General features: G+C 46.0%; 1 protein-coding gene across 1 annotated transcript; it reads left to right on the forward strand.

Moving 5' to 3' along the window:
* The first annotated feature begins 21,096 nt into the window (after positions 1–21,096).
* LOC139251249 (probable G-protein coupled receptor 139) lies at positions 21,097–58,121 on the forward strand. The gene is made up of 3 exons (XM_070873219.1): positions 21,097–21,166; positions 30,281–31,168; positions 57,901–58,121. Exons 1-3 carry the CDS (start codon positions 21,097–21,099, stop codon positions 58,119–58,121), a joined length of 1,179 nt encoding a protein of 392 aa, XP_070729320.1.
* Positions 58,122–72,089: the final 13,968 nt, after the last annotated feature.

Here is a 72,089-nt window from a genome sequence, read left to right on the forward strand (position 1 = left end):
CAGTATTGTAGTTGTGGACAGAGCAGTAAATGTGGACAGTACTGTAAGTGTGGACAGTATTGTAAGTGTGGTCAGTACTGTAAGTGTGGACAGTATTGTAAGTGTGGACAGTCCTGTAAGTGTGGACAGTATTGTAAGTGTGGTCAGTACTGTAAGTGTGGACAGCACTGTAAGTGTGGACAGCATGGACAGTACTGTAGGTGTGGAGAGTATTGTAAGTGTGGGCAGTACTGCAAGTGTGGACAGTACAATAAGGGTGGACAGAACGTTAGGTGTGGACAGAACTGTAATTGTGGACAGTACTCTAGTTTTGGACATTACTGTAGGTTTGAAATGTAGTGTAAGTGTGGACAGTACTCTCTGTGTGACATTACTGTAAGTGTGGACAGTCCTGTAGGTGTGGCCAGTACTGTAAGTGTTGACAGTACTGTCAGTGTGGACAGTACTCTAGGTGTGGACAGTATTTTAAGTGTGGACATTACTTTTGGTCTGGAGAGTACTCTAGGTGTGGACAGTACTGTAGTTGTGGACAGAACAGTAAGTGTGGACAGTACTGTAAGTGTGGACAGCACTGTAAGTGTGGACAATACACTCGCTGTGAACAGTACTTTAAATGTGGTCAGTACTCTAGTTGTGGACAGTACTGTAAATGTGGACAGTACATTAGTTGTGGGCAGTACTGTAAGTGTGGACAGTACAGTAAGTGTGTACAGTACTGCAGGTGTGGACAGCACTGTAGGTGTGGACAGTACTGTAAGTGTGGACAGTACTGTAGGTGTGGACAGTACTGTAAGGGTGGACGGTATTGTAAGTGTGGACAGTGCTGTAAGTGTGGACAGTACTGTAAGTGTGGACGGTATTGTAACTGTGGACAGTACTGTAAGTGTGCACATCACAGTCAGTGTGGACAGTCTGATAAGTGTGTTCAGTAGTGTAAGTGTGGATGGTATTGTAAGTGTGGACAATACTGCAAGTGTGCACATCACAGTCAGTGTGGACAGTCCTATAAGTGTGGACAGTACTGTAAGTTGGACAGTACACTAGGTGTGAACAGTACTGTAAATGTGGATCGTACTCTAGTTGTGCATGTTACTGTAAGTGTGGACAATACTGTAAGTGTGGACAGTACTGTAGATGTGGACAGTACACTAGGCGTGAACAGTACTGTAAATCTGGATATTACTTCAGTTGTGGACAGTACTGTATGTGTGGACAGTACTGTAAGTGTGGACAGTACTGTAGGTGTGACACAGTGCTGTAAGTGTGGACAGTACAGTAAGTGTGGTCAGTACTGTAGGTGTGGGCAGTACAGTAAGTGTGGACAGTACTGTAGGTGTAGACAGTACTGTAAGTGTGAACAGTATTGTAAGTATGGTCAGTACTGTAAGTGTGGACAGCACTGTAAGTGTGGACAGCATGGACAGTACTGTAGGTGTGGACAATACTGTTGGTGTGGACAGTACTGCAAGTGTGGACAGTACAATAAGTGTGGACAGAACGTTAGGTGTGGACAGTACTGTAATTGTGGACAGTACTCTAGTTTTGGACATTACTGTAGGTTTGAAATGTAGTGTAAGTGTGGACAGTACTCTCTGTGTGACATTACTGTAAGTGTGGACAGTCCTGTAGGTGTGGCCAGTACTGTAAGTGTTGACAGTACTGTAAGTGTGGACAGTACTCTAGGTGTGGACAGTATTGTAAGTGTGGACATTACTGTTGGTGTGGAGAGTACTCTAGGTGTGGACAGTACTGTAGTTGTGGACAGAACAGTAAGTGTGGACAGTACTGTAAGTGTGGACAGCACTGTAAGTGTGGACAGTACTGTAAGTGTGGACAATACACTCGCTGTGAACAGTACTTTAAATGTGGTCAGTACTCTAGTTGTGGACAGTACTGTAAGTGTGGACAGTACATTAGGTGTGGGCAGTACTGTAAGTGTGGACAGTACAGTAAGTGTGTACAGTACTGCAGGTGTGGACAGCACTGTAAGTGTGGACGGTACTGTAAGTGTGGACAGTACTGTAAGTGTGGACGGTATTGTAACTGTGGACAGTACTGTAAGTGTGCACATCACAGTCAGTGTGGACAGTCTGATAAGTGTGTACAGTAGTGTAAGTGTGGACGGTATTGTAAGTGTGGACAATATTGCAAGTGTGCACATCACAGTCAGTGTGGACAGTCCTATAAGTGTGGACAGTACTGTAAGTTGGACAGTACACTAGGTGTGAACAGTACTATAAATGTGGATCGTACTCTAGTTGTGCATGTTACTGTAAGTGTGGACAATACTGTAAGTGTGGACAGTACTGTAGATGTGGTCAGTACACTAGGTGTGAACAGTACTGTAAATGTGGATATTACTTCAGTTGTGGACAGTACTGTATGTGTGGACAGTACTGTAAGTGTGGACAGTACTGTAGGTGTGCACAGTGCTGTAAGTGTGGACAGTACCGTAAGTGTGGTCAGTACTGTAGGTGTGGACAGTACAGTAAGTGTGGACAGTACTGTAGGTGTAGACAGTACTGTAAGTGTGAACAGTCATGTAGGTGTGGACAGTGCTACAAGTGTGAACAGTACAATAAGTGTGAACATTTATTTGTGGAAAGTACTATAAGTGTGGACAGTACTGTAGGTCTCGACAGTACTGTAAGTGTGGACAGTACAGTAAGTGTGGTCAGTACATTAGGTGTGGACAGTAATGTAAGTGTGGACAGTACAGTAAGTGGGGTCAGTACTGTAGGTGTGGACAGTGCTGTAAGTGTGGACAGTACACTAAGTGTGGACAGTACATTAGGTGTGGACAGTAATGTAAGTGTGGACAGTACAGTAAGTGTGGTCAGTACTGTAGTACTGGACAGTACTGTAAGAGTGCACAGTACACTAGGTGTGAACAGTACTCTAAATGTGGATAGTACTCTAGTTGTGGACAGTACTGTATGTGTGGACAGTACTGTAGGTGTGCACAGTGCTGTAAGTGTGGACAATACATTAGGTGTGGACAGTACTGTAAGTGTGGAAAGTACAGTAAGTGTGGTCAGTACTGTAGGTGTGGACAGTACTGTAAGTGTGGAAAGTACAGTAAGTGTGGTCACTACTGTAGGTGTTGTCAGTACTGTAAGATTGCACAGTACACTAGGTGTGAACAGTACTCTAAATATGGGTAGTACTCTAGTTGTGGACAGTACTGTATGTGTGGACAGTACTGTAAGTGTGGACAGTGCTGTAAGTGTGGACAGCACTGTAGGTGTGCACAGTGCTGTAAGTGTGGACAGTTCAGTAAGTGTGGACAGTACATTAGGTGTGGAGAGTACTGTAAGTGTGGACAGTGCTGTAAGTGTGGACAGTACAATAAGTGTGGACAGTACTGTAGGTGTGGACAGTACTGTAAGTGTGGACGGTATTGTAACTGTGGACAGTTCTGTAAGTGCGCACATCACAGTCAGTGTGGACAGTCTGATAAGTGTGTACAGTAGTGTAAGTGTGGATGGTATTGTAAGTGTGGACAATACTGCAAGTGTGCACATCACAGTCAGTGTGGCAGTCCTATAAGTGTGGACAGTACTATAAGTTGGACAGTACACTAGGTTTGAACAGTACTGTAAATGTGGATCGTACTCTAATTGTGCATGTTACTGTAAGTGTGGACAATACTGTAAGTGTGGACAGTACTGTAGGCATAGCAGTACTGTAGTTGTGGATGGTACTGTAAGTGTGGTCAGTACTGTAGATGTGGACAGTACTGTAAATGTGCACAGTACACTAGGTGTGAACAGTACTCTAAATGTGGATATTACTTCAGTTGTGGACAGTACTGTATGTGTGGACATTACTGTAAGTGTGGACAGTACTGTAGTTGTGGACAGTACAGTAAGAGTGCACAGTACACACTAGGTGTGAACAGTACTCGAAATGTGGATCGTACTCTAGTTGTGGACAGTACTGTATGTGTGGACAGTACTGTAGGTGTGCACAGTGCTGTAAGTGTGGTCAGTACTGTAGGTGTGGACAGTACTGTAAGAGTGGACAGTACAGTAAGTGTGGTCAGTACTGTAGGTGTGCACAGTGCTGTAAGTGTGGACAGTACACTAAGTGTGGACAGTACAGTAAGTGTGGTCAGTACTGTAGGTGTGCACAGTGCTGTAAGTGTGGACAGTACATTAGGTGTGGACAGTACTGTAAGTGTGGAAAGTACAGTAAGTGTGGTCAGTACTGTAGGTGTGGACAGTACTGTAAGAGTGCACAGTACACTAGGTGTGAACAGTACTCTAAATATGGATAGTAATCTAGGTGTGCACAGTGCTGTAAGTGTGGACAGTACATTAGGTGTGGACAGTACTGTAAGTGTGGACAGTACATTAGGTGTGGGCAGTACTGTAAGTGTGGACAGTGCTGTAAGTGTGGACAGTACACTCAGTGTGGACAGTACTGTAGGTGTGCACAGTACTGTAGGTGTGCACAGTGCTGTAAGTGTGGACAGTACCTGTAAATGTGGACCATACGTTAGGTATGGACAGTACTGTAAGTGTGGACAATATTTTAAGTGTGGACAGTACAGTAAGTGTGATCAGTACATTAGGTGTGGACAGTATTGTAAGTGTGGACAGTACAGTAAGAGTGGGAACAATACTGCAAGTGTGGACCGTATGTTAGGTGTGGACAGTACTGTAAGTGTGGATGGTCCTGTAGGTGTGGATGGTCCTGTAGGTGTGGACAGTCCTGTAAGAGTCGACAGTACTACAAGTGTGGACAGTACTGTCGGTGTGGAATGTAGTGTAAGTGTGGACAGTATTCTCTGTGTGGACAGTACTGTAAGTGTGGACAGTACTCTAGGTGTGGACAGTACTGTAAGTGTAGACAGTACTCTCTGAGTGGACAGTACTGTAGTTGTGGACAGAACAGTAAATGTGGACAGTACTCTCGGTGTGGACAGTACTGTAAGTGTGGATGGTACTGTAAGTGGGAGCAATACTGTAAGTGTGTTCACTACTGTAGGTGAGCACAGTACTGTAAGTGTGGACAGTTCTGTAGGTGTGGGCAGTACTGTAAGTGTGGACGGTATTGTAAGTGTGGACAATACTGCAAGTGTGCACATCACAGTCAGTTTGGACAGTCCTATAAGTGTGTACAGTACTGTAAGTGTGGACGGTATTGTAAGTGTGGACAATACTGCAAGTGTGCACATCACAGTCAGTGTGGACAGTCCTATAAGTGTGGACAGTAGATTAGGTGTCGACAGTACTGTAAGCATGGACAGTGCTGTAGGTGTGGACAGTACTGTAAGTGTGGTCAGTGCATTAGGTGTGGACAGTATTGTAAGTGTGGACAGTACAGTAAGAGTGGAGACAATACTGCAAGTGTGGACCGTACGTTAGGTGTGGACAGTACTATAAGTGTGGACAGTACTGTAGGTGTGGACTGCACTGTAAGTGTGGACATTACTATAAGTGTGGACAGAACCGTAGGTGTGGACAGCACTGTAGGTGTGGACAATGCTGCAAGTGTGGACAGCGTGGAAGGTACCGTAGATGTGGACAGTACTGTAAGTCTGGACGGTACTGTAAGTGTGGACAGTACATTAAGTGTGGACAGTACTGTAGGTGTGGACAGTATTCTAAGTGTGGACAGTACTGTAGGTGTGGACAGCATTGGAAGAGTCGACAGTGCTACAAGTGTGTACAGTACATTAGGTGTGGACAGTACTGTAAGTGTGGACAGTCCTGTAGGTGTGGACAGAACTGTAAGTGTGGACAGTATTAGAAACATAGAATCATAGAAAATAGGTGCAGGAGTAGGCCATTCGGCACTTCGAGCCTGCACCGCCATTCAATGAGTTCATGGCTGAACATGCAACTTCAGTACCCCATTCCTGCTTTCTCGCCATACCCCTTGATCCCCCTAGTAGTAAGGACGACATCTAACTCCTTTTTGAATATATTTAGTGAATTGGCCTCAACAACTTCATGTGGTAGAGAATTCCACAGGTTTACTACTCTCTGGGTGAAGAAGTTTCTCCTCATCTCGGTCCTAAATGGCTTACCCCTTATCCTTAGACTGTGACCCCTGGTTCTGGACTTCCCCAACAGTGGGAACATTCTTCCCGCATCTAACCTGTCTAAACCCGTCAGAATTTTAATTGTTTCTATGAGATCTCCTCTCATTCTTCTGAACTCCAATGAATACAAGCCCAGTTGATCCAGTCTTTCTTGATATGTCAGCCCTGCCATCCCGGTAATCAGTCTGGTGAACCTTTGCTGCACTCCCTCAATAGCAAGAATGTCCTTCCTCAAGTTAGGAGACCAAAACTGTACACAATACTCCAGGTGTGGCCTCACCAAGGCCCTGTACAACTGTAGTAACACCTCCCTGCCCCTGTATCAAATCCCCTCGCTATGAAGGCCAACATGCCATTTGCTTTCTTAACCGCCTGCTGTACCTGCATGCCAACCTTCAATGACTGATGTACCATGACACCCAGGTCTCGTTGCACCTCCCCTTTTCCTAATCTGCCACCATTCAGATAATAGTCTGTCTCTCTGTTTTTACCACCAAATTGGATAACCTCACATTTATCCACATTATACTTCATCTGCCATGCATTTGCCCACTCACCTAACCTATCCAAGTCACTCTGCAGCCTCCTAGCATCCTCCTCACAGCTCACACTGCCACCCAACTTAGTGTCATCTGCAAATTTGGAGATACTACATTTAATCCCCTCATCTGAATCATTAATGTACAATGTAAACAGCTGGGGCCCCAGCACAGAACCTTGCATTACCCCACGAGTCACTGCCTGCCATTCTGAAAAGTATCCATTTACTCCTACTCTTTGCTTCCTGTCTGACAACCAGTTCTCAATCCATGTCAGCACACTACCCCCAATCCCATGTGCTTTAACTTTGCACATTAATCTCTTGTGTGGGACCTTGTCGAAAGCCTTCTGAAAGTCCAAATACACCACATCAACTGGTTCTCCCTTGTCCACTCTACTGGAATCATCCTCAAAAAATTCCAGAAGATTTGTCAAGCATGATTTCCCTTTCACAAATCCATGCTGACTTGGACCTATCATGTCACCTCTTTCCAAATGCACTGCTATGACATCCTTAATAATCAATTCTGTCATTTTACCCACTACCGATGTCAGACTGACTGGTCGATAATTCCCTGTTTTCTCTCTCCCTCCTTTTTTAAAAAGTGGGGTTACATTGGCTACTCTCCACTCCATAGGAACTGATCCAGAGTCTATGGAATGTTGGAAAATGACTGTTAATGCATCCGCTATATCCAAGGTCACCTCCTTAAGTACTCTGGGATGCAGACCATCAGGCCCTGGGGATTTATCGGCCTTCAATCCCATCAATTTCCCCAACACAATTTCCCGATTAATAAGGATTTCCCTCAGTTCCTCCTTCTTACTGGACCCTCTGACCCCTTTTATATCCGGAAGGTTGTTTATGTCCTCCTTAGTGAATACCGAACCAAAGTACTTGTTCAATTGGTCTGCCATTTCTTTGTTCCCCATTATGACTTCCCCTGCAGGGGATCTACGTTTGTCTTTACTGACCTTTTTCTCTTTACATATCTATAGAAGCTTTTGCAGTCCGTCTTAATGTTCCCTGCAAGCTTCCTCTCGTGCCCTAATCAAACCCTTTGTCCTCCTCTGCTCAGGTCTAAATTTCTCCCAGTCCCCGGGTTCACTGCTATTTCTGGCCAATTTGTATGCCACTTCCTTGGCTTTAATACTATCCCTGAGTTCCCTTGATAGCCATGGTTGAGCCACCTTCCCTTTTTTATTTTTACGCCAGACAGGGATGTACAATTGTTGAAGTTCATCCATGCGGTCTCTAAATGTCTGCCATTGCCCATCCACTGACAACCCTTCATCAAGTATCATTCGCCAATCTATCCTAACCAATTCATGCCTCATACCTTCAAAGTTACCCTTCTTTAAGTTCTGGACCATGGTCTCTGAATTAACTGTTTCATTCTCCATCCTAATGTAGAATTCCATCATATTATGGTCACTCTTCCCCAAGGGGCCTCGCTCAACGTGATTGCTAATTAATCCTCTCTCATTACACAACACCCAGTCTAAGATGGCCTCCCCCCTAGTTGGTTCCTCGACATATTAGTCTAGAAAACCGTCCCTTATGCACTCCAGGAAATCCTCCTCCACCATATTGCTTCCAGTTTGGTTAGCCCAATCTATATGCATATTAAAGTCACCCATAATAACTGCTGCACCTTTATTGCATGCACCCCTAATTTCCTGTTTGATGCTCTCCCCAACATCACTACTACTGTTTGGAGGTCTGTGCACAACTCCCACTAACGTTTTTTGCCCTTTGGTGTTCTGCAGCTCTACCCATATAGATTCCACATCATCCAAGCTAATGTCCTTCCTAACTATTGCATTAATCTTCTCTTTAACCAGCAATGCTACCCCACCTCCTTTTCCTTTTATTCTATCCTTCCTGAATGTTGAATACCCTTGGATATTGAGTTCCCAGCCCTGATCATCCTGGAGCCACGTCTCTGTAATCCCAATCACATCATATCTGTTCACATCTATTTGCAGTTAATTCATCCACCTTATTACGGATACTCCTTGCATTAAGACACAAAGCCTTCACGCTTGTTTTTTTAACACCCTTTGTCCTTTTAGAATTATGATGTAGTGTGGCCTTTTTTGTTTCTTGCCTTTGTTTACTCGGCCTTCCACGATTGCTTTTTACCTTTCTACCATCTGTGCAGCCCTGTCTCGCTGCATAGGTTCCCATCCCGCTGCCATATTAGTTTAAACACTCCCGAACTGCATTCGGAAATGTTACCCCCTGGACATCAGTTCCAGTCCTGCTCAAGTGCAAACCATACCTTTTGTACAGGTCCCACTTCTAGGTGTGCACAGTGCTGTAAGTGTGGACAGTACAGTAAGTGTGGACAGTCCTGTAGATGTGAACAGTACTGTAAGTGTGGACAGTACTATAAGTGTAGACAGTACTGCAGGTGTGGACTGTACTGTCAGTGTGGACAGTCCTGCAGGTGTGGACAGTACTGTAAGTGTGGACAGTACTGTAGGTGTGGACAGTACTGTAGGTGTGGACAGTACTGTAAGTGTGGACAGTACTGTCGGTGTGGACAGTACTGTAGGTGTGGACAGTACTGTAAGTGTGGACAGTACTGTAAATGTGGACAGTTCTGTAGTTGTGGACAGTCCTGTAACTGTGGACAGTACAGTAAGTGTGGACAGTACAATAAGTGTGGACAGTACTGTAGGTGTGGACAGTACAGTAAGTGTGGACAGTACAGTAAGTGTGGACAGTACTGTAGTTGTGGCCTACCCAAGGTTATACTCAAGCTTAACAAAACTTCTCAGCTTTTCAATTTTATTCTTTTTGAAATTAATACCAGTGTTTCTTTTTTTAATTTATGTTTTTATTAACTTGTGTCGCTACATTTAGTGATTTTTTTATCTGTACCCTTTTATCCCTCTGCTCCTCGGCCCCATTTAGATTCTGATTATCCAAGTAATATATGGTCTCCTTATTCTTCCTACCAAAATGCACCATCTCATAATTAGCTACATTGACAGAAATTTGGTCTTTAAATGCCTATTCTTCTGGTTACGGCCTACCTCACCATTAACTATACCCCACAATTTGATGTCATGTGCAAATTTTGATATTGTACTTCCGATTCACGTGTTCAAATCATTTATCGAATTGGTGAACAACATTGGTTCCAGCACTGATCCCTGTGGAACACCACTTCCTAACGTTTGCCAGTTTGAGTACCCAACATTAATGCCGACTCTCTCTGTGTTCTGTTCTGTAGCCAGCTTATTGTCCATTCTGCTACCTGCCCCTGACTCCACAGGCTCTGAACTTAGTCATGAGACTACAATGCAGTGCATTATAGAAGGCCTTTTGAAAATCCAAATATATCTACTGCATTATCCTTCCCTACTCGTTTTGTTATTTCTTCAAAGAATTCAATCAAATTATTCAAGCATACGTTTTCCTTTTGACACTTGTGCTGACATCTCTTTATTGTATTTTTGGTTTCTATGACATCTTTGAGTACAGGTTCCATTATGTTTCCTACCACCGACATTAAACTAACTGGTCTATAGTTCCCTGAACTTGTGTCGCGCTTTATAAATCTAGGAATCGCATCAGCTGTCCACCAGTAATATTGTGTTTTGTATTGTGTACAGTTCTGGTCTCCTTACCTAAGGAAGGATAGACTTGCCATTGAGGGAGTGCAACAAAGCTTCACCAGACTGATTCCTGGGAAGGAGGGATTGTCCAATGAGATGAGATTGAGTAGGCTAGGCTTATATTCTCTAAAGTTTAGAAGAATGAGGTGATATCATTGAAACATACAAAATACTTACAGGGCTTGATAGGGTAGATGCAGGGAGGATGTTTCCACTGGCTGCAGAGTCCAGAACCAGGGGTCACAGTCTCAGAATAAGGGGTCAGCCATTTAAGACTGAGATGAGAAGAAACCTCTTCACTCAGAGAGCGGTGAACCTTTGGAATTCTCTACCGCAGAGGGCTGTGAAAGCTCAGTGTTTGTGCATATTCAAGACAGAGATCAATATAATTTTGGATATTAGGGGAATAAAGGGACATGGGGACAGTGCAGGGAAGTGGAGATGAGGTGGAAGATCAGCCATGATCTTATTGAATGACGGAGCAGTTTCAAGGGGCCGAATGGCCTACTCCTGCTCCTAATTCTTATGTTGTTATGTTCTTATTGCATTTGCCATCTCTTCCCTAACTTAATGTGTGCGGCTGCAATCCATCCAGACCAGAGGTTTTAAGCTCAGATTAGCCCCTTTCAACTGCAGGCCATGACCTATGGTTCTACTTTTCTAGACATCTGAAACTTCTGTCGTGATTTACATCATTTCGACCCTTTAGACTTCCGAAACAAAAATTCATATAACCTCACAACATTCTCTTGTCCAATGAGAGCAGTCATAATTACATAATCAGTCCTCATAATCCAATAGCGCCATCCTGTCAATCATTATGATTCCTTCAAGGATAGATACTTGGGAGAGCCCAGAGGGAAAGGTGTGGGCTATTCGCCAGCTCCCACTGCATAGATTACCAGCCGAGGGCAATCCCATTCAGCTTAAGAACAGAGGCAAGGCATGGGAGGAGAATGGTGCTGTCATTTCTGCAAACATTGGCCTTAATGGAGCTGAGATGGGCCATACCAGGAGGAACGACCATGGTGGGAGAGTAAGGCTCTTACAGGGGGCATGTGCATCAACGGTGGAGGCAAGTGTCTGATTGAGCAGATGCGTAGCTGCAAAACTATCAAGACAAATGGAGGGCAAAAGGTTTGACAGTTGAGCGTTTGAAAGCACCATTGTTCGTAACTTGCAGGGACATTTCACCAGGAGTGGACACAGCAGGAAATGATGATAGAAGGGCTAGGCAGTTGTTGATGGTAAAAGATACAAGGGACTAGTCAGAAATGCCTTACCCATGACTGAGACAATGGGAGGAGAGCAATGGCAAGAGCGAGCTGATGGCTGTGAATATGGGTAAGTAGTTTTATATAGAGCAAGAAATTAAGGCAGGACAGGAGGGCAGCGAAATTAGGAGAGAGCATGATGAGTTGTGATGGGGATTGAAATCACTGAGAATGAGACTTTGTTTAGTGCAGAGGCTGAGGGAGGAAAGAAGTCAAGGTATATTGGTAAGAATCTTGAAATGGAGCATGAATGGACGGTATTAATGAGCATTTTAAAGGAGAGGTGAGGAGGTTGGAATAATATGAGCTCCGAACAGGAGGAGAAGGTGCAGAGGAGTCCGGAGTAGAACAAGGTTAGATTTGCTGATCAGTGTAGGCGGGGCAAGTGTTCAAACATAAAGCCAGGTGTGGAGGTGTGAGTAAAGGGCAAGGTGTCGTCATTCATGAGGCAGGTTTCCGTCAAGGGCATGATGTCAATGCAATCATCCACAATAAGTTTAGGGATAGCAAGTGTACGGACATTCTGGAGGGAGATACTAAACTAATATGGCAGAGGAATGGGAATCTATGCAGGGAGACAGAGGGAAGTAAAATGGCGGCAGAAGCAAAAGGTAGAAAAAGATAAGGAAAAGTGGAGGGCAGAGAAATCAAAGGCAAAAATCAAAAAGGGCCACATTACAATATAATTCTAAAAGGACAAAGAGTGTTAAAAAAAAAACAAGCCTGAAGGCTCTGTGTCTCAATGCGAGGAGTATTCGTAATAAGCTGGATGAATTAACTGCACAGGCAGCTATTAACAAATATGATATAATTGGGATTATGGAGACATGGCTCCAGGGTGACCAAGGCTGGGAACTCAACATCCAGGAGTATTCAACATTCAGGAAGGATAGACAGAAAGGAAAAGGAGGTAGGGTAGTGTTGTTAGTTAAAGAAGAAATTAACGCAATAGTAAGGAAGGAGATTAGCTTGGATGATGTGGAATCTGTATGGGTAGAGCTGCGGAATATCAAAGGGCAGGAAATGCTAGTAGGAGTTGTGTACAGACCATCAAGCAGTAGTAGTGAGGTTGGGGACAGCATCAAACAGGAAATTAGGGATGCATGCAATAAAGGTACAGCAGTTATCATGGGTGACTTTAATCGACATATAGATTAGGCTAACCAAACTGGTAGCAATACGGTGGTGGAGGATTTCCTGGAGTGTGTAAGGGATGGTTTTCTAGACCAATATGTTAAGGAACCAACTAGAGAGCTGGCTGACCATCCTAGACTGGGTGTTGTGTAATGAGAGAGGATTAATTAGCAGTCTTGTGTGAGGCCCTTTGGGGAAGAGTGACCATAATATGGTAGACTTCTTCATTAAGATGGAGAGTGACACAGTTAATTCAGAGGGTCCTGAACTTAAAGAAAGATAACTTCAATGGTATGCGACATGAATTGGCTAGGATAGACTGGTGAATGATACTTAAAGCGTTGATGGTGGATAGGCAGACACTTAAAGAACTTCAACAATTTTACATCCATATCTGGCATAAAGATAAAACTGGGAAGTTGGCTCAACCATGGATAACAAGGGAAATTAGGGATATTATTAAATCCAAGGAAGAACCATTTAAATTGGCCAGAAAAAGCAGCAAAACTGAGGACTTGGAGGAATTTAGAATTCAGCAGAGGACGACAAAGGGTTTAATTAGGAGGGGGAAAGTAGAGTATGAGAGTAAGCTTGCAGGGAACATAAAAACTGACTGCAAAAGCTTCAATAGATATGTGAAGAGAAACAGATTAGTGAAGACAAATGTAGGTCCCTTGCAGTCAGAATCAGGTGAATTTATAATGGGGAAAAAAGAAATGGCAGACCAATTGAACAAATACTTTGGTACTGTCTTCACTAAGGAAAACACAAGTAACTTTCCGGAAATATTAGGGGACCGAGGGTCTAACGAGAAGGAAGAGCTGAAGGAAAACCTTATTAGTCAGGAAATTGTATAAGCGAAATTGATGGGATTGAAGGCTGATAAATCCCCAGGGCCTGATAGTCTGCATCTGAGAGTACTTAAGGAAGTGGCCCTAGAAATAGTGGATGCATTGGTAGTCATTTTCCAACATTCTATAGACTGTGGATCAGTTCCTATGAATTGGAGGGTAGCTATTGTAACCCCAATTTTTAAAAAAGCAGGGAGAGAGAAACCAGGGAATTATAGACCGGTTAGCCTGACATTGGTGGTGGGTAAAATGTTGGAATCAATTATTAAAGATGTAATAGCAGCGCATTTGGAAAACAGTGACAGGATCGGTCCAAGTTAGCATGGATTTATGAAAAGGTAATCATGCTTGACAAATCTTGTGGAATTTTTTTGAGGATGTAACTAGTAGAGTGGACCAGGGAGAACCAGTGGATGTGGTGTATTTGGACTTTCAAAAGGCTTTTGACAAGGTCCCACACAAGAGATTAGTGTGCAACATTAAAGCACATGGTATTGGGGTAATGAATTGACATGGATCGAGAACTGGTTGGCAGACAGGACACAAAGAGTAGGAATAAATGGGTCCTTTTCAGAATGGCAGGCAGTGACTAGTGGGGTACTGCAAGGTTCAGTGCTGGGACCCCAGCTATTTACAATATACATTAATGGTTTAGACAAAGGATTTGAATGTAATATCTCCAAGTTTGCAGATGACACTAAGCTGGGTGGCAGTGTGAGCTGTGAGGAGGATGCTAAGAGGCTGCAGGATGACTTGGACAGGTTAGGTGACTGGGCAAATGCATGGCAGATGCAGTATAATGTCGATACATGTGAGGTTATCCAAGTTGGTGGCAAAAACAGGAAGGCAGAATATTATCTGAATGGTGACAGATTACGTAAAGGGGAGGGGCAACGAGACCTGGGTGTCATGGTACATCAGTTATTGAAAGTTGGCATGCAAGTACAGCAGGCGGTGAAGAAGGCAAATAGCATGTTGGCGTTCATAGTGAGAGGATTTGAGTATAGGAGCAGGGAGGTCTTATTGCAGTTGTACAGGGCCTTGGTTAGGCCACACCTGGAATATTGTGTACAGTTTTGGTCTCCTAATCTGAGGAAGGACATTCTTGCCATTGAGGGAGTGCAGCGAAGGTTCACCAGACTGATTCCCGGGATGGCAGGACTGACATATGAAGAAAGATTGGGTTGAGTAAGCTTATATTCACTGGAATTTAGAAGAATGAAAGGGGATCTCATAGAAATATATAAAATTCTGACGGGACTGGACAGGTTAGATGCAGGAAGAATGTTCCCAATGTTGGAGAAGTCCAGAACCAGGGGTCACAGTTTAAGGATAAGGGGTAGGCCATTTAGGACTGAGATGAGGAGAAACGTCTTCACTCAGAGGATTGTGAACCTGTGGAATTCTCTACCACAGAAAGCTGTTGAGGCCAGTTCGTTAGATATATTCAAAAGGGAGATAGATATGGCCCTTACAGCTAAAGGGATCAAGGGGTATGGAGAGAAAGCAGGAATGGGGTACTGAAGTTGCATGATCAGCCATGATCATATTGAATGGCGGTGCAGCCTGGAAGGGCCGAATGGCCTACTCCTGCTCCTATGCTTCTATGTTTCTACGAGATGCAGAGAGGGGCGGTGATTGTTGGCCCCTGGCACAATTCAGGGGGTCACCGCTGGGACGGATGACTGGGACATGAAGGAGTTTAGAAAGGTCAGCCTACAGCAGGCATGTTGGGAGCGGGGGATGTTGGCGAGGGAGAAGGATGAGTCTGTTGGAATTGTTCCTTTTGTGGCTATATAATTATGAGGTTCAAATCCAGTGCGTCAGGGTCAGCAATGTTTTCTGAAGGAATTCTAAACCAATATTATAGGTTATTGTTTGGAACATCCCATAACACAGACTGTGTGACATAATAAAGCTTTGGGGAGAACAGTTGATTAAATCAGTTTGTTTAACTGACTGTAACTAATATCTCTGATGGTCCCAGCGGCGGTTCCCCTTTGGTATAAGTATGAGCTCCTTTGACCGAATTTATACTTGTCATTAAGAGCCTGCTTGCCAGCGCTACATAGAACGCTCCCACACACAGAACATGAGCTATGCAGTCATCTTTGAGATAGAACGTATTTACTACCCTCTCCTTGCAGCCGTTGGCATCACGGGTAAGGAAATGGAACCAGTTCCTGTGTAAATGGGTCTAACTGCTGTTGCTGTTGTCCTTGTGCGATAATCGTCTATTTAATTGAATCAGTTCATTGCCTGGTATTTTTCCGTTTATTTAACAGCAATGTTTTATTGAAATTATAAACTGTGTTAAAATTTCGACCCAGGAAATCATGTCTCATTGTAGTTTTTTTTACCGTCTGCTGGAACGGACGTGTGCATTACATGGAGTATACATATTAGTCGGATTGTGACAAAGTGTAATGTTTAGAAATGTATGGAATTATGAACATGACCTTTGTATTACCAGTTACAGCTAGTAAGGGGTCAGCACTCAAGGTCAGGAAATGCTCAGCTCAGCTCCGCTCCGCTTGGTCATGAATTACCGCAAGTTGCCAGTTTCTGGATCAGACACAGTATCGCTCTGGGCTGTTGGATGGTGAATTCAACACATTGATTCACAGCCGCCTGTGCCATTGACAGCTGCGGTTCAGCAGAAGCACTGTCGCTTCTGAGTCAGAAGTTCGTGGGACAAGTCCCACTCCAATTAATTGAGCACAAAAACTATGCAGCACTCCAAGTTCAGTACACCGTCAGAAGTGCCGTCTTTGGATGGATAGGAAGGTTAGCAGGATACTATTCTGTGAAGATTGATGTAAAGTTCTGATTTAATACCTCAGGCATGCCCTCTGCATCCGCAAAATAATCGCCTTTTTGTTCATAATGGGTCCAGCCTTCCTCGAACTAGCGTTTTACTGCATATATTCTTAATGTTGACTGTGGGGTCCCTTTTATGTTGGCCGACTCCTTATCCTGAGACTATTCTATTTGCTCGTCTTATTACCGTTTGTAATGCTGCAGTAGTCTCTTTGGTCAATACTGCCAGCCACAGCCCTATCTTCTGTGAATATCTTGTAGCCAAGGCAATACGTGGACAACCTCCCCCTCCTTGAGCCAGGTCTCCGTTATTGCCGCTATATATGAATCACATGGAGAAAGTTGTGCCCGCAGCTCAGTCGCCCTGTTTACCAGGTTCGGTGCATTAATGTGGATATCTGGCCTCTGCACATAAGTCGGATCCGAAACACCTTGAAACGTGAACCAGGTCCATGGGCACATGCTGTTATTCTGCCCCGTGTCACCGAGAAACTGACCAGGATTGTTGTCACATAAGCACCTGTGACACGCCTTGGGACGTTTTACTACGTCACAGGCGCTATATAAACACAAGTTGTTGTTGTTGTTGTTGATTTCCTTCAATGTGAGAAACTGCTGTTTATCCTCTTCCAATCATAATCACTAACCACCTCCCATCACTCGGAGCCGGGCTGTATCGGGTGGACACACTCAGTATTCAGCCCGTCTGTCGCTCAGCAATCGCCCGCTCACCAGGAAGTCGGCGGAAACAGCCGTGGGTTCCCCAGAACACCACCGTCCGTCTCAAGGAGCGGATTTGGGTCAAATGTGAAAGCCTTGTTCTACACTGCGACCCAACCGGGAAATCCCCCGAGTTGCAGGACTGGACGTTTGTGGGTGATGAACACCAAGGGGGAGGCGCAAACTCCGGGGTCTGTTGGATCTCAGCATCTCCGAGAGCAGGGAACTCAGACAAAGAGAGACAGGGAGCAGTGAACTCAAACAGAGAGAGACAGAAGTCGAGAGCAGGGAACTGAGACACAGAGACAGAGAGCAGGGAACTGAGACAGCGAGAGGCAGGGAGCAGGGAACTCAAACAGAGAGAGGCAGAAGACGAGAGCAGGGAACTGAGACACAGAGAGAGACAGAGAGCAGGGAACCGAGACAGCGAGAGGCAGAGACCGAGGGTACCGATAAGCTGAGTGGAGGAGCTTGAAGACGAATCAAAAAAGAGAATAAAATGCGGCTTGGAAACATTGTGAGAAAGTTACCTGATTGAACCTTTGTCCCGCTGTTTAATCGCCTCTTTAATTAAAATTCGGATTCTGCCTCAAACTGGAGTTATCGGCCCTCTGCTCCTCACCGCTTCCCCTCTCCTCACTTCCTCACCCCTTCCCCTCCTCTCTCCCCTCCATCACTCTCCCCTCCATCACTCTCTCATCCACCACTCTCCCCTCCTCTTCCTCATCCCGTCACCTCCAGATCCTCGTCCTTCTCTGCATTCCTCTACACCTCCCCTGCCCCTTCCATCGCGCTCCCTATCCCTCTCCATCCAATTCTTCTTCCCCTCATCCTCTCATACTTTACCCCCTCCCTTTATCTGGATTTGCATCCTGATCTACATTTACCCTCAGGCTCTCTGCTTTGCAAAGTGCTTCTGGGTAGACATCTATTTGCTGAATATTATTTTCTTTTTTACCCTCCGATATCCCGATTAATTCTGGATCTCGATAAGGTACCACATAAAAAGTTGTTGCATAGAAACATAGAAACATAGAGAATAGGTGCAGGGGTAGACCATTCGGCCCTTCCTGCACCACCATTCAATATGATCATTGCTGATCATGCAACGTCAGTACCCATTTCCCGCTTTCTCTCCATACCCCTTGATCCTTTTAGCCATAAGGGCCACATCTAACTCGCTTTTGAATATATCTAGCAAACTGGTTTCAACAACTTTCTGTGGTAGCGAATTCCACAGGTTCACAATTCTCTGAGTGAAGAAGTTTCTCCTCATCTCAGTCCTAAATGGCTTACCCCTTATCCTTAGACTGTAACCCCTGGTTCTGGACTTCCCCAACATCAGAAACATTCTTCCTGCATCTAACCAGTCCAATCCCGTCAGATATTTAAATGTTTCTATGAGATCTCATTCTTCTAAATTCCAGTCAATATAAACCTAGCCGACACAGCCTTTGTTCATCTGTCAGTCCTGCCATCCCGGGAATCAGTCTGGTGAACCTTCGCTGCGCTCCCTCAATAGCAAGAATATCCTTCCTCAGATTAGGAGACCAAAACTGCACACAATGTCCTCACCAAGGCCCTTTACAACTGCAGTAAGATCTCCCTGCTCCTATACTCAAATCCTCTCGCTATGAAGGCCAACATGCTATTTTCCTTCTTCACCGTCTGCTGTACCTGCATGCCGACCTTCAATGACTGATGAACCATGACACCCAGGTCTCGTTGCACCTCCCCTTTTCTTAATCTGTCACCATTCAGATAATATTCTGCCTTCCTGTTTTTGCCACTAACGTGGATAACCTCAGATTTATCTACATTATACTGCATCTGTCATGCATTTGCCCACTCACCTAACCTGTCCAATTCACCCTGCAGCCTCTTAGCATCCTCCTCACAGCTCACACTGTCACCCAGTTTAGTGTCATCTGCAAACTTGGAGATATTACATTCAATTCCTTTGTCTAAACCATTAATGTATACTGTAAATAGCTGGGGTCTCAGCACTGAACCTTGCGGTACCCCACTAGTGACTGCCTGCCATTCTGAAAAGGACCCATTTATTCGTACTCTTTGCTTCCTGTCTGCCAACCAGTTCTGTATCCACGTCAGTAAATTACCCCCAACACCATGTGCTTTAATTTTGCACACTAATCTCTTGTGTGGGACCTTGTCAAAAGCCTTTTGCAAGTCCAAATACACCACATCCACTGGTTCTCCCTTGACCACTCTACTAGTTACATCCTCAAAAAATTCCAAAAGATTTGTCAAGCATGATTTACCTTTCATAAATCCATGCTGACTTGGACTGATCCTGTCACTCCTTTCCAAATGTGCTGCTATTATATCTTTAATAATTGATTCCAACATTTTCCCCACTCCCGATGTCAGGCTAAACAGATTATAATTCCCTGTTTTCCCTATCCCTCCTTTTTAAAAAAGTGGGGTTAAATTAGCGACCTTCCATTCCATGGGAACTGATCCAGAGTTCATGGAATGTTGGAAAATGTTGCAGAACTCACTCATTCACTCACCCACCCACTCACTCACTCACCCACCCACTCACCCACCCACTCACCAACTCACTCACCCACCAACTCACACTCATTCACTCACTCATCCACCCACTCACTCACTCACCCACCCACTCACCCATCCACTCACCAACTCACTCACCCACCAACACACACTCATTCACTCACCCACCCACTCACGCACCCACTCACCAACTCACTCACCCACCAACTCACACTAATTCACTCACTCACCCACCCACTCACTCAAACTCACTCACTCACTCACCCACCCACTCACTCACTCACACACCCACTCACTCACTCACTCACTAACTCACTCACCCACCCACTCACACCCATTCACTCACTTATCCACCCACCCACTCACTCACTCACTCACCCACTCACCCTCCCACTCACACCCATTCACTCACTCACTCACCCATTCACTCAAACTCACTCACTCACTCACCCACCCACTCACACCCATTCACTCACTCACCTACCCACTCACTTAAACTCACTTACTCACTCACCCACTCACCCACACACTCACACTCATTCACTCACTCATCCACCCACCCACTCACTCACTCACTCACCCACTCACCAACTCACTCACCCACCCACATACTCATTCACCAACCCACTTACTCACTCACTCACCCACCCACTCACTCTCACTCATTCACTCACTCCCACTCACTCACCCACCCACCCACTCACTCGCACCCACTCACTCACTCACTCTCCCACTCACTCACTCACTCACTCACACCCACTCATTCATTCACTCACTCACCCACCCACTCAATCACCCACTCACTCATTCACTCACTCTCCCACTCATGCACACTCACTCCGATGTTGTGGAAGTCCAGAACACAGTCTAAGGATAAGGAGTAAGCCATTTAGGACTGAGATGAGGAGAAACTTCTTCACTCTGAGAGTTGTTGACCTGTGGAATTCCCTACCGCAGAGAGTTATTGATGCCAGTTCATTGGATATATTCAAGAGGGAGTTAGATATGGCTAAAGGGGTCAAGGGGTGTGGAGAGAAAGCAGGAAAGGGGTACTGAGGTGAATGATCAGCCATGATCTTATTGAATGGTGGTGCAGGCTCGAAGGGCCGAAGGGCCTACTCCTGCACCTATTTTCTATGTTTCTATATTTCTAAGATAAAGGCTCATGGAGTTGGGGGTAATATGTTAGCATGGATAGAGGCTAGGGGAAGGACAGAAAACAGAGAGTCGGGATCAATGGGTCATGTTCAGTTTGGCAAGCAGTAAGAAGTGTGTTTGCCGTGTTTTCTGAAGAAATTCTAAACCAATATTATAGGTTATTGTTTGGAACATCCCATAACACAGACTGTGTGACATAATAAAGCTTTGGGGAGAACAGTTGATTAAATCAGTTTGTTTAACTGACTGTAACTAATATCTCTGATGGTCCCAGCGGCGGTTCCCCTTTGGTATAAGTATGAGCTCCTTTGACCGAATTTATACTTGTCATTAAGAGCCTGGTTGCCAGCGCTACATAGAACACTCCCACACACAGAACATGAGCTACGCAGTCATCTTTCAGATAGAACGTATTTACTACCCTCTCCTTGCAGCAGTTGGCATCACGGGTAAGGAAATGGAACCAGTTCCTGTGTAAATGGGTCGAACGGCTGTTGATGTTGTCCTTGTGCGATAATCCTCTATTTAATTGTATCAGTCCAGTGTCTGGTATTTTTCCATTTATTTAACCGCAATGTTTTATTGAAATTATAAACTGTGTTAAAATTTCGACCCGAAATCATGTCTCATTGTTGTTTTTCCTGCTGGAACGGACGTGTGCATTACATGGAGTATACATATTAGTCGGATTGTGAAAAAGTGTAATGTTTAGAAATGTATAGAATTATGAACATGACCTTTGTATTACCAGTTACAGCTAGTAAGAGGTTAGCACTCAAGGTCAGGAAATGCTCAGCTCAGCTCCGCTCCGCTTGGTCATGAATTACCGCAAGTTGCCAGTTTCTGGATCAGACACAGTATCGCTCTGGGCTGTTGGATGGTGAATTCAACACATTGATTCACAGCCGCCTGTGCCATTGACAGCTGCGGTTCAGCAGAAGCACTGTCGCTTCTGAGTCAGAAGTTCGTGGGACAAGTCCCACTCCAGTTAATTGAGCACTCCAAGTTCAGTACACCGTCAGAAGTGCCGTCATTGGATGGATAGGAAGGTTAGCAGCATACTATTCTGTGAAGATTGATGTAAAGTTCTGATTTAATACCTCAGGCATGCCCTCTGCATCCACAAAATAATCGCTTTTGGTCCATATTCGGTCCAGCCTTCCTCGAACTACTGTTTTACTATTTATATTCTTAATATTGATTGTGGGGTCCTTTTTATGTTGGCCAACACATCCTGAGACTATGCCCCCTATTCTATTTGCTTGTCTTACTACCTTTTTAAAGAACTTTCTATCATCAGTTTGGTTCTCTGGTGTATTATGGACCTTATATTTGATATAAGCCTCCTTTTCCAATCTGCTGTCCAATTTGAATCTCTATATGTATCTTTGGTTGTCTTTCCTTCCACCCTCATGGGAATGTGTCTATTCTTTATAGGAACATAAGAATTAGGAGCAGGAGTAGGTCATATGCCCTTCGAGCCTGCTCCGCCATTGACTAAGATCATGGCTGATCATTGACCTCAACTCCACTTTCCTGCCCGATCTCCATTTCCCTGGATTCCCCTCGGGCCCAAAAATCTATCGATCTCAGCATTGAATATGTTCAGAGTCTCAGCATCCACAGCATTTTGGGGCACAGAATACCAAACATTCACAACCCTCTGGGTGAAGACATTTCTCCTCATCTCAGTCTTAAATGGCCAACCCCTTACCCTGAGACGGTGCCCCCAAGCCCTAGACTCACCAGACATGGGGAAACAGACTCTTAGCCTCTACCCTGTCAATCTCCTTCAGAATCTTATATCGTTATCCGAACCATAAACTCTTTGAAGGCCTCCGTTGTTCAATTTCTGTTATTCCGACCATTTTTTTGATTCCAATCCATCTGTCCAAAACCCATTTTCAACTTACTGAAGTCTACCCTCCTCCAGTTAATTAATTTTACGTTTGATTGTTCCTTGTCCTTTTCCATAACTGTTCTGAATAATATTATGATCACTGTTCTCCAAATGTTCTCGCACTGAATCATGTTCCACTGCCCCACTCCACAGAATTAGATCAGCACTGCTTCCTTTCTCATTGGGCTGAAACACACTGATCAACAAAGTTCTCTTGTACACATTTCAGGAATTCCTCCCGCTCTTTACCCTTTGCACTGTTACTATCCCATCTACATCTGGATAACTGAGATCACCCATTATCACGACTCTGTAGTTCTTGCATGATTCTGCAATTTGCCTGAACATTTTCTCCTCTATCTCCTTCCCACTATCTGGTGGCCTATAGTACACACCAGTAGTGTAACAGCTTCTCTATTGTTACTTTATTCTAAATACATAGATTACGTTTTTGACCCCTCAATTACATCACCCCTCTCCAGTGCTACAGTAGTCTCTTTGGTCAATACTGCCAGCCACAGCCTTTCATTTTCTACCCTATCTTCCGTGAATATCTTGTAGCCAAGGCAATAAGTGGACAACCTCCCCCTCCTTGAGCCAGGTCTCCGTTATTGCCGCTATATATGAATCACATGGAGCAAGTTGTGCCCGCAGCTCAGTCGCCCTGTTTACCAGGTTCGGTGCATTAATGTGGATATCTGGCCTCTGCACATAAGTCGGATCCGAAACACCTTGAAACGTGAACCAGGTCCATGGGCACATGCTGTTATTCTGCCCCGTGTCACCGAGAAACTGACCAGGATTGTTGTCACATAAGCACCTGTGACGCGCCTTGGGACGTTTTACTACGTCACAGGCGCTATATAAACACAAGTTGTTGTTATTGATTTCCTTCAATGTGAGAAACTGCTGTTTATCCTCTTCCAATCATAATCACTAACCACCTCCCATCACTCGGAGCCGGGCTGTATCGGGTGGACACACTCAGTATTCAGCCCGTCTGTCGCTCAGCAATCGTCCGCTCACCAGGAAGTCGGCGGAAACAGCCGTGGGTTCCCCAGAACACCACCGTCCGTCTCAAGGAGCGGATTTAGGTCAAATATGAAAGCCTTGTTCTACACTGCGCTGGAACTGCGACCCAACCGGGAAATCCCCCGAGTTGCAGGACTGGACGTTTGTGGGTGATGAACACCAAGGGGGTGGCGCAAACTCCGGGGTCTGTTGGATCTCAGCATCTCCGAGAGCAGGGAACTGAGACAGAGAGAGACAGGGAGCAGGGAACTCAAACAGAGAGAGGCAGAAGACGAGAGCAGGGAACTGAGACACAGAGAAACAGGGAGCAGGGAACTCAGACAGAGAGAGGCAGAAGACGAGAGCAGGGAACTGAGACACAGAGACAGAGAGCAGGGAACTCAATCAGAGAGAGGCAGAAGACGAGAGCAGGGAACTGAGACACAGAGAGACAAGGAGCAGGGAACTCAAACAGAGAGAGGCAGGGAGCAAGAAACTGAGACAGCGAGAGGCAGGGAGCAGGGAACTCAAACAGAGAGAGGCAGAAGACGAGAGCAGGGAACTGAGACACAGAGAGACAGGGAGCAGGGAACTCAAACAGAGAGAGGCAGAAGACGAGAGCAGGGAACTGAGACACAGAGAGAGACAGGGAGCAGGGAACTCAAACAGAGAGAGGCAGAAGACGAGAGCAGGGAACTGAGACACAGAGAGACAAGGAGCAGGGAACTCAAACAGCGAGAGGCAGGGAGCAAGAAACTGAGACAGCGAGAGGCAGAGAGCAGGGAACTCAAACAGCGAGAGGCAGTGACCGAGGGTACTGGTATGCTGAGTTGAGGAGTTTGAAGTCGAACCAAAAAAGAGAATAAAATGCAGCTTGGAACATTGTGAGAAAGTTACTGATTGAACCTTTGTCCGTTATGTATTGATGCTTGGGGTCACTAGACACCAGGGGGCGCCACTGTCGGAGGTCATTGGCCTGTACGCGCTTGTGCTCGGGACCTGGTATATAAGAGCAAGTACCATGTCATGTGTATGATTTGGGCGCGAATACAGTTGTACCAGGTTTACACCTGAGTGAGCAGTAACAAGTCTTTCGAGTTATTATATACGTAACATTTGTCGACGAGGTAACTTAAGAACCTTTGCATGCACAATGGGCACCATTGGAATTTTAGAGAGATTCATGGATGGTGAGGATTGGACGGATATTATCGACTGCCTGGATCAATGCTTTGTGGTCAGCAAAATGGAGGAAGCTCGTGACACAGTTAGGCGCAGGGCAGTTTTCCTCACTCTTTGTGGTCCAATAATTCATGGCCTTATAAAGAGTCTTTTCTCACCTCCACGTCCAACGGACAAAGACTACGAAGAGTTGTGCACTCTAGTGCGTAAACATCTCAAGCCAAAAGAGGGGATCATCATCTCACGCTATCGCTTCGACACACATGTTTGTGCTGAGGGCCAGGATGTGTCGGGATTTGTCGCCGACCTAAGATGTCTGGCTGAGCCGTGTATGTTTGGAAATGCATTGGAAGACATGCTTGGAGATTTCTTCATCACAGACATCAACCATGATGTGATCCTTCGACAATTATTGGCTGCAGAAACACTGGATTTGAGCCCAGGCATGCATGGCGACTGAAGATAATTTAAGGCAGATATCATCGAGATTCGGAGCTCCATGGCAAGCACTGTAAACAAGAATGTGTCGTCGCCTGGCAGAGCAGTTTGTGGCAGGGCCTACTTGACTGCTTATGTGAAACCTGTAGCTGCTCAAAGTCCACCAACTGGTACGAATCCGATTTCACCCTGTTGGCATTGTGGGGGCAATCATCGGCCTCATCAGTGTTGGTTTAAAAAGTACATCTGTAACAGCTGTTCGAAAGTGGGCCATCTTCAGCGAATGTGCCCACAACTGAGCAAGGATGCTGCTGGTCATCACATTGGTGACAAAGGCCTGTCTAGTGCTGGCCCGGATATGCAATCCGAAATATCCGAGGAGGAAGTGTATGGTCTGTATTCGTTCCTGACAAAGAGCCAACCAATAATGGCTAATGTAAAGCTAAATGGCGTGCCTGTATCAATGGAGCTGGACACGGGAGCGAGTCAATCGATAATGAGCCAAAGAACATTCAACAAGCTGTGGGACACTGAGGCTGTGAAGCATAAGCTGAGTCCAGTCAATGCCAAGTTGGGTATTTACATTAAGGAACTCATACTGCTGATTGGCAGTGCAGTAATCAAGGTGTCGTATGATGGTGTGGTTCATAATTTACCATTATTGATCATCCCAGGCAATGGTCCAACACTGTTCGGCAGGAATTGGCTCAAAAAATCAAATGGGACTGGAATGATATCAATACATTGTCTTAGGTGGATGGCACTTTGTGTGTTCAAGTGCTGAAGAAGTTTCCTTCTTTGCTTGAACTGGACTTTGGCAATTTTGCTGGTTTCACCTGGATTCTGATGCAAGACCGGTCTATCACAAAGCTCGGTCTCTTCCATACATAATGAGGGAGAAGGTTGAAATTGAGCTTGACAGACTCCAATGTGAAGGGGTCATATCACCGACAGAATTTAATGAATGGGCCAGTCATTTGTTCCTGTGATAAAGAATGATGGCACTGTTAGGATCTGTGGAGACTATAAGGTTACGATCAACCAATTTTTGAAACAGGATCAGTATCCACTACTGAAGGTTGATGACCTGTTTGCAATGCTAGCTGGTGGAAAGTCGTTCTGGATCTGATGTCGGCCTATATGACACAGGAGCTTGTTGACACTTCGAAGAAACTCACTTGCATCAACACCCATAAAGGACTGTTTGTCTACAAGAGGTGTCCTTTTGGAATCCGTTTGGCTGCTGCCATATTTCAGAGGAACATGAAGAGTCTACTGATGTCCGTTCCTAGAACCGTCGTGTTTCAAGATGACATTCTGGTCAAAGGTGGCAACACTGCTGAACATCTGAACAATCTTGAAAAAGCCCTACATCGTTTGGACAAAGTGGGACTCAGGATGAAACGATCGAAGTGTGTCTTCATGGCAACTGAAGTTGAATTCCTGGGAAGGATGATTGCTGCTGATGGTATCAGGCCCACCGATTCGAAAACCAAGGCCATCAAAATTGCACCCAGAACTCAGTATGTGATGAAGCTGTGTTCATTCCTTGGGCTACCCAACTACTTCAATAATGTTTTACCCGGATTAAGCACCTTACTAGAGCCACTGCACATGCTGCTCAGACAACTGGGTCTGGGGTGTATCTCAAGATAGAACTTTTGAGAAAGCTAAGAATCTGCTCTGTTCAAACAAACTGCTTGTTCACTGTGATCTGTGTAAGCGTCTTGTATTGGCCTGTGGTACTTCATCATATGGGGTTGGCTGTGTACTCATTCCAACAAACAAATGAGTCGGGTAAGCTACAACCTGTTGCGTGTGTTTCGAGCAGTTTGTCAAAAACGGAAAGAGCTTACAGCATGGTAGAAAAAGAAGCTTTGGCCTGTGTATATGGGGTCAAAACGATGCATCAGTACCTGCTTGGTCTTCATTTTGAAATTGAAATGGATCACAAGCCACTCATTTCATTGTTTACGGAAAACAAAAGTATCAATACCAATGCATCGTCCCATATTCAGACGTTGTCTGCCTATGATTATGTCATTCGCCACAGACTGGACACTGAGAATTGTGCCGATGCACTGAGTCATCTGCCTTTGCCCACACCAGATATGGAGATGCCTCAACCTGCAGATCTACTGCTAAGAATGGATGCTTTTGAGAAAGAAGGTACCCCTGTCACTGCTCAACAAGTTAGGATCTGGACCAGCCATGACCTTATTTTATCGGTTGTGAAACGGTGTGTCCTCAGTGGTGATTGGTCTGCAATAACTATGGAGTTGTGTGATGAGATCAAAGCTTACAACCGTCGCAAAGATGAACTGTCCATTCAGTCAGATTGTCTACTGTGGGGCAATCGTGTTGTTATGCCTAAGAAAGGCAGAGAAAAATTTGTAGATGAACTAAGTAGCACTCATCCAGGCATTGTCATGATGAAAACCATTGCTAGGGCTCATTTTTGGTGGCCTGGAATTGACTCTGATCTGGAATCATGTGTGCATCATTGCAATGCCTGCATGCAGCTAAGTAAAGTACCAGCAGAATTTCCGCTGAGTCTTTGGTCGTGGCCATCTAAACCATGGTCGAGGATACACATCAATTTTGCAGGCCCTTTCCTAGGAAATATGTTTTTTGTTGTGGTGAATGCACATTCAAAGTGGGTAGAGTGTATTATTATGTCATCCAGTATGTCTGCAGCTACTATTGAGAGCCTTGGTGTCATGTTTGCTACTCATGGTTTGCCTGACATTGTTGTGAGCGATAACAGATCATGCTTCACAAGTCTGGAGTTTCAGGAGTTCAGGAAACTCAATGGTATCAGACATATAAGGTCTGCTCTATTCAAACCTGCTTCTAATGGTCAAGCAGAGCTAGCAGTTCAAACGATCAAGCAAAGCATGAAACACGTGACCCAGGGTTCATTGCAGACTCATTTGTCACGTATATTGCTTAGTTACAGGACAAGTCACCACACACTTACCGAGGTCTCCCCTGCTGAACTACTGATGAAGTGAAGTCTCAAGAACAAGCTTTCTCTTGTCCATCCTGATTTGAATGATCATGTTGAAAACAGACATCAAAATCAGCAATGATATCATGATCATGCTGCAATGTCATGTGACATCTTGGTCAACGATCCAGTTTATGTGCTGAATTATGGGCAAGGTCCAAAGTGGATCGCTGGTACTGTTACGGCCAAGGAGGGTAACAGAGTGTTTATTGTCGTGCTCAACAATGGGCATATATGCAAGAAACATGTTGATCAGATAAAACTGCGGCACACAATGAATTGAAACCATTTGCGGAAAATGCAGTCAGTGACCAGCCAGCCAATGTTCCTTGATCAGAATACTCTGCTGTCACTACTGAATCTGGACTTTCAGTCTCTGACATGGTCATCACCACTCCCATCAGACCTCCAGTCATAACTGACTCAGAACGCTCGCCCAGAACTGAGACGATCAACTCAGGAGCAGAAAGCCCCAGACCATCTTAATTTGTAAAGATCTTGAAGGGGGATGTTGTTATGTATTGATGCTTGGGGTCACTAGACACCAGGGGGCGACACTGTCGGAGGTCATCGAGGTGTACGCGCATGTGCGCAGGCCCTGGTATATAAGAGTGAGTACCATGTCATGTGCACACTTTGGGCACGAATAAAGTTGAACCAGGTTTACACCTGAGTGAGTTTACAGCAACAGGTCTTTCGAGTTATTATATACATAATAGTCCTGCTGTTTAATCAACTCCAATTAAAATTTGGACTCTGCCGGAAACTGGAGTTATCGACCCGTGCTCCTCACCACTTCCCCTCTCCTCACTTCCTCCCCCCTCCCCCCTCATCACTCTCCCCTCCATCAGTTTTCCCTCCTTCACTCTCCCCTCTCCATCACTCTCCCCTCTCCATCACTCTCCCCTTCATCACTCCCCTCCATCAATCCCCCCTCCATCACTCTCCCCTCCATCTCTCTCCAGCTCCATCAATTTTCCCTCTATCACTCTCTTCTCCATCACTCTCCCCGCCATCACTCTCCCCTCCCCTTCCCCATCCCGTCACCTCCACATCCTTGTCCCTCACAGCATTCCTCTTCACCTCCCCTCCCCTCATCCTCCCTCTCCCTCTCCATCCAACTCTTCTTCCCCTCATCCTCTCATATTTCTCCCTCCCCCTGTATCTGCAATTGCATCCTGATCTACATTTCACCTTCAGGCTCCCTGCTTTGCAAAGTGCTTCTGGGTAGAAATCTATGTATGCTGAATTTTATTTTCCTTTTTTACCCTCCGATATCCTGATTAATTCTTGATCGCGGTAATGTACCACATGACAAATTGTTGCACAAGATAAAGGCTCATGGGTTTGGGGGTAATATGTTAGCATGGATAGAGTATAGAGGAAGGACAGAAAACAAAGAGTTGGGATCAATGGCTCATGTTCAGTTTGGCAGGCTGTAGGAAGTGTGTTTGGACCTCAACTAATTTACAATATGTATCAATTACATAGATGAAGGCACGGAGTGTAATGTATCCAGGTTTGCTGACGATACACAGCTAGGTGGGACAGTAACTCTGAGGTGGATACAGAGCCTGCAAATGCATATATTCAGGGTAAGCGAGTGGACATTAAGTGGCAGACAGAGTATAATGTGGGGAACAGTGAGGTTATTCACATTGGTAGGAAGAATAGAAAAACTGAATATGTTTTAAATGGTGAGAAATTATTCAAAACCGCTGTTCATAGAGATTAGGGTTTTAAATGGTTTATTGATCTGTTTGGAATGGATTGAACTGTCTGGTTGCATTATCCGTTCAGTGAACAATCTGATGCGTTATTCCAATTCCCTCAGTTTCTAATTTTCATATTTTAATGAGCTTTTTACCTGTATTGATTATTTAAACTAGCGGCGCAGGCTTGACTTTAAACAAGTTAATATTGTGGCAGGTGGGGAAGGGGCTTTTCTCACTTGGTATTTTGTTAAACTCAGACTTTTTGGAGAGTCTGGTTGTAACTTTCTGATTGTCCAATTTTTTACAGTTAACTTGGTGACGATTGTGATCCTGTCCCGAGGAAAGTGCGGCCTCTCCAAATGTATCGCTCGCTACCTGCTGGGAATGGCAGCGGCCGATCTGTCACTGGTTATCATTGATGTGATACTGAAGCGAATGAATAGTATTTATTTCCCAATGAATTTCTTGTACATCACTCCGATATGTTCCCTCATTCTTGTCCTGTACATCGCAGCACGGGACTGCTCGGTTTGGTTCACAGTCGCTTTCACCTTCGATCGCTTTGTAACAATTTGTTGTCACAGGTTCACAGCGAAATATTGCACCGAGAGGACAGCCGCTGTGGTTTTATCAGCCGTGTGGGCAGTGGCTTGTCTAAGGAGCCTTCCCTTTTACTTTTCATACCAGCCCTCCTTTATAACTGATGGTGTCGCGTGGTTCTGTGTCACAACTGATGACTATTACACTTCGACTTTTTGGAAGGCTTACGAGTATATCGATAGTATTATAACCCCTTTATTTCCCATCTTCCTCATTCTGTCCTTCAATGCTCTAACCATCAGGCATATTATAGCGGCAAATAGAGTCCGCAAGAGGATCCGGAACACTGAGAATCAGAGAGACCCAGAGATGGAGAACAGGAGGAAGTCCATGGTTTTGTTGTTTGCCCTCTCTGGCAATTTCATTCTCTTCTGGATGACGTATGTTGTACATTCCTTAATATGGGAATTGCAGAATTACGAATATACAGACAGACACTACAGTAATCCTGTCTACATCGCCCAACAAATGGGATTCATGCTTCAGCTCCTGAGCTGCTCCACAAACACGTGTATCTATGGCCTGAGTCTGACTAAGTTCAGAGAGGAGCTGAAGACAGGGCTGAAATATTTGGTTACACTCAATGGGAAATTATGTAACTTACCACCAGTTTTAAAACATTAAACTGGACGGAATTCGTTGACTGACAATTCCAGTTTATTTCCTATTCCACAAGTCTCTGTGGGCAGGCTGTCCTAGAATTGGGTCGTTCTTACTTACACGTTAATATGTAATCCTTGAAATAATAGGATTCAAAGTATTTATTGTTGATGTTCATAGGAACAAAGCATGTCATTATTATAGGCAATAATTAAGCATTCACATCACAGCAGCTCTTATGACAAAACCCTGCGAGTTCACCAGGGAATCCAAAACATGTTGCGGTTCCCAGATTGATTCGAATTCCAAACAATTTGGTCCAGCGCCCATTCTTTAGTTTGTTGTCTTCACCCTGGTATGTGGCAATTGACATGTTTCTACATGATGTAAGTCACGTTTATCATTCACTGACTTGCCGGTCCTGTCCCTGCAGCAAAGATCCGCGCCCGCTCCCTAACCTGACTCACACTCACTAATTTCACAGATCCAGGATATTTCTCAAGCAGCTGCTTCTTTAAGGCAGGAAGGACCAAAGCTAAAGATTATGTCGGTTCTGAGTCTGTGCAGTAACTCTACTTTAAATGTACTCACTCGCACCTGAAAAGGATGATGTATACACATGTTCCCAAATCAGAACGTGTTATCCACTATAGCTCTCTTGCTCGAATGTTTTCTAATTAGATTCACTCTCCAAACTGACCGTTGCCCTCGACTGCATTCTTCAGTAATAAAATAGTGTTTGCCTTATGATTACAGGAAACCTGTGTATAATCTGATCAGATCCTGTGTTAAGTTGGTTAGTCGGCAGTCCTGCCACATCCAGTCGTGAATGGTGGTGGACCATTAAATAACTAACAGGAGGAGGAGCCTCCATGAATATCCCCATCCTCAATGATGGCGGAGCCTAGCACGGGTTGGGGTGGAGTGTAGACTGTTGCGGTGCAGGGGATGTCGCAGTTGTGTGGGACGGACTAGTTGGGCCGGACGCTCTTTACCTTTCTGCCATTGTTCATTGTTCATAGGTTTATATGTAACCTTCAGGGCTGCTGACCGAGGGACGTGCGACTCTTTGTCGGCCGGCACAGATAAAATGGGCCGAAATGGCCTCTTTCTGCACTATAGATTCCTATGTTTCTTTCTGTGCTACCCTGGCCAATTTGCTTTGTCCAATTAGTATGAAGGTTAAAATCGCCTATGCTTATTGCCATGCATTTTTTACAAACCTCCATTATTTCTTGATTTATGCTCCGTCCAACAATATAGCTACTGTCCGGGGACCTATAAACTACGCCCATCAATGACTTTTCCCCCTTATTATTCCTTATCTCCAACCATACTGATTCAACATCTTGATCTTCTGAGCCAATATCGTTTCTCACTAATGCACTGATATCATCCATTATTAACAGAGCGACCCCACCTCATTTTCCTTTCTGTCTGTCCCTTTGAATTGTCAAATACCCCTGAATAATTAGTTCCCAGTCCTGGTCACCTTGCAACCACGTCTCTATAATGGCTATCAAATCGTATCTATTTGTGCCATCAGCTCATCTATTTTGTCACGAATGCTGCGTGCATTCAGATAAAGAGCTTTTAAATTTGTTTTTTTGCCATTTTTTCCTGCTTTGACCCCACTTTCTGATTCACCTCTATGTTTATACATTCTGTTCCTTTCTGTTATGCTCTGGTTTTCATTTCCCTCAGTGCTCCCCTGCACTATTGTCTTCTCCTTATTCTTTGAGTTTTTAAATTTGCGCTCACCTGAACGCCCCCCCACTAATTAGTTTAAAGCCCTCTCTACAGCCCTTGTTATTCAATTCACCAGGGCCCTCGTCCCAGCACTGTCCAAGTGGAGTCCGTGACAATGGAACAGCTCCCTCTTACTCCACTACTGGCGCCAATTTCCCACAAACCAAAACCCATTTTTTCCGCTTCATCTTACTCCCTATCTCTGTCGTCATCCAGGGAGCTCGGGCTGTGGTTTCCCCCTTGTGGGAATGTACCTTGAGTGTACCCAAACCACAGAATCATAGAATCATAGACACTTACAGCACGGAAGGAGGCCATTTCTGCTTCCGCATTCAGCTGCTTTATTCTACTGTTTCTACACTGAAAGCAAAATGCAGAAAATAATCAGCAAGTCAGGCAGCATTGGTAGAGAGTGAAACAGAGGTAACGTTTCAGAAACGTTGTCAGAACTGAACAATATTACAGATGAAATAGTTTTGAAGCAATTGCAGTGGCGGGGATAGGGGCAGGGGAGGAAAGAAGAAAGGGAAGGTGTGTGATCGGGTTGAAGCAGGAGGGATGGAACGAGAAAAGGGATGATGGTGCGAGGCAAAAGGGGTGGTAATGGGACAAGCAAAGGAACAAATGATGGGTCAGGAGGAGCTGGTAATGGGAACAGCACAATCAGTGCCAGCGCCTGCCGTCCGAAAAGCCAAGTGATTTCTGCTCAAAGATCTTTGTGTCCTTCTGCGCGTGCGAGCGTTGGACCCCGGCCCTTTTCGCGCATGCGCAGTACGATATATGAGGCAGTCGAAAGCGAGGCGGAAGCAGGTTACCGAGCCTGAAGTTGCTGCTCGAGCCTGAGCCTGCGAGTAGGGCTTTTGGGTTATCTTTCTAAAATCAATGACTGCACTAAAGGAGCCCCCGGGACATCTGCCGAGAATATCGCTGCGATTTACTGCACCATTGGTGGACAAAATAGGCCATATCCTGCCAGCCAAGTCATTCTATCCGGCCCACTGGATGTGGCAGAAATAGAACGCGAGCCGGAGCTTGAGCTGCACATTGGTTTATCCACTTTCATCTCTCATGGGTCAGAGACGGACCCGAACTTCAGCCAATGTAAAACCGTTGTAATACTTCATTCAAATACATAATTCACAAAAGCGATTCTTTCTGGCCCGATTTTGAAAGGATCGTTCCTCGATTCTGGGCCCCAATGGTGGGCGTCCGTACCCAGAATGCAATGTGGACTAGAATATGCCCTATTCATGTTAGAGTGAGTCATGGCTGCTCATCTCCACAAATATTTCACCAAATGAAGTGACTCGCGCTGCATCTGTCGTCTCCCGGTACCCAGAGTATGACAGCAGGGGAGTTCTCACCTGGTGCCAATTGGGACGGCATTAGTAATCTTTGCAGAGGGACATAAGAACATAAGGAATAGAAGCAGGAGTCCCTCGAGCCGGCTCCGCCATTTAATAAGATCATGGCTGATCTGATCATGGACTCAGCTCCACTTCCCCGCCCGCTCCCCATAAACCTTCGCTCCCTTATCGCTCCAAAATCTATCTCCACCTTAAATATATTCAATGACCCAGCCTCCACAGCTCTCTGGGGCAGAGAATTCCACAGATTTATAACCCTCTGAGAGAAGAAATTTCTCCTCATCTCAGTTTTAAATGGGCGGCCCCTTATTTTAAGATTATGCCCTCTAGTTCTAGTCTCCCCCATCAGTGGAAACATCCTCTCTGCATCCACCTTGTCAAGCCCCCTCATAATCTTATATATTTCGTTAAGATCACCTCTCATTCTTCTGAATTCCAATGAGTAGAGGCCCAACCTTTCCTTATAAGTCAACCCCCTCATCTCCGGAATCAATCTATTGAACCTTCTCTGAACTGCGTCCAAAGCAAGTATATCCTTTCGTAAATATGGAAACCAAAACTGCACGCAGTATTCCAGGTGTGGCCTCACCAATACTCTGTCTAACTGTAACAAGACTTCCCTGCTTTTATACTCCATCCCCGTTGCAATAATGGCCAAGATTCCATTGGCTTTCCTGATCACTTGCTGTACCTGCATACTAACTGTTATGTACATAAACCTGTAATTATCATGTCTAACCACCATAGGGCTTATCCCCTGGAGTCCCAAAGGATCCCATAATCCCTTGGGAGCACCTGTATATAAGGAGGCCTCACAGTCTGGAGAGGCCACCCTGAGATCTGTAATAAAGGACTATGGTCACACCCACTTTGAGCTTGCGGTATCCAGTCTAACTCTTTATCGAAGACATAACAACTGGCAATAAGATACAGATAAGGAACCCCAATGCAACATTGCAGAGAACTGTGGACATCCTGGAGAAATTTTAGGAGGGAGATTATTGCGAAACCTTCGTGGAGCGACTTGACCAATACTTCGTGGCCATTGAGCTGGAGGGAGAAGTGAACGCTGCCAAACGAAGGGCGATCCTCCTCACCGTTTGTGGGGCATCAACGTATGACCTCATGAAAAACCTGCTCGCTCCAGCAAAACCCACAGTCAAGTCAGCGTCGCAAATAGGACATCTGCCTTTGGTAGCGGGTATTGATTCTGCAGCGAGAAACGATTGATAGTTACTTTGTAATCACCACAGATTCTGATGGTGCCATCTTCCTTGAGGACTGGAACAATCGGATTGGCCCATATATTGGCACGGGACCGACATCAGCAAGCTTTCCATGTTCCTCTGGAATATCGCCGCGGCCAATGGAATCCCAAACGGGCATCTGTTGTAAACGAAAAGACCTTTGTGAATGTTGATGCAGGTGAGGCCTTTCAAGGATTCCTCCAGCTCCTGTGTCATATAGGCTGAGGTCAAGTTCAGCTTCGTGAATGTTTATCCTCCTGCCAGCGTCGCAAATAACACGTCTGCCTTTGGTAGCGGGTATTGATCCTGCAGCGAGAAACGATTGATAGTTACTTTGTAATCACCACAGATTCTGATGGTGCCATCTCCCTTGAGGACTGGAACAATCGGATTGGCCCACACATTGAATTCGATTGGTGAAATGGTGCCCGCTCGTTGCAGCCTGTCCAGCTCAATCTCCAACCTATCTCTCATCATGTACGGTACCGCTCTCACCTTGTGATGGATGGGTCGTGCTCCCAGAATCAAATAGATCTGCACTTTTGCTCCTTGGAACTTCCTGATGCCTGGTTCGAACAGCGAGGGGAACTTGCTTAGGCCCTGGGCACATGACGGACGAAAGCACCCGGACACTGTCCTAGCTCCAGCGTATCTTTCCCAGCCAGCTCCTGCCAAACAGCATGAGGCCATCACCCGGTACCACCCAGAGTGGTAACTCATGCACTGCTCCATCGTAGGAGACCTTTACGGTAGCACTGCCAATTACGGGAATCAGTTCCTTTGTATATGTTCTAAGTTTGGTACGAATGGGAGTCAGGACAGGCCTTGAAGTCTAGTTGCACCACAACTTACCGAAAGTCTTTTTGCTCATTATGGACTGGCTTTGCTCATTATGGACACCGGGAGTCAATTTAATTTAACCTTCAGCATTATCGGGGGACACTTTGTAGTAAATGTGTGCATCCCATATACCTCTCCCTCTTCAGTCTGAGGTTCTGGTTCTTCATGATCCACCGTGGATCTGTCCTCCTCTGCAACATAGAAACATAGGAAATAGGTGCAGGAGCAGGCCATTCAGCCCTTCGAGCCTGCATCACCGTTCAATAAGATCATGGCTGATCATTCACCTTAGTACCCCTTTCCTGCTTTCTCTCCATACCCCTTGATCACTTTAGCCATAAGGGCCATATCTAACTCCCTTTTGAATATATCCAATGAACTGGCATCAACAACTCTCTGCGGTAGGGAATTCCACAGGCTAACAACTCTCTGAGTGAAGAAGTTTCTCCTCATCTCAGTCCTAAATGGCTTACCCCTTATCCTTAGATTATGTCCTCTGGTTCTGGACTTCCCCAACATTGGGAACATTCCTCCTGCATCTAACCTGTCCAGTCCCATCTAAGCCAGTGTCCAATGGTCAGGCAGAACGAGCAGTTCAAACAATCAAGCAGAGCTTGAAAAGGGTAACTGAAGGCTCACTGAAGACTCGCTTATCCCGCGTCCTGCTTAGTCGCACAAGACCTCACTCGCTCACCGGGGTCCCTCGTGCTGAACTGCTCATGAAAAGGACACTTAAGACAAGGCTCTCTTTAGTCCACCTTGATCTACACGAACAGCTAGAGAGCAGGCGGCTTCAACAGACTACATATCATGATCGCGCAAATGTGTCACGTGAAATCGAAGTAAATGATCCTGTGTTGAACTATGGACAAGGTCCCAAGTGGATTGCTGGCACTGTTTAGGCCAAAGAGGGGAGTAGGGTGTTTGTGGTCAAACTCGCAAATAGACTTACCTGCAGAAAACAACTGGACCAAATCAAACTCAGATTTACGGACTATCCAGAACAACCCACAATAGACTCTACCTTTTTTGACCCTCTAACACACACATAAGTGGCAACTGACCCAGCGGTTGACCACAAAGCAGAACCCATCACCCGCAGCAGCCCAGCAAGGCTCACCACCCCCAGCAGTCCGGCAAGGCCAGTTGCACAGCAGCCCAGCGAAGGCCCAACAAACGATTCACCAATGCCAGCATTTTCTCCGAGATGATTAACCAGGGAAAGGAAGGCCCCAGATCGACTCACATTGTAAATAGTTACACTATTGACTTTGGGGCGGGAAACATAGAAAATAGGTGCAGGAGCACGCCATTCAGCCCTTCGAGCCTGCACCGCCATTCAATATGATCATGGCTGATCATGCAACTTCAGTACCCCGCTCCTGCCTTCTCTCCATACAGGGGGGAGTGTTATGTATGTAAACCTATAATTACCATGTATAACCACCAGAGGGCTTATCCCCTGGAGTCCCAAGGGATCCCACAATCTCTTGGGAGCACGTGTATATAAGAAGGCCTCATAGGCTGCAGAGGCACTCAGAGATCTTTAATAAAAGACTACTATCACACCTACTTTGAGCTTGCAGTATTTAGTCTAACTCTTTATCCAAGACATAACACTAACCTTTTATGTTTCATGCACAAGTATCCTCAGGTCCCACTGTACTTTGCAATTTTTCTCCATTTAAATAATAACTTGCTCTTTGATTTTTTTCTGCCAAAGTGCATGACCTCAACTTTTCAACATTATATTCCATCTGCCAAATTTTTGCCCACTCACTTAGCCTGTCTATGTCCTTTTGCAGATTTTTTGTGTCCTCCTCACACATTGCTTTTCCTCCCATCTTTGTATCATCAGCAAACTTGGCTACGTTACACTCAGTCCCTTCTTCCAAGTCGTTAATATAGATTGTAAATAGTTGGGGTCCCAGCACTGATCCCCATGGCACCCCACTAGTTTCTGATTGTCAACCAGAGAATGAACCATTTATCATGACTCTCTGTTTTCTGTTAGTTGGCTAATCCTCTATCCATGCTAATATATTACCCCCAACCCCGTGAACTTTTATCTTGTGCAGTAACCTTTTAGGTGGCACCTTGTCAAATGCCTTCTGGAAGTCCAAATACATCACATCCACTGGTTCCCCTTTATCCACCTTGTTCGTTACATCCTCAAATAATTCCAGAAAATTTGTCAAACGTGACTTCCCCTTCATAAATCCATGCTGACTCTGCCTGACCGAATTATGCTTTTCCCAATATCCTGCTACTGCTTCTTTAATAATGGACTCCAACATTTTCCAACCACGGATGTTAGGCTAACTGGTCTATAGTTTCCTGATTTTTGTCTGCCTCATTTTTTAAATAGGGGCATTACATTTGCAGTTTTCCAATCTACTGGGATCGCCCCAGAATCCAGGGAATTTTGGTAAATTACAACCAATGCATTCACTATCCCTGCCGCTACTTCTCTTAAGATCCTAAGATGCAAGCCACCAGGTCCAGGGGATTTATTTGCTTTCAGTCTCATTATCTTACTGAGTACCACCTCCTTAGTGATTGTGATTGTGTTAAGTTCCTCCCCCGCTACAGCACCTTGACTATTCACTTTTGGGATATTGTTATTGTCCTCTACCGTAAAGACTGATACAAAATATTTGTTCAGAGTTTCTGCCATCTCCATGTTCCCCGATCTTGTCCTCTAAGGGACCAACATTTACTTTAGCCACTCTTTTCCTTTTTATATACTTATAGAAACTCTTGCTATCTGCTTTTATATTTTGTGCTAGTTTACTTTCATAGTCTATCTTCCCTTTCTTAATCATTTTTTTAGTCATTGTTTGCTGGCTTTTAAAAGCTTCCCAGTCTTCTGTCCTCCCACTAGTTTTGGCCACTTTGTATGCCCTTGTTTTTAATTGGATGGCTATCTTTTCTCTTGCACCCTTTCCTCCTCACTGGAATATATTTTTCTTGAGAGTTGTGAAATATCTCCTAAAATGTACACCACTATCCATCAACCATCCTACACTTTAATCTATTTTTCCAGTCCACTTTAGCCAACTCTGCCCTCATATGTTCATAGTCTCCTTTATTTAAGCTCAGTATGCTGGTTTGAGATCCAACTTCCTCACTGTCCATCTGAATTTGAAATTCAGTTGTGCTATGATCACTCCTTCCATGGGAATCCTTTACTTGGAGATTGTTTATTAATCCTGTCTCATTGCACAGGACCAGATCTAAGATAGCCTGCCCCTGGTTGGTTCCGTTACATACTGCTCAAGGAACCCATCCCTTATGCACTTCCTCAAGGCTACCCTGATCAATTTGATTTGTCCAATCAATATGGAGTTTAAAATCACCCATGATTATTGCTGTCCCCTTCTTACAAGCCCCCACTATTTCCTGGTTTATACTCCGACCAACAGAATTGCTACTGTTAGGGGGCCTATAGACTATGCCCACCAGTGACTTTTTCCCTTTATTATTTCTTATCTCCACCCAAACTGTTTCAACATCCTGATCATTTGAGCCACTATCGTTTCTCGCTATTGCAGTGATTCCATCCTTTATCAATAGAGCTACCCCACCTCCTTTTCCTTTCTGTCTGTCCTTCCGGATTGTCAATTACCCCATAATATTTAATTCCCAGTCCTGGTCACCTTGCAACCACGCCCCTGTAATGGCTATCAGATCATACCCATTTGTCTCTATTTGTGCCGTCAACTCATCTATTTTGTTACGAATGCTACGTGCATTTAGACAAAGTGCCTTTAAATTTGTTTTTACCCTTTTTTCCTGCTTGTTTCCTGCCTCCTTCAAACTCACTTTCATTATATTTAATTTCTAATTCCAGCTTTTCTCTCCTCCCTACTGAATCTATTTTCAGGTTCCCATCCCCCTGCTAAGCTAGTTTAAACCCTCCCCAACAGCACTAGCAACCCCCCGCCGCCCCCGTCAAGAATATTGGTCCCGGCTCTGTTGAGGCGCAACCCGTCCGGCTTGTACAGGTCCCACCTCCCCCAAAAGCCATCCCAATGCCTCAGGAAACTAAAGCCCTCCCTCCTGCACCATCTCTCCAGCCATGTATTCATCTGCTCTATCCTCCTATTTCTGTACTCACTTGCTCGTGGCACCGGGAGTAATCCTGAGATTACTACCTTTGAGGTCCTGCTTTTTAATCTCTCTCCTAGCTCCCTAAACTCTGCCTGGAGGACCTCGTCCCTCTTTCTACCTATGTCATTAGTCCTGATATGGACCATGACCTCTGGCTGTTCACCCTCTGCCCCCAGAATGTCCTGCAGCCGCTCGTGACATCCTTGACCCTGGCACCAGGGAGGTAACATACCATCCTGGAGTCACGTCTGCGGCCACAGAAACGCCTGTCTGCTCCCCTGACTGTCGAATTCCCTACCACTATTGCTCTTCCATTCTTCTTCCGCCCCCCTGTGCAGCTGAGCCACCCGTGGTGCCGTGGATTTAGCTCTGACTGCACTCCCCAGAGACACCATCACCCTCACCGGTACTCAGAGCAGAATACCAGTTGGAGAGCGAGATGTACTCAGGGGACACCTGCCCTAGCTGCCTAGTCCTCCTCTTCTGTCCGGCGGTCACACAATCCCTATCTGCCTGCACACTCTTAAGCTGCGGGGTGACCACCTCTAGAAACGTGCTATCCACGTCTCTCTCAGTCTCACGGATGCACCACAGTGACTCCTGCCGCCGATCAAGCTCCAAAACACGGAGCTGGAGTTGGTGCAGCTGGAGACACCTCCTGCACACGTGGTCGTCCCAGCTGCGCCAAGCATCCAGGATTTCCCACACGCCACAGGATGTGCAATCCACGGGACTAAGCTGCCCTGCCATCCCTCTAGTTGCACTCGGAACTATCGAGTAGAACTAAACTCTAAACCTTAGCAAAACACACCCAGCCGCTACTCAGCAAACAGCTGATTTAATTAATTAGTTCTCCTTGGATAATAAAGATCACTGATCTATTCGATTGCAGTTCCTAACTTACACCAATGCCCAAGGTTTTTTAAAGAAAAGAAAAATAGTCACCAATCCACCAGCCAATCACTTACGTGCTTGGCTGTGACGTCAACTTCGATTTTGATTCTTTTTACTTTTTGTCCCTTACTCCTGTCGCTGCTGCAGTTCATTCCTCCTGATCTCCGGCTCCTGGTCCCGATTTCCTCCCGATCCCCAGCTCCTCCTGATATCCGGGTCCTCCTGATATCCGGCTCCTCCCGATCTCCGGCTCCTTCCTATCCCTGGCCCCTCCCGAACTATGCTGCCTTTTCAAACCCCCGCTCTGGTCTGGTCTTGCGATCCAATGTCATGTCCACCTGTTCCATCTTCCTGGTAAATACTGAAGCAAAATAATTATTTAATATTTCTACCATCTCTCTATCTTTACCTGTGTATCATCCTGTCTATCCCTTAATGGCCCTATTCCCATCCCAACCTTCCTTTTTTACTGATGTTCCTGTAAAATATTTTACTCTGTTTTATGTTCCTTGATAATTTAATTTCACAGTTCCTCAGCTTTTCTCCAATCTATTACCCTGGTTTTCGTCAGATTTATGTCCTTCTCAATTATCATCTTAAAGCATGTTATATTATGGACACTATTGCCTCGATGTTCTCCTACTTTTACTTCTCTTATCAGCTCTGGTTCATTCTACATTACTGGATTTAATAGTGACTCCTTCCTTGTTGGGCTTTTTATATATTGGGTTAGAAAGGAGTCCTGTACACATTGTATGAACTCTATTCCATTATCCCCTTTACCTACCTCTTCTGTCCAATTAATATCGGGGTAGTTGAAATTCACCAGGATTATTATTCTATGATTTTTACTCATTTCCCTAATTTGTCTACATATTTCTTCCTCCACTTCCCTTTCACTATTAGGTAGTCTGTAGACTACACCTATTAGTGTGATTGATCCTTTATTATCTTTTATCTCTATCCACATGGATTCCATTTCTGTCTTTCTGATAGCTGCGTCACTTTTTCTACTGCCATTATGTTATCCCTAATAAGTACTGCTCCTCCACCTCCCCTTTTTCCCGCTGTATCTTTTCTAAATATGTTGTACCCTGCAATGTTTAATTCCCAGTCCTGATTTTTCTGGAGCCATGTCTCAGAAGTCCCTACTATGTCTGCTTCCTCACAACGTATGATTGCCTTCAGCTCCCCTGTTTTATTATGGACACTGTGTGCAATGCTGTACAGGCAGTTTAACTCATTTTTAATAGGATTTCCTCTCACTTTATGTTTAACCATCTTTTTAGATTCCTGTTCTGTAACTCTATTAATTCCCTTGCCATCAATGTCCTCCCTTACTTTATTCTTTCCTGTGTTCTTTTTTCCTGTTTTATTTATAGTTAGGCTGGTTCCATTTCTTGTAGATCCCTCCCCACTTCTTACTAGTTTAAAGCTTTTGCCACCTCCCTATTTACCCTTTCCGCTTGGACATGGGTCCCATCCCGGTTAAAGTGGAGCCCTTACCATCGGTACAGCTCTATAAGAAAAAAATAAATAAGAGCAGGAGTAGGGCATTTGGCCCTTCGAGCCTGCTCCGCCATTCAATAAGATCATGGCTGATCTGATCCTGGCCTCAACCCCACTTTCCCAGCTCCTTCCTGTCCTAGAACTGGTGCTGGCGTCCCATGAAAAGGCAGCCCTCATTCCCACATCAGCCACAAATCATTTAAAGTTGCAACACAGGTTAACAAAACAATTTAAAAAATGCAAACAAAGCACTGGGGTTCATTTCCAGAGGAATAGAATTGAAAAGCAGAGGGGGGTTATATTAAACTTAAATCGAATCTTGGTGAGACCACACTGAGCAGGCACACTGTGACAGTTCTGGTCCCCATATTACAAAAAGAATGTTGAGGACTGGAGATGGCACAAAATATTTTTCAAGGATGAAAGTAGAACTGAGAGATTTTAACTACCAGGATAGACTGAACAGGCTGGGACCCTTTTCTCTAGAAAAGAGAAGGCTGAGCACTGACCTTATCAAGGTCTTTAATACTATGAAGGGGTCCGATCGGGTTGACAGAAAGATGATTTGCCTAATTGTGGAGGTCCAAGGGCTAGAAATTCTGTCGCGCCCCAATTTGGACGTTAACTTTTGCAAAGTAGTGTCAGGAAATTCAGCTTTGGTGCTCCGAGGGAACTGGAGCACGAAATCAGTTGCTATAAACTCCTCTTCGGGCGCTAAAGTCCAAGAGTGGGGTGGTGACGGCAGAGCGCTGAATAATTTGTAGCTCATTGCTAACGGTATCAGAGGTTGCTTCCCAAGCTTAAAGGGTAGAGCCTATGATGGTGCACAATCTACTTGTCGGGAATTCTATATTGCAAGGCAACCTGCGTGACAGCCATTACTGCCCCAAGTACTCCCACACAGTGGAGAGCTTGGACATTTTGCACCAGTGAAACAGCAAAAACTTTCAGCAGGCACCAGACTGGTGCAGATCATAAAGGTTGGCCTACCTGAAAGCCATTCCCTTTAATTAGCGCTCCCCAAGCAGCCAGCCATGTTGACATCACCTCCTCTTCCTGCCGTTGTTGATGCCCGGCGATACAGCAGCGGGCAGGAGGTAATCTCACATCCCGGGCGGTAACGGGGTGCTGAGCACTTTATGACGTCACGATCTGCGAGGCGCTGGAGGCCCAGGCGGTGAGAGTTCGTGCCAGTGCTAAACCGGCACTGAAGTCTGCCAGCATTGCTGAACTTGCTGCACCCGGTCACTGGTCTCTCAGCACCCCGCTGGCGACCCCACCAGGCACCAATGGGAGGCACGAAGGAGCCGAATTACTCCACCACACCAAAAGTGGAGAGCATCAGTATAAGACAGTCATTGGTCAATACAATAAGCAATTCACGATCAATTTCTTTACTCAGAGAGTGGTTAAAATGTGGAACTCGATATACCTGGAGTAATAGAGGCCAATCACATCGAAGCATTTAAGAGGAAACTAGGTACATGAGGGAGAAAGGAATAAAGGTATATGGTGATAGGGTTAGATGAAGAGTGCTGGAAGGAGGCTGATGTGGAGCACAAACATTGGCATTGACCAGTTGGGCTGATGGTCTGTAAATTCTATGGGGGAGAAATTTGAAAGTTGAGAAAATGAGCAGCAGGCACTAATGATTTTCAACTTTAAAGAAACTGTGTTTGTGCTCCAGGAAGGAAGTGGAACGTTAAATCAAACCCTCAACTTTCTTCCTAGAGCGCAACAGGACGCAGGCGGGGTGGTAGTGGTGCAGTGCAGCCCAATGGGCCGAACAACGCTGTCACCTTCACAGGCTCCTCCCTCCCTTAAAGGGAAAGGCCATCGCTGCTGGCTCTGCACTGGGACCGATGAGCTGGCTCCTGAGGGCAGCCCCGATCTGGCCCGATCCGGCCCAATCCATCCCGATCCTCCCGACCCTTCCCGATCCCTCCCGATCCGCCCCAATCCATCCCGATCCGGCCCGATCCAGCCCGATCCGCCCCGATCCAGCCCGATCCGCCCCGATCCATCCCGATCCATCCCGATCATGCCCGATCCCCCCGATCCGCCCCGATCTGTCCCGATCCATCCCGATCTGTCCCGATCCTGCCCGATCCGGCCCGCTCCAGTCTGATTCATCCAAATCCGCCCCGATCCGGCCCAATCCATCCCGATCCTGCCCGATCCGGCCCGTTCCAGTCCGACTCGTCCCAATCCAGTCGATCCACCCTGATCCATCCCAACCCGTCCCGATCCATCCCGATCCAGCCCAATCCATCCCGATCCTGCCCAATCCACCCTGATTCATCCTGATCCTCCTGATCCATCCCGATCCTCCCGATCCATCCCATCCAGCCTGAAGCCCGGGCTGATAGATCGCGGCCGAAGAGGAATCTGAAACAATGAGCAACACCACTGTTGAAATTTCCTTACTTACTTCGGCCGCCTCACCTTGATGTTTCGCCCCCAAAGCTCCTGATCTCCCAATCCACGCCTCCTGCAGCTGCCGATGTTTCTCGCCCGACGATGCTCAGGGGGCGGTACCCAAGTTTCGGTCCGGGATGTTGCCGGTGCAATGTGCATGGCAATGACATCACGATCTTCACTGCCGCAAACATCCCGCTGAAGTTACCGGGTGTCGTTCATCTCAGTAATGAAGAAGAAAGCTGTAAACTGCAGGAAGATATCAATGTACTGGTCAGATGGGCAGAACAGTGGCAAATTGTATTCAATCCGGATAAGTGTGTGAGGTAATGCATTTGGGGAGGTCTAATAAGGCAAGGGAATAGACGTTAAATGGTGGGACAGTGAAAAGTGTAGAGGGACAAAGGGAGCTTGGAGTGCAGGTCCACAGATAGTACTGTGTGTAGTTCTGGTCACCACATTACAGGAAACATGTGATTACATTGGAAAGGGTGCAGAGCAGATTTACAAGAATGTTGCCTGGACTGGAGAATTTTTGTTGTGAGGAAAGATTGGAGATGCTGGGTCTGTTTTCTTTGGAACAGAGGAGGCTGAGGGGAGACCTGATTGAGGTGTATACAATTATGAGGGGCCTGGATAGAGTGGATAAGAAGGACCTGATTCCCTTAGCAGAGGGGTCAACAACCAGGGCCCATATTTTTAAAGTAATTGGGGGGGAGGTATAGAGGGGATTTGAGGGGAAATGTCTTTACCCAGAGGGTGGTGAGGGTCTGGAACTCACTGCCTGAAAGGGTGGTAGAGGCAGAAACCCTCACCACATTTAAAAAGTACTTGGCGGTGCATTTGAATTGCCATTACCTACAGGGCTACGGACCAAGAACTGGAAAGTGGGATTAGGCTGGAAAGCTCTTAGTCGGCCGGCGCGGACACGATGGGCCGAAATGACCTCCTTCCGTGCTGTAAATTCAATGATTCTGTGCTTCTATGATTCCGTCTTGCCACACCCAGTCGGTAAGTGGTTAGATAGATGCAGTAACAGGAGGTGCTAACGAAGCCAATGTCTCGGCCTGTGTAATTCTCTGTAACGAACAATAATTAATCACAGTCATCAGGTCTTTCATAACATTGCAGATATTGAAGTAATTTATTTATCAAAGCATTATTCAGAGTTTATTAGTGTTGTTTACTGCCCCCAGATTGATCTCTGTATTATAAAAATCCATGACGTAGGTTCTTTAGTTATACGTGTCTCTTGCAGGGACAAACCTCATTGAGCTAGGGGCAGAGATCGCTGCCGGTTACCTGTGTAGAGACTCAGAATGATAGATAAACTGGTCTGTCAAAATTAATCAGCTACAGAAGTAGAATAATCAATAACCACAGCCCAATATCCATCCTGTCTAATAGACAGATCGTAAAATTCAGCACTAATGATGCACAGATTCTTAAGAGCATGTTGACAAAGTTGATTAATCAGCAGCAAAACAAATCTAGTGTTTAGAGTAACTATACTTAGAGTAAGAATAGGTTATTATACAAAGGATTCAAATACTGTAACATGCATTGAAATCATGCATTGCGAGGAACCAGACATAATAAGGATTACTGAGACATATCCATAAATATGTGACGAGAAAAAGATTAATGAAAACAAACGTAGGTCCCTCGCAGTCAGATTCAGGTGAATTTATAATGGGGAACAAAGAAATGGCGGACCAGTTAAACAAATACTTTGGTTCAAAAAGGAAGACACAAATAACCTTCCGGAAATACTAGGAGACCGAGGGTCAAGAGAGAATGAGGAATTGAAGGGAATCCTTATTAATAGTAAATTGTGTTCTGGAAATTGATGGGATTGAAGGCCGATAAATCCCCGGGGCCTGATGGCCTGCATCCCAGAGTATTTAAGGAAGTAGCCCTAGAAATAGTGGATGCATTGGTGATCATTTTCCAAGTTTATCGACTCTGGATCAGTTCCTATGGACTGGAGGATAGCTAATGTAATGCTACTTTTTAAGAAAGGAGGGAGAGAGAAAATGGGTAATTATAGACCGGTTAACGTGACATCGGTAGTGGGGAAAATGTTGGAATCAATTATTAAAGATGAAATAGCAGCACATTTGGAAAGGAGTGACGAGATCGGTCCAAGTCAGCATGGATTTATGAAAGGGAAATCCTGCTTGACAAATCTTCTAGAATTTTTTGAGGATGTAACTGGTAGAGTGGACAAGGGAAAACCAGTGGATGTGGTGTATTTGGACTTTCAAAAGGCTTTTGACAAGATCCCACACAAGAGATTGGTGTGCAAAATTAATGCACATGGTATTGTGGGTAGTGTACTGATGTGGATGGAGAACTGGTTGGTGGACAGGAAGCAGAGAGTCGGGATAAATGGGTCCTTTTCAGAATGGCAGGCAGTGACTAGTGGGGTGCCGTAGGGCTCAGTGCTGGGATCCCAACTATTTACAATATACATTAATGATTTGGATGGGAGAATTGAGTGTAATATCTCCAAGTTTGTAGATGACACTAAGCTGGGTGGTGGTGTGAGCTTTGAGGAGAATGCTAAAAGGCTGCAGGGTGACTTGCACAGGTTAGGTGAATGGGCAAACGCGTGGCAGATGCAGTATAATGTGGATAAATGTGAGGTTATCCATTTTGGTGACAAAAACACAAAGGCAGAATATTATCTCAATGGCGGCAGATTAGTAAAAGGGGAGGTGCAACGAGACCTGGGTGCCATGGTACATCAGTCATTGAAAGTTGGCATGCAGGTACAGCAGGCGGTGAAGAAGGCAAATGGCATGTTGGCCTTCATAGCTAGGGGATTTGAGTATAGGAGCAGGGAGGTCTTACTGCAGTTGTGCAGGGGCTTAGTGAGGCCTCACCTGGAATATTGTGTTCAGTTTTGGTCTCCTAATCTGAGGATGGATGTTCTTGCTATTGAGGGAGTGCAGCGAAGGTTCACCAGACTGATTCCCGGGTAGATGGCAGGACTGACATATGAGGAGAGACTGGATCGACTGGGCCTGTATTCACTGGAGTTTAGAAGAATGAGAGGGGATCTCATAGAAAAATATAAAATACTGATGGGACTGGACAGGTTAGATGTCGGCAGAATGTTCCAGATTTTGGGGAAGTCCAGAATCAGGGGACATAATCTAAGGATAAGGGGTAAGCCATTTAGGACTGAGATGAGGAGAAACTTCTTCACTCTGAGAGTTGTTAACCTGTGGAATTCCTTACCGCAGAGAGTTGTTGATGCCAGTTCATTGGATATATTCAAGAGGGAGGTAGATATGGCCCTTATAGCTAAAGGGATCAAGGAGTATGGAGGGAAAGCAGGAAAGGGGTACTGATGTGAATGATCAGCCATGATCTTATTGAATGGTGGTGCAGGCTCGAAGGGCTGCATGGCCTACTCATGCACCTATTTTCTATGTTTCTATGTTTCAATGAGACATGGCAACAGAAAAATAAGGATTACACCTTGCAATATATAACATATTTAAAAAAGATAGAGAGGAGAATAGGGGGAGGTGTAGTAGCTGTACTTATTAGGGATAACATAATGGCATTCGAAAAAAGTGATTCATTTATCAGCAAGACAGAAATAGAATCCATGAGACACTAATGAGACACTGTGGAAAAATTGAGGGTAAGGAAAGAGACATACATTAAGCACATGGATAGCAGGGGAGAGCATGATAAAGGAGAATATGAAGAGATTAGGAGGAAGTAAAAAAAAACACAATTAGGAAGACAAAGAGGAACTATGAAACTAAATTAGCAAGGCACATTTAAAAAATAGTAAAATATTTTACAGGCACGTCAATAAAAAAAAGGAAGGTCAGGGTGGGAATAGGACCACTGAAGGATGGGGAGGATAATACCACAGGCAGCAATAGCGAGACGGCAGAAATATTAAATAATTACTTTGCTTCAGTATTTAGCAGGGAGACAGAAAAGGTGGACGGGACATCTGATAATGAGATTAGAAATGAGATTACTATATTTAAAATAATAAGAGGAGATTTATTAAATAAACTAATCAAACTCTGAAGTGGAGTATTTAAAATAAACACTCGATACCAGGTCAGTGTTCGAAGATTCAAGCAATCTTTATTCCCACCGGTGTGGGGTGACCGGCTTCAGGTCTAGCCAGGTCACCGTCCAACAATATGTAGTTTCAAACAACCTTTTATACACTTAAACATACATGCACAACCTTGTGCACGATCGTCTGGCACAATTTGATTAGCCTAAAGCCCACTTGCACAGTGGCTGATTAGTTACTTCCTTCCGCGTCACATAAAGTCACTCGCCTCTGTTTTATGCCGAGCTTGCGTAACATTAAGGTACCGCTTCCATTACCGGAAGAAGCACCTGACTGATGTGGCCACAATCTATTGTTGTTAGCCTGACCTTTGCTCAGGCCCGGTGGTATCCCGTTAACGGTTTACTTCTGCCCCATTGTTCTGCTTTACCACGCTCCTGGGCCTCTGTGGTTCCATTTCTAAGTCACGCAGCTTACCTCGGGTAGTTCTTGCAAAGTCAACATGTTATTCTCAGCACTGTCTCAACTGCCTATTAAGCGATCTAAACGTTGATCACTGCAAACAGCCCGTTAATTCATTTGAGTCCTGAGAGCCCTTCTTAACCTTTTAATTATAGCAGAGCTCAAAAGCCTCACTTCAAACTCAAAGCAGATAACACCTCTGGTCCGGATTGATTACATCCCTTTAATCTATTTTCCCAGTCCACTTTAGCCGACTCTGTCTTCATACCTTCATAATTGCCTTTCTTTAAGTTTAGGGGCTGAAATTGCCGCTCTCCTTCAGGCCTGTAACCCCCGAATATCGGCGGCCACGGTGCGGGGGAGTGGCTGCCGACTTTGGTGGAATGGCTGTGGCTTGCCCAATTGTCCTCCCGAGGTTTTCTGGCCACTCCCACCAGTGACTTCTTTCCCTTACTATTTCTTATCTCCACCTAAACTGATTCTACATCTTGATCTTCCGAGCCAATATCATTTCTCACTACTGCATTTCTCACTACTGATCTCATCCCTTACTAACAGAGCTAACCCACCTCCTTCTCCTTTCTGTCTGTCCTTACGAAATGTCAAATACCCCTGAATATTCAGTTCCCAGTCCTGGTCACCTTGCAACCACGTCTCTGTAATGGCTATCAGATCAAACCCATTTATTTCTATTTGTGCCATCAACTCATCTATCTTGTTACGAATGCTGCGTGCATTTAGATAAAGAGCTTTTAATTTTTTTCTTTTAACCATTTATCCCGACTACTTTCTGTTGCACTCTTATGTTTATCCGTTCTGTCCCTTCCTGTCGCCTTCTGGTCATCATTATCCCTATTGCTACCCTGCACTTTCCCTTTGACTTTTTACATTACCCCTCACCTGAACACCCCCCACGGCCCCGCCTCTCCCCCAACCCCGCCCCCCACTATTTAGTTTTCAACCCTCTCTACAGCCCGAGTTATTCGATTCAGCAGGACACTAGTCTCAGCCTGGTTCAAGTGAAGCCCGTCCCAAAGGAACTGCTCCCTCTTATCCCAGTATTGGTGCCAGTGCCCCATGAATCAAAACCCATTTCTCCCTGACCAATCTTTGAGCCACGTGTTTAACTCTCTGATCTTATTTACCCGATGCAAATTTGCTCGTGGCTCAGGTAGTAATCCAGAGAGTATTACCTTTATGGTTCTGCTTTTTAGTCCCTAGCTGCTCACACTCCCTCTTTCTTTGTCCTACCAATGTCGTTGGTACCCACGTAGACCACGACAACTGGATCTTCCCCCTCCGACTCCAACTTCCTCTCCAGCCCAGAGGAGATGCCCTTAACCCTGGCACTGGGCAGGCAACACAGCCTTCGCGTCTCATGCTCTCGGCTGCAGAGAACTTTATCTATCCCCCACTACTACTACATTTCTTTTTACTCCCCCCACTTGAATGGCCCCTGTACCATGGTGCAGTGGTCAGTTTGCTCATCCTCCCTGCAGTCCCTGCTCTCGTCCACACAGGGAGCAAGAGCCTCGAACCTTTTGGACAAGAGCAAGGGCTGAGGCTCCTCCATCACTACCTCCTGAGTCCCCATACCTGCCTCACTCGTAGTCACACCCTCCTGTCCCTGACCATGGATCAAATTTGAATGAATGAAAGAGCCGTGATTCCAGATTAAAAACTATACAAACATAATTTGATATTTCAAACTTGACAACCTAATTCATTAACTAAAATACACTCGAGATGGCGGGGTGGGTGATGTGTTGCAGATGCAGCGTGTGGGAGCTGGTGGACACCAGTGTGATCCACGGCGACCACATCTGCAGCAAGTGTTGGCAACTCGAGGAACTTTGGCTTCGTGTTGATGAGCTGGGGTCCGAGCTTCAGGCACTGCGACACATCAGGGAGGGGGAGAGTTACCTGGACACTGTGTTCCAGGAGGCAGTCTCACGCCTTAGGCATGGATAAGGGCTTCAGCAGTGAATAAGCTGAGGCAGGGGACGGAGATGGGCGATGTTATGGTGGTGAAAAGCTGTGAGGGGAATGCTAAAAGGCTGCAGGGTGACTTGGACAGGTTAGGTGAGTGGGCAAATGCATGGCAGATGCAGTATAATGTGGATAAATGTGAGGTTATCCATTTTGGTGGCAAAAACGTGAAAGCAGAATATTATCTGAATGGCAGCAGATTAGGAAAAAGGGAGGTGCAATGAGACCTAGCAATCATGGTACATCAGTCATTGAAGGTTGGCAATCAGGTGCAGCAGGCATTGAAGAAGGCAAATGGCATGTTGGTCTTCATAGCTAGGGGATTTGATTATAGGAGCAGGGAGATCTTACTGCAGCTGTACAGGGCCTTGGTGAGGCCTCATCTGGAATATTGTGTTCAATTTTGTTCTCCTAATCTGAGGAAGGATGTTCTTGCTATTGAGGGAGTGCAGCGAAAGTTCACCAGACTGATGCCCAGGATGGCAGGACTGACGTATGGAGAGAGACTGGATCGACTGGGCCTGTATTCACTGGAGTTTAGAAGAATGAGAGGGTATTTCATCAAAAAATATAAAATTCTGATGGGACTGGACAGGTTAGATGCAGGAAGAATGTTCCCGATGTTGTGGGAGTCCAGAACCAGGGGTCACAGTCTAAGGATAAGGGGTAGGCCATTTAGGACTGAGATGAGGAGAAGCTTCTTCACTCAGAGAGTTGCTAACATGTGGAATTCTCTTCCGCAGAGAGTTGTTGATGCCAGTTCATTAGATATATTCAAGTGGGAGTTGGATATGGCCCTTATGGCTAAAGGAATCAAGTGATATGGAGAGAAGGCAGGAAAAGGGCACTGAGGTGACTGATCAGTCATGATCTTATTGAATGGTGTGCAGGCTTGAAGGGCTGAATGGCCTACTCCTGCACCTATTTTCTATGTTTCTATTTACAGCGTAGCAGAGAACGTACCGATATTTACAGAGGATGCTAAGAATGTACTGATATTTACAGGGGACACAGAGAATATACTGATATTTACAGGTTAGCAGAGAATGTACTGATATTTACAGGGGACATAGAGAATGTACTGATATTTACAGGGGACATAGAGAATGTACTGATATTTACAGGTTAGCAGAGAATGTACTTATATTTACAGGGGACATAGAGAATGTACTGATATTAACAGGGGACATAGAGAATGTGCTGATATTTACAGGGGACATAGAGAATATACTGATATTTACAGGTGAGCAGAGAATGTACTGATATTTACAGGGGACATAGAGAATGTACTGATATTTACAGGGGACATAGAGAATGTACTGATATTTACAGGGGACATAGAGAATGTACTGATATTTACAGGGGACATAGAGAATGTACTGATATTTACAGGGGACATAGAGAATGTACTGATATTTACAGGGGACAATGTACTGATATTTACAGGTTAGCAGAGAATATTGCCTCCTCAACCGTCTTCTCCCTGTGGCCGAGAAGCTCCTCCCGGTGTCACAGTGCTGATTTCGTCCCCTACGGGGCACAACGGACATGATTTTTACAGCACGGCAGCTGCAAGAAAAATGCAGGGAGCAGCGCCAGCCCTTAAACGTGGCTTTCTATGACTTACAAAGGCCTTTGACACTGTCAACCAAAAGGGTCAATAATGTGTCCTCCTCCGTTTCAGATGCTCCCAAAAGTTCATCACCATCCTCTGCCTGCTGCACGACGACATGCAGTCCGTGATCCTTACCAACGGATCTATTACAGACCCAATCCATGTCCGGACCCGGGTCAAATAGGGCTGCGTCCTCGCCCCAAACTTCTTCTCAATCTTCCTCGCTGCCATGCTCCACCTCACAGTCAACAAGCTCCCCGCTGGAGTGGAACTAAACTACAGAACCAGTGGGAAGCTGTTCAACCTTCGCCATCTCCAGGCCAGGTCCAAGACCACCCCAACCTCTGTCATCGAACTACAGTACACGGATGACACCTGCGTCTGCGCACATACAGATGCTGAAACTCCAAGTCATTGTCAACGTATTTATTGAGGCGTACGAAAGCATGGGCCTTACTCTAAACATCCGCAAGACAAAGATCCTCCACCAGCCTGTCCTCACCGCACAGCACTGTACCCCAGTCATCAAGATCCACGGCACGGCCCTGGACAACGTGGACCATTTTCCATACCTCGGGAGCCTCTTATCAACAAGAGTCGACATTGACAATGAGATTCAACACCGCTTCCAGTGTGCTAGTGCAGCCTTCGGCTGCCTGAGGAAAAGAGTGTTTGAAGACCAGGCCCTCAAAACTGCCACCAAGCTCATGGTCCACAGGGCTGTATTAATACACACCCTCCTGTATGGCTCAGAGGCATGGACCATATACAGTAGACACCTCAAGTCGCTGGAGAAATACCACCAACGATATCTCCGCAAGATCCTGCAAATACCCTGTGATGACAGATGCACCAACGTTACCGTCCTTGACCAGGCCAACATCCCCAGCATTGAAGCACTGAACACACTTGATCAGCTCCACTGGGCAGACCACATTGTCCGCACGCCAGACACGAGACTCCCACAGCAAGCGCTCTACTTGGAACTCCTTCACGGCAAACGAGCCAAAGGTGGGCAGAGGAAATGTTGCAAGGACACCCTCAAAGCCTCCCTGATGAAGTGCAACATCCCCACTGACATCTGGGAGTCCCTGGCCAAAGACCGCCCTCAGTGGAGGAAGTTCATTCAGGAGGGCACTGAGCACCTCGAGTCTCATCGCCGAGAGCATGCAGAAACCAAGCGCAGGCAGCGGAAAGAGCGTGCGGCAAACCAGTCCCACCCAACCCTTCCGTCAATGACTATCTGTCCCACCTGCGACAGAGACTGGTTCTCGTATTGGATTGTACAGCCACCTAAGAACTCATGTTAAGAGTGGAAGCATGTCTTCCTCGATTCTGAGGGACTGCCTATGATGATTATGATTTACGGGGGACACAAAGAATGTCCTGATATTTACAGGGGACAGAGAATGTACTGATATTTACAGGAGACACAGAGAATGTACTGATATTTCAGGGTAGCAGAGAATGTACTGATATTTACAGGGGACACAGAGAATATACTGATATTTACAGGGGACAGAGAATGTACTGATACTTACAGGGAACAGAAAATGTACTGATATTTACAGGGGACATAGAATGTACTGACATTTACAGGGGACATAGAGAATGTACTGATATTTACAGGGGACATAGAGATTGTACTGATATTTACAGGGGACACAGAGAAAGTACTGATATTTACAGGGGACAGAGAATGAACTGATATTTACAGGGGACACAGAGAATGTACTGATATTTCAGGGTAGCAGAGAATGTACTGATATTTACAGGGTACACAGAGAATATACTGATATTTACAGGGGACAGAGAATGTACTGATACTTACAGGGAACAGAGAATGTACTGATATTTACAGGGGACATAGAATGTACTGATATTTACAGGGGACATAGAGAATGTACTGATATTTACAGGGGACAGAGAATGTACTGATATTTACAGGAGACACAGAGAATGTACTGATATTTACAGGGGACAGAGAATGTACTGATATTTACAGGGGGCAGAGAATGTACTGATATTTACAGGGGACAGAGAATGTACTGATATTTACAGGGGACATAGAGAATGTACTGATATTTCCAGGGGGCAGAGAATGTACTGATATTTACAGGGGACAGAGAATGTACTGATATTTACAGGGGACACAGAGAATGTACTGATATTTACAGGGGACAGAGAATGTACTGAGATGCTGAGAGGTTGTTTCCCAAGGCTGGAGTGTCTAGAAGGAGAGGGCACAGTCTGAGGATAAAGGGTCGGCCATTTAAGCCAGAGATGAGGAGGAATTTCTTCACTCAGAGGGTTGTGAATCTTTAGTATTCTCTGCCCCAGAGGGCTGTGGATGCTGATTCTCTGAATATATTCAAGGCTGAGATCGGTAGATTTTTAGGGTCTCAGGGAATCGAGGGATATGGGGATTGGGCGGGAAAGTGGAGTTGAGGTCGATGATCAGCCGTGATCTTATTGAATGGCGGAGCAGGCTCAAGGGGCCGTATGGCCTACTCCTGCTCCTATTTCTGCTGTTGTTATGTTCTTACAGGGGAAGCTGATAATGTATTGATATTTACAGGGGAAGTAGAAAATGTAACAATAATAAACTAATAATGTGATAATTACAGACAATTACATTACTTGTAATTACAGGGGCAATAGGAGACAGTGCTAATATTTAAAGATGGACCAAGGGTGTGACCGAACATCTGCAGTGCATTCTACGGTGAGAGGGAGAACAGTCAGAGGTCGGGGTCCATATCAGTGTCAATGACATAGGCAGAAAGAGGGATTAGGTCCTGCAGGCAGATTTTAGGGAGCTAGGAGTGTGAATTACTTCCGGTGCCACGAGCTAGTGAGGACAGAAACAGGAGATTAGAGCAGCTGAATGCGTGGCTGGAGAGATGGTGCAGGAGGGAGGGCTTTAGATTCCTGAGGCATTGGAATCGTTTCCGGGGGAAGTGGGACCTGTACAGGCCGGATGGGTTGCACCTCAACAGAGCCGGGACCAATATCATCGTGCGGTGGGGGGGGAGGGGTTGCTAGTACCATTGGGGAGGGTTTAAACTATCTTGGCAGGGGGGTGGGAACCGGAGAGTAGATTTGAAGGGAGAGAAGCAAAACAGGAGTTGGAAAGCAGAAAAGTAGAAAGTGAATTTGGAAGACAGAGGAAACAAGGGCTGGAAAATAGACAACAAGGAAGTTTGGCAGTGCTAAATGGTATATACTTCAATGCAAGGAATACAGGGAATAAGGCAGATGAGCTGAGAGCACAGATAGACACTTGGGAGTACGATATTATAGCTATTACTGAGACATGGCTGAAAGAAGGGCAGGTATGGCAGCTCAACATTCCTGGTTACAGGGTTTTCAGACGGGATAGAGAGGGGGGTAAAAAAGGAGGGTGGGGTCGCAGTATTGATTAAAGAAACAATTATAGCTGTGAGGAGGGATGATATGTTAGAGGGGTCATCAACTGATGTTATATGGGTTGAATTGAAAAACAAAGAGGGGTGATCACACTACTGGGAGTGTACTATCGACCCCCAAACAGTCAGAGGGAGAGAGAAGTGCAAATATGTCGGCAAATTTGGGCAGTAATAGTAGGGGATTACAGCTATCCTAATAGTAACTGGTATAAAATTAGTTTGAAGGGTATAGAGGAGGCGGAATTCCTAAAATGCATTCAGGAGAACTTTGTTAACCATTATATTACAAGACAAACAAAGGAGGGGGCGGTTCTGGAGTTAGTTTTAGGGAATGAAGCTGGGAGAGGTGGAAGGGGTATCTGTCGGAGAGCATTTTTTAGATATTGATGATAATTCAGTTAGATTTAGGGTAGTTATGGAAAAGGACAAAGATAGACCAGGAATAAAAGTTCTCAATTGAGGAAAAGCCAAATTTTGCTCAGCTAAGAAGGGATTTAGCCAAAATGGACTGGAAACAGCTACTGGGAGGTAAATCAGTGTCAGAGCAGTGGGAGGCATTCAAGGAGGAGATCCTTAGGGTTTAGAGCAAGTATGTTCCTTTAAAGAAAAAGTGTGGGACTAACATCTAGAGCCCCCTGGATGTCAAGGGATATACAGGGTATGATAAAGAAAAAAACAGAGGCTTATGACAGATACTGAGGGCTCAATACTGCAGAAACTCTAGAGGAGTACAGAAAGTGCAGGGTACAATTTGGCCTCCTTCCGTGCTGTCAATCTCTATGCTTGTATTACAATTGAGAGACAGTGGAGGGTCGAGAGAGGTGGAGGTGAGGTAGGGCTGGGTGTCGACAATGTGCATTTGGAAAGTGATGTTGTGTTTTTTCGATGATGTCACCAAGGGTCAGCATAATAGGAGAAGTAGGAGGGCTGGGACATCTTGCACCCATGAAACAATAAAAAACTTTGTGCAGGCACCAGATTAGTGCAAATAATAAAGATTGCACTGGCTGGAAACTATTCTCTTTAATTACCCAAGCAGCCAGCGACTTCACAACACATCCCCGTGTTGACGTTGTGACGCAAGGCGATACATTCAGGGGCAAAAGTCAATTTTACATCCTGGGCGGTAACGGGCACTGCGCACTTTATGATGTCACGATCTGCGAGGCACGAGAAGCCCAGGCACTAAGAGTTAGCACCAGGGCTAAACCGGCACTGAAGTTCGTGGCCGTTGCTGCATTCGCCACGCCTGGGCGCTAAACCCCTTCACGCTGTAAGGGGAGGTGGGAGGTGGGTGTTGTTTGTGGTCTCTATGAGGGGGTCAGGTTCCCTTCTGACCAACTTGAGCGGTTTCGAATCGCTCCCCCTCCCTTGGGTTCTGCACTCTGGATTTATTTGGGGGGTGTGACAAAAGTGCAGAGGACACTGGTTTGATGCAAAGAACTTTGCTTTTATTACAGTCAAAGTAATACAGGCTTATTACTCTCGTAAGAAAATACACGGCCAAACTTACAATCACTCTAATAAAGAACAAGACAAGGAAAGGTACAAGGTCAAACTTAGAATCACAGTAATAAAGTACCATACACTACACATTCAAAGGGGGTTGCAGTAAAATTATACCTCCCACCTCCCAATACCTAATTCTAGCTCGGTTAGACTCCAGGGCAGGGACTTATGTTTACCAATCCTTTTGATAGTTAATGGTAGATGGTGATGTTCTTCCTTCCTTCAGGACTTCGAGGCTGGAGAAGTTAGTTTTACAACTGTCACGTTGGTTTCTCTCCTTGTCTTGATGAGGTAGTAGCGACCACCTCTCTCCCCCACTCTCTCTCTTCGTCTTCTCGTCTCTCCAACCTCTGTTGAAAACAGTGGCCAGTTATACGATTTCAGTGTTCTAATCTTGCCGCCCAATCTGTTCACAATCCTTTGTATCATTTTGGCGGGCTTGGTTCTTCTTTGTAATATTTTGTCGGGCTCGTTAAAGTTGATATGTCTTGGGTGGGTTGATCTTCGAAAAACTGTTTCCTGATGGAAAAATTAGTTTGGTAATTGCAATGTCCTTTTGTGCTTAGTCTTTCGCATACAGGCTGGATTGGGCCTCTTCCTGATGTATATGCTGAAATGGTTTGTCCAGACCCATGTTGATGGGGAGTTATCTCTGGGTGATACTATGATGGTAATGTCTCTTGTGGAGGAAGATTTCCAAATACTCATTCTTCCAGACAGGTTAACTCAGTTCTCACACCCAGACAGTTCCAATAATCAAATGGGCTTCTTTTGTTCCATAGGTCCGCCCACAGGCTTGAATTTGTCTTGTAAAAGTTCATAATTCTATTTAAGTTCGTAGTTTCTTCCATAAGCACTTTAGAGTTCCAAACTTTTCGGTAGATAGTCCCAAATTAAATTTCCTTTCGAATGAGCCCAAACACGGGGGGAGGGGGGGTTTCTGGTGAATTTTGCTCTCTGCAGTCCCCCCTGTTGACACTCTACACTCCTTGAGTGTCAATCAAGGTAAGCAAAATTCCTGCTCCAGAGAGTCAATCTTCCCTCCATTTATACTGGCGAAACATTACCCTGCATCTGCCGTTGAAATGCAATGCAATATCCAGGCGAATACAGTCGTTACAATTCGGTTATAGCATAGAGAGGGTATGATGTCCCTCTTTTACTGGGTTTCCACAGTAAAATAACAGGATACAGTCATACACAACTTCAAGTAAAGTAAAATCAAAAGACATAGTAACACATTTTCAAATAGTATAAAGGTCCATAGTCAAACACGTTTTAAGTTCAGTAAAATAAAGTTACATCGTCAAAACATTTAAATAACACTCTTACAACACTCGTGATGTTGCAGTTTACAGCAGATAAAATCAAACACAAATTAAACATGGTAGTATGGTGTCACCCCTCCCTGCGCGATTCCCAAGTTTGGTCAAGGAGCGTAGAGCATCCTTTGGTGCCTGACCTGACGGCCTCTGCATTTCACTCAGCAAGTGAGACACCATAAGTAAAGTATAATCGCGAGTTGACAAATAACGAAAGTGTGGGAAGCGATTCGGATCCAGACTGGGACCTCAATATTTTTGAAAAGGTCCCACCAAGGCGGAATGGTGATCTCAAGAATCTTTTTCCCGATCTCAATGGTTTTCTGTTCTCGAGTATAGAAGTGTTTTTGTGAGATAATTAAGCCTTTCAGCAGAGCGGTAAGATGTTCGGGTAGAGGGGGAATTGCATAGCCAAAATGTACAACATAATCCTGCAGGTTTGTAATGTTTTCCTTCACAGTGAGGTGGACAGTGGAGGGTTCAGGAATGGGGACAATCCGTTCCTGGGCTACTTGAACTGATGCCTCAGGTTTGAAGCAAAAACCGCTGGCACTTTCCGGACACCAGAAGTGTCCATGTTGGTAGTGGGACCCATGGTGGTGACACAATATGTCCCAGCCCCTATGTATGCTACCTGTGGAGGGACCTGGGCTTGTGTCATTACCTCCATGGTGCAGTTAATAGGCTGTGCACCAGCAGCTTTAACCCCACACTGTGACTTTGAATGGGCACTGAAGTACCGGGGACACAGTATTACGTGTGCACCCCGGCTCCGACACCCGGAGAGGTCAGTACCCGTTACAGCGTGTTCCCACTTTATGACATAGGGTGGGACCGCTGTGAAATGAATATGTGCACCCCACTGAATAACTCCAATGTTCTCCACCCGGTATACCGGTGCGGGTCAGGCTGTCCCACCCATGACCAGCATCCTGAATACTATCCCCATAATAGTGTGGTTAGATTTCCCACAGTCTACTGGGACAGGGTAGGCTTCAGAGGCTAGGCGGAGCTGGCACGGGCTTAGTGAATTGCTGTACGGGTGGAGGGCTGCGAGTTGCTTGTTCCTGATCCAAGAGGAGACTACACCTCATTTTAAATCCTCCAGGTTGTTGTGGCCCTCGCCCAACAACCATACCCCATACAGCACGCACACCTCGTTCTGTGCAGCCTGGTCAGAAGCGTTTCTATCCTCCCGTATAAGTGCATTCACTGTCTGTGCATGTTTTTCCAGCTCAGCTACTATTTCTTTTAAATGGACAGTCATCGCCCAGTCCTCATGTAGTTCTGATCCTACTATGGTATTCTTCTTTCAGGATTTTTCTCAGTTGGGTCTTTAAACTGTTTATCTGTGTTTGCAGCTCTATGTCATCTGGGCTATTTATTACAGAGGATGCTGTATTGTAGGTCGTGAAAACGTCGTTTATGGTTCTCCTTCTAGGTTTCCCTGAGTCCATGGTGTCGCTAGCATTTAGGGTGTATAGGTCTCCTTTGTCTACATTTCCAAAGTCTAACTCATAACATTTCTTGAACATGTCTCCACGTAGGGCCTGGTATAGAAACATAGAAACATAGAAAATAGGTGCAGGAGCAGGCCATTCGGCCCTTCGAGCCTGCACCGCCATTCAATGAGTTCATGGCTGAACATGCAACCTCAGTACCCCATTCCTGCTTTCTCGCCATACCCCTTGATCCCCCGAGTAGTAAGAACTACATCGAACTCCTTTTTGAATATATTTAGTGAATTGGCCTCAACAACTTTCTGTGGTAGAGAATTCCACAGGTTCACCACTCTCTGGGTGAAGAAGTTTCTCCTCATCTCGGTTCTAAATAGCTTACCCCTTATCCTTAGACTGTGACCCCTGGTTCTGGACTTCCCCAACATTGAGAACATTCTTGCTGCATCTAACCTGTCTGAACCCATCAGAATTTTAAACGTTTCTTTGAGATCCCCTCTCATTCTTCTGAACTCCAGTGAATACAAGCCCAGTTGATCCAGTCTTTCTTGATATGTCAGTCCCGCCATCCCGGGAATCAGTCTGGTGAACCTTCGCTGCACACCCTCAATAGCACGAATGTCCTTCCTCAAGTTAGGAGACCAAAACTGTACACAATACTCCAGGTGTGGCCTCACCAAGGCCCTGTACAATTGTAGTAACACCTCCCTGCCCCTGTACTCAAATCCCCTCGCTATGAAGGCCAACATGCCATTTGCTTTCTTAACCGCCTGCTGTACCTGCATGCCAACCTTCAATGACTGATGTACTATGACACCCAGGTCTCATTGCACCTCCCCTTTTCCTAATCTGTCACCATTCAGATAATAGTCTGTCTCTCTGTTTTTACCACCAAAGTGTATAACCTCACATTTATCCACATTATACTTCATCTGCCATGCATTTCCCCACTCACCTAACCTATCCAAGTCACTCTGCAGCCCCATAGCATCCTCCTCGCAGCTCACACTGCCACCCAACTTAGTGTCATCCGCAAATTTGAAGATACTACATTTAATCCCCTCGTCTAAATCATTAAAGTACAATGTAAACAGCTGGGGCCCCAGCACAGAACCTTGCAGTACCCCACAAGTCACTGCCTGCCATTCTGAAAAGTACCCATTTACTCCTACTCTTTGCTTCCTGTCTGCCAACCAGTTCTCAATCCACGTCAGCACACTACCCCCAATCCCATGTGCTTTAACTTTGCACATTAATCTCTTGTGTGGGATCTTGTCGAAAGCCTTCTGAAAGTCCAAATACACCACATCAACGGTTCTCCCTTGTCCACTCTACTGGAAATATCCTCAAAAAATTCCAGAAGATTTGTCAAGCCCTTTCACAAATCCATGCTGACTTGGACCTATCATGTCACCTCTTTCCAAATGCGCTGCTATGACATCCTTAATAATTGATTCCATCATTTTACCCACTACCGATGTCAGGCTGATAGGTCTATATTTCCCTGTTTTCTCTCTCCCTCCTTTTTTAAAAAGTGGGGTTACATTGGCTACCCTCCACTCGATAGGAACTGATCCAGAGTCAATGGAATGTTGGAAAATGACTGTCAACGCATCCGCTATTTCAAAGGCCACCTCCTTTAGTACTCTGGGATGCAGACCATTAGGCCCTGGGGATATATCGGCCTTCAATCCCATCAATTTCCCCAACATAATTTCCCGACTAATAAGGATTTCCCTCAGTTCCTCCTTCTTACTCGACCCTCTGACCCCTTTTATATCCGGAAGGTTGTTTGTGTCCTCCTTAGTGAATACCGAACCAAAGTACTTGTTCAATTGGTCTACCATTTCTTTGTTCCCCGTTATGACTTCCCTGATTCTGACGGCAGGGGACCTACATTTATCTTTACTAACCTTTTTCTCTTTTCATATCTATAGAAGCTTTTGCAGTCCGTTTTAATGTTCCCTGCAAGCTTCCTCTCGTACTCTATTTTCCCTGTCCTAATCAAACCCTTTGTCCTCCTCTGCTGAGTTCTAAATTTCTCCCAGTCCCCGGGTTCGCTGCTATTTCTGGCCAATTTGTATGCCACTTCCTTGGCTTTAATACTATCCCTGATTTCCCTTGATAGCCATGGTTGAGCCACTTCCCTTTTTTGTTTTTACGCCAGACAGGGATGTACAATTGTTGTAGTTCATCCATGCGGTCTCTAAATGTCTGCCATTGCCCATCCACTGTCAACCCTTTAAGTATCATTTGCCAATCTATCCTAGCCAATTCACGCCTCATACCTTCAAAGTTACCCTTCTTTAAGTTCTGGACCATGGGGTCTCTGAATTAACTGTTTCATTCTCCATCCTAATGTAGAATTCCACCATATTATGGTCACTCTTCCCCAAGGGGCCTCGCACAACGAGATTGCTAATTAATCCTCTCTCATTACACAACAGTATAGCGCTCTGTTTCCTTCGGGCACCATGCAGTCAGGTGTACCTCGGTAAGGTTTAATATTACTGTCGCTGCTGCATAATGTACCCCCTGATATAACACCTTTTCGGTCGGTACCAATACTAATCCGTTGCCAGGTCCCTTGGTGGTGGTAGGATACCTTTCTATTACTGTGCGTATTGGTGGGGTTGTGGGCAGGGGTTTCTTAATGTGTGCTCTTAGTTCGGTGGCGTTAATTGGGAGTGGGGATTGTGGGACCGCACATCCGTGTAGGCTAGAATCCCACCCCATCCCTTCCCCTTCATCATGCCATTGCCTGGCGAAGACGATCGATATGCCTGCGGGACAAATATTCTCTGATCCTCACATGCAAACATAAATTCCTTGTTCGGATTCTCACCGTTTGTCCCAACACAATTTGTCCCCGTGATGGTGCGGTACGTATCATTTCCGAGTCTTTCCCAGTCCGATTCCTGGTCCCATGCGTACTTGCTGAGTTTTCTGAGCCACCACCATCTTCCCAGGGGAATGTTTCCTTTGCAAGTCAAACAAACCTACACGTTTCCCCTCTGTAACACTGACTCGGGCAGCGATGATCCGCATCCGGGGACATGGAAGTGAGGCCTCCCCGTAGGTAAAACCTTCCTGGCTGGAGTAGCGGGTAGAATTAGATCCCAGCCACCCTGACCATCTTCCCTCGTGGGCATAAACGGCGAGTTCTTCCACATCTCGGGGGCCACCTCCGGCGGTTACGATGGGTACTCTTCCTCCTGAACACCCGTAAATAAGGGATTCTTCCACGTCTCCTCAGTCGCCACAGCTCATCCTTATCAGGGTGAGCAGGAACAGGAGCCTTCTCATGCTGCTCTCTTTCCTGTAGGGGCACATAAAACAGATTGTCTAGCCCTGAGAAAGTTCTCTGGCTGGACAAAGGTGAACGAGTTCCAAGTTGGGCTCATGGTCTTTAATTGACCGGCTGTCTTATTCAGTTCCTTGTGGACTGATTTCTGCTTTTATTTTTATCTCATAGCCGCTCTGCTTGTTATCTCACCGGTGCTTCCTTAATAGCCATACCGGTAGATTCTTCTTACTCCCGGGTGTTACCTGGCCTGTGCTTCTTTTAACAGCTGCACAGGTAGATTCTTTTCCTTACCCCGGTAACTAATACATATATATTTATCATTACACAGATAAATCTTACACTATTCTAAACTTATTCACTAAACATACTTAAATTCATATCGCTAAACATCCTTAAATTCACATCACTATATATGTACATCTCTCACCCGTCTCCGGGAGGCCAGGTTAATTCCTGCCTTCTCTCTTTCTTCTTCTCCCGCCGGGTGTCCAGCGAGGTAGGTGATAGGTCGGTCTGCAACGTCTAACCCTAAGTACCCTGACTGGACGTGGGTTTGAGTCCCACACTATCGGGGGAACGTCCCCTCCGGTGCTGCAGCACATCGCTCCTTTGGGGGTGGCTGCCTGGTTCATTTCTTCCCCCGGGGGTTCTGCCTGGCTGAGGGCTATGGACTGGGGACTCTCACTTGGTGGCTGGTCCACCACTATCCCTTCTGGGGGTCCCTTGTTGCCCGAGGCTACCGGCTGGGTGCCCCTGGGTTGTAAAGTTTACACTGATTTATGTGGAACCACTATGTTCGGCGGGGCAATTTTATGGCATAGACCATGGGGCTTGCCTTGTCGACAATGTGGTACGGTCCCATGTACAGTGCCTCAAAGACCCCTACTCTCGCGTAGTTCCGTACCATAACCTGGTCCCCTATTTCCCACTCATGGTGCTTGCGGGGTTCTAGCAGCAGTCGGTTGCTCCGATGCTGTTTTCCCATGTTGTTAGCAGCCTGCCAGTGAATCTGTTTAAGGTGTTCATACAGATTGCTGACAAAACTGTCCCAGCTCGCTTCCCTAAGCTGACCTTCCGTGAGTACCGGGGCTAACACATGGGTGGGGGTTCGCATGGCTCTGCCAGTCATGAGCTCGTACGAGGAGTACCCTGTGCTCTTTGACTGGCTGGCCCAGATCCCCATGAGGACTAGTGGTAGGACCTCTACCCATCTCTTGGGTGAGTCCTTGTCTCTTTGCGGAGCCTTTCTTTGACGGTGCGATTTAAACGCTCCACAGGCCTGGATGGCTGCGGGTTGTGGGTGACATGCCATTTCCCTTTGATGCCGAGTACCTTAAGGGTCTCCTGCATCACCTGCCCGGTGAAGTGACTCCCTTGGTCGGACTCCACATATTGTGGTCATCCCCATCGAGGGAACACTTCTCTGACCAGGATCCTGGCTTTTCCCAGGGCAGTGGCTGTTCGGCATGGGAAGGCTTCCACCCATTTGGTGAATACGTCCACTAATACTAGGCAGTATTTGTAACCTCCCTGGGCAGTGGGTAGGGGCCCGATGTAATCAATCTGGATCGACTCCCAGGGTCCCTCTACTCTCCTGATATGTCCCGTAGACACCTTTCTTTTCTGGGGGTCAGGGTTGTTGGCCGCGCACACCAGACAGCTAGCGCAGAATTCGCGGACATCTTCCCTGAGTCCCGGCCACCACCCTGCCTGTTCTACTCGTTGCCAAGTGGTCTCAGGTCGGGGGTGTCCTGCTCCAGGACCCTCGTGGGCCAGCTGGAGGAATTCTCTCCAGTGTTCTTACGGTACTACCCATTGCCTTCTTTAATGGCAATTGCTGCGGTGCTGTACGGGCCGTCTACCCTCTCCCCTTTTGCTAGCGTCTTCAGGACAGTTTTGAGGATGGGGTCTTGGGTCTGAACCGTTTTTAGGTCCGGGGGCACAGCTATCCCTGCCTTCCCTGCCATCCCTATCCTGCCGCTGACTGCTGCTATGGGTCCTGAGTTGTGTGGATCCCAGAGCTTCCCTGTGCGGGCCCCTTGCTTGGCTAACATGTCAGCCTGCTGGTTTCCCTCGCTACGGGTTTCTGTGGTTGAATGTGCCTTCACCTTATTTATGTAGATATTCCCTTTGTTCCCTACGGCTTTCATAATCTTTTCCAGTAGGGGTTTAATTGCCAGGGGTCTCCCGTCTGCGGATGTGTATCCGCGGCGGGACCAGATAGCCAGGTACTCCATACACGAATTGCATGTGAACATACTGTCCGAGCAAATCGTGTATGGACTAGGGAATTCTTCGGGGTGTGTGACACCACCGCAGACAGTTCAGCGTGCTGGGCGCTCATAGTGCTGGGGAGTTTAATCGCCAGGGCAGTGCCTGCCTCGGGGTCATAAACTCCGCAGCCTGTGAGTCGTTCACCCGCAGATACTGTGCTTGAACCGTCTACATTGATCTCTCGGCCTGTGGGGTGTAACCCAGCCCGAAAGCCTATGTCAATTTCCCATACCCCTTCTATGGAACACCCCTGTCCCTGGATAAATCATGTTGGTCGCAGAGACCCTTTACCTTTCGGTCCATTTGAGAGAGGAGCAGGGTCCAGTGAGCAATGCGGGCACTGCTCACTGTCCCGTCCTTAATTCTCCCGTCCAGGAACATTTGGGTGGGCGTATGGTGGGTAAGGAGTGTGATAGGGGACCCCCTGTGAAGATCAGTGATCTTTTCACAGCCCAGTGAGTGGCTAGGAGGTGCCGCTCACAGTTGGAGTATCCCTTCTCCACGTCTGTGAGTATCCTGGAGGAGTAGACCACTGGTCTCAGCCGGCCGTGCCGCTCTTGGAGCAGTACTGCACTCAGGCTGTCCCCACTGGCTGCTACCTCCAGGAAAAACTCTTTACCCCCATCTATGGCCCCTAGAGCTGGCGCGGTCTGCAGGTCTTTCTTGAGTTGGATAAATGCTGCCTCATAACCTTTGTCCCATTCCCACTCCACTCCCTTGTGTAGGAGTCGGAGCAGAGGGGCTGCTGTGGCTGCATAATCCTCAATGAGATCTCTGCAGTACCCGGTTAGCCCTAGAAAAGATCTTACTCCTGTTACTGTGTTGGGGGCGGGTAACTTCTGCACTGCTTCCCTTCTAGCTTTGTCATTGGCCCTTTCTCCAGTGCGCACAGCCAGGCCCAGGAATTTTACTTCCTTCAGGCCGATCTGTGCCTTCTTGGGGTTTACTTTAAATCCCTCTTCTTTCAACAGTTCCAGCAGCTCAGCCAGCAGTGGGCCATGCTCCTCCCCCTGATCGGTGAACAGGAGCAGGTCATCTACATACTGTAATAATTGCTGGGGTCTGCTGAAACACTTTAAACAGTTGGCCATACATTGATGGAAAATACTGGGGCTGTAGTGGAAGCCCTTGAGGGAGACAGTTCCAAGTGTATTGCTGCCCTTTAAAGGTAAAAGCAAACTTGTACTGATCTTCCCTTCTTAAAGGTATGGACCAGAACCCGTTGGAAATATCCAGCACCGTGAAGGTGGTCGCGGAGGCTGGGATACTTCCAATGAGGTCGGCGACAGCAGCAACAGTGGGTGCACAGGCGGGGATGTTACGATTGAGTACTCGATAGTCCACCGTGGCTCTCCAGGAGTTGTCCGGTTTCTTAACAGGCCAAATTGGAGAGTTCACATGGGTAGCTATTGGTCTCAATACCCTCTGTTTAACCAGCAAACCCAAGGCTGTTTCCATGTCTGCCACCGCCTCCCTGGGGAAGTTGTACTGTTTCTGTGGTCGGGTCATGGGGTCCCCATCTTTGCTAACCTCGACCCCATTTATTCTCCCGCAGTCGTGTTTGTGAGTGGCAAAAGCTGCAAGATTTTTCCTCACATACTCTTGATATTCTACAGGGGTGTTACTCACCAGTGATTCAAGGTCGCAACCCTCCTTTGGTTTCATGGTGCACACCGTCCCTTTTCCCTGTTTTCCCGGGATAACCATCACCTCACTCTCCTGTCCCGTACAGACTGACTCCCAAAGACAGTGGTTTCTTAAATCCACCAGGATCCCGTGGCCTAGGATGAAGTCAGCCCCCAGGATCCCTCTCCCTTCCTGTTCCCACTTCATCAGGCCACCTAAATGAATGGAGAGTGGAACAGAGAATGAACCAGTCTGTTCAGTGCCCGTGAAACCCACCAAGCTGTAGGGGACCCCGTTAGACAGAGGTGAGGCGGCGGGGTTAGTTGCAGAGACAAGGGTGCTTGAGGCACGGTGTCCAACAGGTAAGTCCCTTTCACCTTTTCCACTTCCATCTGTACGGTCGGTCTCCCCCATGCACCATACTCGAGGGCACACAGGTGGATGGGCTGTGCCTGTCCTAGTCATGGTTTTGGTTGGGAGGGGGCAGATGGGATCTCGGTACCAGTGGCGGTGGCTACCTTTCCAGGGCCATCTAACATGGCTCGGACTGCAGTTAAAAAGGTGTCGAATGAGTGGGGAGGGACTGGTTTATCTGTCTCGGTCTTTTGGGCAGGGGCTGGAGAACTCTTTTCTGCTCTATCCTTCCAAGGATTTTTACAATCCCTTCTCCAGTGCCCACTCTTTCCGCACCCGAAGCAGGTACGTTTTGTATCGGAGGAGTTGCCCCCCTCGTGATGCCATTCTCTCTTGTCTTGGTTAGGTCGGATTTCGTGAACCCTTCCCTTTTGTGGGTGCTCCTCTGTCCTTCTGCCGTTTCTGTAAGCTAGGGTCAGCTGCCCTGTTCTGTGACTTGGGAATCTCTGGGATCGAACCAAGCCTCAGCCTTGGGTCTTATTCTGGGTAAACCGTTAGCTACTAGGCTTCGGAGCCAGTGTGCTACTTTGTCCGGGTTTAAGTGATCTCTGTCTATGCCCCCACTACAGGTGCTTTTGTACACCAGCCACAGTCAGTCTGCGAAAGCCTGTGGGGGTTCTCCTGTGAGCTGCACCGTTTTCTCTACTCTCGAGAAGGGACTCCCGTCATTGCAGCCCATAGCTTCTAAAATGTCTTTCTGGATGGCAGCAAGAGTTTTCTGTCCTCTTTTGCTCTCAGTAGAGAGGAACTGGTCCAGTTTGCTGTCTCGAGATAGGAGAAGCATCTTTGCCATTTCTGCATCATCGCACCCATTAATATTCCCGGCCTGTTCCACTTCCACAAAGTGAACCGAGGGGTCTCCCTTTGGAGTTAGCTTTCCCAGGTGGCTTATCATGGCCCTAAGCTGGTGGGGAGTGTGGGGGACCACAAACTGACTTTCCAGGGGCCCGAGACCCCCGTTAAGAGTGGGCGGGCCAAACTTCTGTTGCCGGACCGGGCACATTGGCCCTGGTTCTGGCTCTCCCTGTTCTGGCTCGCCTACCTCTCTTCCCTGCATCCAAGCCGAGCTGAAACTCAGTGCCACAGGTGGTGGTGGTTGACTATCCCTGTCCGGCCCGCAACTGATTTGCCCCCCCTGCTGCTGCACCGGTGTAGTCACTGGTGCCACAGGTGGTGGCCGGGTTGTTTCTTCCTTCTCTTCCAGGTTTACCTGGGGCGTACCCGGGCTTATTAGGCATACCATGCCTATTGCCTTGGACAGAGCAAGGTTTAAACTTTTAATTTGTTGCTGGCAGGGACCGTGGTCTCCTGATTCAAACCCATTAGTGCTAGCTATTTTATACGCTGCTTGCACATCTTTTAATCTTTCCTGGAGCTCTTTTACTTGTAGGGTGAAGTGAGTGCTTTCCTCCCTCAGTGACTTTTCATTACTTTTAGCCTCGGTAACCTGACATTAAAAATAGCCTTTCCATTATTTGGGTCCTTTCCTGTTTTAGCTGACGGAGTTCTCCTGATAATCTTTCTTCTGACACAACCCTTTCCTGGTAGCTCTCTGCACATTCCCATAACCCTGCCTGCAATGTTTCATTCATTCTGTCTAGCAGTTGGACCTGTTGCTGTCGACAGACCAACCAAATTGCTTTCTCTACTGCTTCTTTGTGATCTTTACTTGCTGTCCACTGGGCTGCAGCGTCAGCTGGACGCTCAGCGCGCAATCGACTAAGCACCCATTCCTTAGTTACATTCACTTTCTTATACACATAGGAGGAAATCCTCTCTTCCATTTTGGTTCTTTGCCCCAAACCAGCAATCTCCACATCACACCCCGTGTACCAGAGTCCTGCCGCAGTCGCCATTTTGTAAGGGGAGAGGGGATGGGGTGTTGTTTGTGGTCTCTGAGGGGTCAGGTTCCCTTCTGACCAACTTGAGCGGTTTCGAATCGCTCCCCCAACTTGGGTTCCGTACTCTGGATTTATTTGGGGGGGGGGGGTGACAAAAGTGCAGAGGACACTGGTTTTATGCAAAGAACTTTGGTTTTATTACAGTCAATGTAATACAGGCTTATTACTCTAGTAAGAAAATACACGGCCAAACTTACAATCACTCTAATAAAGAACAAGACAAGGAAAGGTCCAAGGTCAAACTTAGAATCACTCTAATAAAGTACCATACACTACACATTCAAAGGGGGTTGCAGTAAAATTATACCTCCCACCTCCCAATACCTAATTCTAGCTCGGTTAGACTCCAGGACAGGGACTTATGTTTACCAATCCTTTTGATAGTTAATGGTAGATGGTGATGTTCTTCCTTCCTTCAGGACTTCAAGACTTCGAGGCTGGAGAAGTTAGTTTTACAACTGTCACGTTGGTTTCTCTCCTTGTCTTGATGAGGTAGTAGCGACCACCTCTCTCCCCCACTCTCTCTCTTCGTCTTCTCGTCTCTCCAACCTCTGTTGAAAACAGTGGCCAGTTATACGATTTCAGTGTTCTAATCTTGCCGCCCAATCTGTTCACAATCCTTTGGATCATTTTGTCGGGCTTGGTTCTTCTTTGTAATATTTTGTCGGGATCGTTAAAGTTGATATGTCTTGGGTGGGTTGATCTTCGAAAAACTGTTTCCTGATGGAAAAATTAGTTTGGTAATTGCAATGACCTTTTGTGCTTAGTCTTTCGCATACAGGCTGGATTGGGCCTCTTCCTGATGTATATGCTGAAATGGTTTGTCCAGACCCATGTTGATGGGGAGCTATCTCTGGGTGATAATGTGATGGTCATGTCTCTTGTGGAGGAAGATTTCCAAATACTCATTCTTCCAGACAGGTTAGCTCAGTTCTCATACCCAGACAGTTCCAATAATCAAATGGGCTTCTTTTGTTCCATAGGTCTGTCCACAGGCTTGAATTTGTCTTGTAAAAGTTCATAACGCTATTAAAGTTCGTAGTTTCTTGCATAAGCACTTTAAAGTTCCAAACTTTTCGGTAGATAGTCCCAAGTTAAGTTTCCTTTTGAATGAGCCCAAACACAGGGGGGGTTCTGGTGAATTTTGCTCTCTGCAATGCCCATTCACGCTCCCACCTGGCGCTAACAGGAGCTGCTAACCTCTGAATTTCTAGCCCCTAGAAACTGAAAGTATAATAGAGCAGTCAGCACGGATTCCACAAGCGAATCCAGAGACTGTACCAATACTTACAGAGGGTCCTGAGACTGTACCAACACGTACAGAGGGCCCTGAGACTGTACCAACACTTACAGTGGGGTCCACAGGCTGTACCAACACTCAGAGGGTCCAGAGACTATATCAACACTTACAGTGGGTC

This window comes from Pristiophorus japonicus, unplaced genomic scaffold (genome assembly GCF_044704955.1).
Source record: "Pristiophorus japonicus isolate sPriJap1 unplaced genomic scaffold, sPriJap1.hap1 HAP1_SCAFFOLD_426, whole genome shotgun sequence".
NCBI lineage: Eukaryota > Metazoa > Chordata > Chondrichthyes > Pristiophoridae > Pristiophorus > Pristiophorus japonicus.

What these genes read in the sequence shown, in the direction of transcription:
- LOC139251249 (XM_070873219.1), top strand. Translation starts at nt 21,097, where the DNA reads ATGAGCTACGCAGTCATCTTTCAGATAGAACGTATTTACTACCCTCTC. An exon ending in TGCAGCAGTTGGCATCACGG is followed by an intron (nt 21,167 to 30,280) that starts GTAAGGAAATGG and finishes AATTTTTTACAG; the next exon opens with TTAACTTGGTGACGATTGTG. An exon ending in TACACTCAATGGGAAATTAT is followed by an intron (nt 31,169 to 57,900) that starts GTAACTTACCAC and finishes TTACCCAAGCAG; the next exon opens with CCAGCGACTTCACAACACAT.